The sequence below is a fragment of the Papaver somniferum genome, chromosome 1 (genome assembly GCF_003573695.1).
Source record: "Papaver somniferum cultivar HN1 chromosome 1, ASM357369v1, whole genome shotgun sequence".
Lineage (NCBI taxonomy): Eukaryota > Viridiplantae > Streptophyta > Magnoliopsida > Ranunculales > Papaveraceae > Papaver > Papaver somniferum.
In genome coordinates this window covers 244452621-244524709 of record NC_039358.1, presented here as the reverse complement: position 1 = coordinate 244524709, position 72089 = coordinate 244452621, and the positions used below count along the sequence as shown (strand labels likewise).

At 36.3% G+C, this 72089-nt stretch overlaps 2 protein-coding genes and 1 long non-coding RNA gene across 5 annotated transcripts; 2 read left to right on the top strand and 1 right to left on the bottom strand.

The window, feature by feature from the left end:
* The first annotated feature begins 12221 nt into the window (after positions 1-12221).
* On the top strand, positions 12222-32416 carry LOC113322983 (protein ACCELERATED CELL DEATH 6-like). The gene is made up of 6 exons (XM_026571197.1): positions 12222-12501; positions 23910-24410; positions 30387-30536; positions 30621-30698; positions 30864-31291; positions 31479-32416. The coding sequence occupies exons 1-6, from the start codon at positions 12429-12431 to the stop codon at positions 32172-32174; spliced, it is 1926 nt and encodes a 641-aa protein (XP_026426982.1). The 5' UTR covers positions 12222-12428; the 3' UTR covers positions 32175-32416.
* Positions 32417-61741: 29325 nt separating this feature from the next.
* On the top strand, positions 61742-64477 carry LOC113322967 (F-box/LRR-repeat protein At4g14103-like). The gene is made up of 4 exons (XM_026571178.1): positions 61742-61859; positions 62004-62952; positions 63772-63930; positions 64032-64477. Exons 2-4 carry the CDS (start codon positions 62008-62010, stop codon positions 64263-64265), a joined length of 1338 nt encoding a protein of 445 aa, XP_026426963.1. The 5' UTR covers positions 61742-61859; positions 62004-62007; the 3' UTR covers positions 64266-64477.
* A 135-nt stretch (positions 64478-64612) lies between these two features.
* Positions 64613-70754, bottom strand: LOC113322972. 3 transcript variants are annotated; one of them, XR_003347392.1, is made up of 15 exons: positions 70434-70754; positions 69683-69756; positions 69104-69557; positions 68943-69003; positions 68670-68814; positions 68175-68284; positions 68002-68088; positions 67773-67891; positions 67439-67580; positions 67245-67321; positions 66397-66929; positions 66179-66282; positions 65941-66026; positions 65770-65835; positions 64613-65268 (listed from the first exon to the last, which is right to left on the bottom strand). It is a non-coding gene; the product is annotated as an uncharacterized LOC113322972 (long non-coding RNA). The 3 variants fall into 3 exon arrangements; XR_003347391.1 differs by having other exon boundaries at positions 68943-69028; positions 69143-69557; XR_003347390.1 differs by having other exon boundaries at positions 68943-69557.
* Positions 70755-72089: the final 1335 nt, after the last annotated feature.

The following is a 72089-nucleotide window of genomic DNA, read 5'->3' as shown; positions in this document are numbered from 1 at the left end:
TGTATCCCGAGTATGCTCGATATCTTGTGACAAGGTTCGTCCTGGATAAGTCTTCTCCAAAATTGACACATATACCCACTACTGGTAAACTACATAGAGATGAGAAAGGAGTAAAAGTGGATCAAAAGATGTATCAATATATTATTGGTAGCCTTTTGTATCTTACAACGACTAGACCTGATATTTCTTTCAGTGTTGGTTGTTGTGCCAGGTTTCAGGAAAATCCAAAAGAGTCTCATCCTGCAGCTGCAAAAAGGATCATTCGATATATTAATCACACTGTCGGGTATGGTTTATCTTACACTTTTGATACTAACACTGATGTATCTGCTTATTCAGATGCTGATTGGGAAGGATGTGTAGAAGACACAAAGAGTACATCAGGGGGTTACTACTATGTAAGACTGAATCTTGTAGCTTGGCATAGCATGAAGAAAAATTCTCAATCCCTGTATACATATGTAGCAGAGTATATTGTTGCTGGAACATGCTGTACTCAACTCTTATGGATGAAGCAAATGCTAGCTGACTATGGAGTTGATACTGGAATAATGAAGATCTTTTGTGATAACTAGTGCGATTCGAATCACTGAGAATCCCGTTGAGCACTCAAGAACAAAGCACATTGACATAAGGTACAATTTTATTCGTGATCTCTATGAAAATGGTATCATAAGTATGGAATTTGTTCCTTCCGAACAACAATTGGCCGATATTCTTACCAAACCATTAGACACGGCTACGTTTCATCACTTGCGGCATTCTATTGGTGTTGTTTTGGTTCATTAAAACGTTTCTATAACTCTTGCCCCTATGCTTATCTCTATCTTTTGGGCAATTGAGTTTAAAACTCTAGTAGGTTTCCTCCAGTTCAGTTTCTGTAAAGTTGTTTTTGTCTTGTTAGTGTCATTTTTGTTTCAAAATCCGTATGTTCTTTTGAAATTAAGGTCGCCCTTGTTGTTCTTTCGGGAATGACATCAAATGGGGGAGAGTTCTTTTGAACTTGTGCTTAATGGTCATATCTTGAGGGGTGTGCGGCTGTGGAATATTAGAGGGGTTATCTTGTATCTTTAAACTCCTTGATGAATGCATTTAGCTTCGGCTTTATGATTGCATCTAAATTAGTTGGTATGTATTTTTTTTCCTTTTGTCATGAAATGTCTCTCTCGGAAATTTCATTATGATCCCGTTCTTGTACCTTTGCCAATTTTATTGACAAAAAGGGGGGGAATTAATATGTAGTTCATACTACAAATACATATGGTTTTCGGATCATTATGTAAGGGGGAGTGGTTTCCATGTGAGATGGAGTGTTGCTAAGGGGGAGTGATACATATCACCATAGTATTATTGTTGAAGTTGAGATACAGTTGAACTTTGACGTTGTGTAATAATACTATGACACTGTATAACAATGATCGAGAACTATGTTTTCTCCTTTTTATAGCTACGGATCTTCAACAACGGTGATGCTAAATTTACAACCTTTGGGATCATAGGAGTACTTGTAAGTGACGAAGATTTCGAGGAATGTTGAATATTAGACATGTGGAATAGGAGATACTAAAGTTTCTTTATCTTTTTTGTATTCCATATGTATTGATAGTTTTGTCACTAAAATTGACAAAAGGGGAGATTGTTAGAGCATTTCTCGGTCGAACTCGCATGCGTTGCTATCTCAAGCATGTTTTTCAATGTTAGTGATCAAAACTATAAGTCTTGATTTCCAGTCTATTATAGATAAGTCTCGGACTAGGATAGAAAGTGTAGTTGAGCTCAAGGACTTCATGGCGATTCATCATACAAGCAGAAGAACTACTCAAGGAACCGGTGGAACTTCTCGACAAAAAGGTATGTGAAGACTTGAACTTATCTATCACTCAAAAGTCTATCTACTCTATCTCTTACTCTTTGAGACAAGAAGTCGTATGCTATATATATAGACTTGGATTATACAGATTTGGTATTTCGAGCCGAGTATACCTCGCCTATCTATATCTCGAAATATGTGTTGGTAAGCTTTTCGATTCGAGCAAGTTTATCTTTACCATGTGACGAAAGTCATGCTATGTTTCAATCATCTTGAAAATTGCTTTGACGAGAAATGGTGTAACAACTATATAACGTCCTCTAAGAATGTTTCAATGATTGAAATGAGAGTTTAGATTACATTACCAATGGTGTACATAAGCATTGTTGTGGAAACACATTTATGTATAAGTCCTATTCCTTGAACCAAAGTTTGCGAACTTTGTTGATCAAGATAACCAGAAGAATGGCGTGAGCCAAGTCCGCAAACTGCCGAAGTTCTCAAACCCGAGAATTTCTGCTGGAGTTGACAAACTACTTGCGTGAAGCTAAGTCCGCGAACTCAGTCCGCGAACCGGCGAAGTTCTCATACCCAAGAATTTCTGCTGGAGTTTGTAAACTCTGCCCGGTAACTTAAGTCCGCGAACCTAGTCTGCGACCTTGAGAAGGTTATATATCTGAAGATGATTTCTGAACTTAAATTTAAAAATAGTCAGGAATGCAGTTTTCAAACCGTGGTTATAAAAGTTCATGAATCGATTCAAGTGAATCAAATCATCTTTGCTTCAATTATGTCTTGTGTAGTACATAAGATTTCCTTGCAATTGAACAACTCTCTAACTAGTTCATTTGAAGTCATTTGAACTAGTTATGGTGAAGAAGAACATGGTTGATATGAAATTCTCATATGGCTAACCATTTGGTTAACTATTGTTGAACCAACAAGTGCATACGTTTGGGTACGGTTAACAAACCTAGAAGCGTGCATTGTCAAGTGTGTGTAACAAGCTAAGTTTTCGATCTAACTATTGAGAAATATTATCTTGAATATAAATCAGGTTTTCATATAACGGTGAATATTGAATGCTTTGTTACTAAGCTAACATTGATTGCAAACCCTGATTTGAAAGACTATATAAAGGAGACATCTAGTATTGTGCAAAACTAATCCCCACACCTTACGTGTGATACTAGTTTCCATACTAGAGTCGATTCTCCTTTAACCTTTTGTTTTCTTCTTCCAAAAACAGGTTAACGACTTAAAGACTTCATTGGGATTGTGAAGCTTGACCGATACTACTTTTATCGTAGTTGTGTGATCTGATCTTGCATCTTCTATCGTACGAGTACAATCAGATTGATTGGCTTGAGATTGATATCTCCGATAGGAAAGATATAAAAAGTAATCACAAACATCTTCGTCTCATTGTTTGTGATTCCGCAACATCTTCTTTCGCTACCATACGATTAAGATTGTTGTGATGTGATTGATAAGACTGGATTATCAATTGGTTCCTGTTCACCTTGATTATTATTAAAAGATGGAGCAAAACCTTTAGGGTTTATCTGTGGGAGACAGATTGATCCTTTGATAAACTTGTCTGTGTGAGATAGATTTGTTTATTGTCAAAGCCTGCGATTTTGGATCGTAGCAACTCTTAGTTGTGGGTGAGATCAGCTAAGGGAATCAAGTGCGCAGTATCCTGCTGGGATGAGAGGCGTAGGAGAATAACTGTACCTTGGATCAGTGGGACATTGATTAGGGTTCAACTACAGTCCATGCCGAAGTTATCTTGGATTAGGCTAGTGTCTGTAGCGTCTTAATACAGTGTGTGTTCAATCTGGACTAGGTCTCGAGATTTTTCTGGTGTATGTGTTATTTCATTTTCCGCAGTATATTGTTTATCTTTATAATTGGAATAATACAGTTTATGCGTGAGATCATCAATTAGAGTAATCCAACCTTTGGTTTTTGATTGTCATTGATTGATCCTTGGATATTGGTATTTGGTACCATCCAAGTTATTCCTTGTATTTGATTAGAACTCGCAGTTCTTGCTTGAGTAAATCAAATCAAGAGAGAGGTATAAACTCGTTGATATACTTTTAATTGATTGAGTCTTCTCTTAAAATTATATTCGAGTTTGTCCATACAGATTGCTAAGCGAAATATTGGGCGGTGTTGTTAGACCCCCGCTTTTTAAGTTCATATGGATACAAATTGTTGTATGAGCTGATGTGTTGAGTTGAGTTGTTTTCTGTTAGTTGGGTTTAGATAAGTGGAAGGATTGTTTAGAGTTTGGTTTGGTTTTTATGGACTGGATGATAGTGGTTGGGTGTGCTTCAAAAGATTGAGTTAATATTATAAGTGAAGTGGAATAGTTAGTGTGGATGGCGTTGTAGCTCTTGCAACTAGTGGAGAGGGTTATATGGGTAGAGATATTATGGATGTTGCTTAGAGTTGTAGTTACAAGGGATCATGGTGGTGATGCAGAAAACAAGTGACTGAAGATGTAATCAGATAGTGGTAATATTGTTAAAGTTCATAGAACTGTGATTGCAGATTAGGATTGTGTTGTGAAATTGAGTAAGAGAATGGTGTTGCTGATTTGGAAACTAGTTTTTTTTGTATTAGTTAATGGAGTGAATGGTTTCAGAAGTTTCAGTTCATGAATAATGGTGAATTCAGATTGTAGATTGTATTTGCTATGAAAACTTGCACTGCAATTGCAGGTAAACATAGTCTTTGTTTGTAAATAGAATTTGAAGCTTGTTTACTTTATTTGGATTGATGTTGAAATATAAAATTGGTAGATGAAGGTGTAAGAATTAGATTTGGAGTGACCTGTAGCATGGTGTGTTAGTTAAGCTTGTCTGAATGAATTGATCCAGTCTGACTTAGATTGTGTTTATGTCTGACTCAGTTCGTATGAGTGAGTTAAATCATTAATTAGAATCTGGCCAGTCTTGACTCAGTGGACCTTGGGCCAAATTGACCCTGGACTTGACCTGACTTTGGACGTTGACTGTTAGTTGACCTTTGACCGTCAGTTTGACCGTTAGATGGACTAGACCTTAGTTTAATGGGATTGTTTGGGCTTGAATTTAGGACTAGTTTTCAGAGTTTGATGTTTGGACCCCTTATGGTATGAATTAGCCTTTGGCTTCTTCTACAAAGTTGTAGATATTCACAAGCCTTTGCCACGGTAATGCCTATTTATACAAGTCGAAGTGAAACGTACTGTGGTCTCATTAAGAAATGGAAAACGGGTGAGTAAATGGGAGGAGGTGGTAACCAGTAACGCTTGGAATTGATGTTCCATAAAAGAAAGCGTTTCACCATTACTCCCTGTATTTACTAACCTCCTCATCCTTATGACACTTTCTTATAACGAGCGTAGTGTACGTCGCACGCTGTAAACCGCCAAACCAATACCCAATGAGCATCCCCCAGCTTGTGAAATGTGTTGATGTCTCGAGTGTTTTCGTGGAAACATGTAGCATGTTGTTTTTATCTAGAAAGTTAAGCTTGGGAGACTTGTCGTCTCGGTGGTGACCTTCAACGGTCGAGATTTTGCATCTTAAGAGGAAGGTAGCCGTTGAATATTGCAACCTTTCGTTTGGTAGACAATGGCATGAAAGTATGATCAGTATGGCTTTAATATGGCCCAGTTTAGGTGCAGCCAAAAGTTAGGGTTTTGGCTTTGTTTAGGCGCGACCAAACTAGGGCCAAAGGTTTCCATGTGTTAGCTGGTATCCTTGGACGGCTAAGATCTGCATCTTAGATGAAAAAGTGGTCGTTGATTGTTGCAGGACTTCGTTTTGGTAGCCGCGTAGGGAAGGTCGGCATGGTATGGCGCAGCAAGATGGTTGGCATGCCATTGACACATGTGGCATGGCATGCCTTGGCGCGGTTTGGCGTGGCCAAAACTAGGGTTTTGGGCCAAAGGTTACCATGCGTTGTTTGGCGACCTTGGACGGCTAGGATTTGCATCTAGGATGGAAGGGTGGTCGTTGATCGTCGCACGCCTTCGTTTTGGTAGCCGCATGGGGAAGGCCGGAATGGTATAGCGCGACAAGCTGGTTGGCATGCCATTGGCACATGTGGCATGGCATGCCTTGGCGCGGTTTGGCGTGGCAAAAACTAGGGTTTTGGGCCAAAGGTTACCATGCGTTGTTTGGTGACCTTGGACGGCTAGGATTTTCATCCAGGATGGAAGGGTGGCCGTTGATCATTGCACGCCTTCGTTTTGGTAGCCACATGGGGAAGGCCGGCATGGTATGGCGCGGCAAGGTGGTTGGCATGCCATTGGCACATGTGGCATGGCATGCCTTGGCATGGTTTGGCGTGGCCAAAACTAGGTTTTTGGTCCAAAGGTTAACATGCGTTGTTTGGCGACCTTGGACGGCTAGGATTTGCATCTAGGATGGAAGGGTGGTCGTTGATCATCGCACGCCTTCGTTTTGGTAGCCGCATGGGGAAGGCCGGCATGGTATGGCGCGGCAAGGTGGTTGGCATACCATTGGCACATGTGGCATGGCATGCCTTGGCGCGGTTTGGCGTGGCCAAAACTAGGGTTTTGGGCCAAAGGTTTCCATGCATTTTTTGGCGACCTTGGACGGCTAGGATTTGCATCTAGGATGGAAGGGTGGACGTTGATCGTCGCACGCCTTCGTTTTGGTAGCCGCATGGGGAAGGCCGACATGGTGAGGCTAAGGCCAATGGCGCGAATGGCTTGGAATAGTGGGGCCAAGGGTTTGGTACGGACGGGTTGGCATGGTGGGGCCAAGGCAAGGTGCGGTTGGCTTGGCATGATGGGGCCAAGGGTTTGGCATGCCGTTGGCGTATGATGCGGCTAGCATGGTTGGGGCCAAGGCAAGGTGCGCTTGGCTTGGAATTGTGGGGTCAAGGGTTAGGCATGCCATTGGCGTATGGTGCGGCTAGCATGGTTGGAATGCCTTGGCGCGGAGATGTGGCTGGCATGGTTTGCCATTGGCGCAGTGGTGCGGCTGGCATGGTTGGCATGCCTTGGCGCGGTAGCATGAGAATTAGGGTTTGGCATAGATGATGTCGGTCAATGTTAAGGGTTCTGTCGTGGAACATGACACATAAAAATAAGGTACCCTGGTAATTCTTACGTAGGCATGCTGATCGATTCAATAAATGTGCTAATGGTCATAGTGACGTCATGTCAGTTGTGCGGTTTTACGATTTTAACCCTCAGCTAAAAACCACCATCAACAGGTATATAGGATACTCTCCTTCATATATATATATATATACATGAATTCTGCTTTTATGCTTACTGTTGATCAACAGGGGTGACATCAATAGCTATTAGGTGTGTAAATGGTTGACACCATATTATACATTTTTTGAAGAAGGAGTTTGTCCATATACACGTTTATTTACTTCAATGACTTGGTCACTTTTTAATGTTTGGGAAAACATTATTGTTTTCCAAATCTTGCCATGATTACTTGAAAGTTAAATGCTATTCCTGGTGGGCACCCCTTTTAGGGATGATGTTTCACCCATTCCCACTTTCAGTTTCAGAGACAGATCAGAGTTGCGTAACGAAAGCTTCAAGGAGTTGAGTCTGTTATTAGTTAACTGCTGCTATGTTATTATGTTGTATATTTTATTTGTAAACCAAATGACTATTTTATATATATCATTTGAGATGAGTTCTTGTATATATATATATATATATTTCAGAGCGGGGCTAGTTTTGGGCTAAGTTTTGTAGCAGATTTCTTAATTGAATGTTTGAGTAAATGATTAAAATTGTTAGTGCCTCTTTACTTAGTTAATCTCTTGGTTTAGTCAGCTGCTAGTTTTGGGGGCGCTACATCTTCTATCCAAAAACTTATACTTTACACTCTTGGAGGGCTTATCAATAAAGAAATTCTTATATGTGATATTTGCCATGTCTTAGATCTTTGTTAACTTTCTATTTGGGTGTACCACTGGATTTCCACTAGTTACAAATAAAACAGTGTAACTACATATAGTAGGGGTTAAATCCAAAATACACTGCAAAACAACAACAATAACACAGTGTAACCACATAATATTTTCTGCAAATAAGCGAATGTCAAATCCCATGCACAAGAAAAAGAAGAACGTTACAAACATCCGAATGCAATCCACAAACAAAATGCATCTTGTAATTTAATTGAGGAATCATAAACACGGATAATTTGAGCTTCAGAAGCAACATCAAAACAGCAAGACATTGTCGTCAAATATTCAGTAACTATAGCAAAAAAACTACACAATTCTAAAAGATCGTCCAAGATTATTGCCGCTAAAGCACTTGTACACGACTTAAAGGATAGAAAATTATCCACTGTCACAAACGTTAAATCTGAACAATCAAGATCAAATAATACATAACAGCATTATAACCTTTCATATCAACCTTTCCTGACTCAAGAAATATTAAACATGAAAACAACTGCATACACTTCTGCCAAGGACACCACTTGAAAAGTCGAGATAGTGTAAAAAGTTAAACAATGATCATGATGATGAAAATTAAATAGAGATTTGTGTTATGTCATTGACTACTTGATGAAGAGAGGAAGGAAAAAAAGGCATCCCCTCGGCGGCTTGAGATCCACGAAACTTTTTTTTTTTGATAAGATGAGATCCACGGAACACGTACAAGAGATTTGGCGTACAAAACAGTTGGTCATATATCGGTAATCAATCACTAATTTGATTAGGCTTAGAAACTCAAGAGAAAGAGAAAGAGTACTAATTTTCCATCTGCTACAGCGCTGGAGGATTTGTTCGATATAGAAAATTCATATGCTTGGCTTCTTTTCTATTGGCTTATACTTTGTTGTGGCACAGGTATAAGAATACTTTTATGTAGCCTATGAGCTCGCAACTGCACATAGAATGGCTTCTGGAGCAAAAGTGAAACGCATAGCTTCCTAGCAAGCCTGCTAACATATTTGCTGAAGCATGGTATTTGATGATGAAGATCCATGATTTCGTGTATAGAAGGTTAAGGAAAATCAAACCATTTAGCACGGGATTGAAATATTTCTGTAACGATGATCACTACGTCACCGATTGAAGATTTTATCTGATTTAGGGTTAATGTTAACGGGATATGAAATAGGGTGTTTTCCAAGTTATAACCACTTGACCAATAGAGTATCACCAAGTGTCCTCTCCAGATTTAATGTGAAAACTCTCCTCTAAGTGATTGTGGCCCTTGCGAAATCTCTCCTCTCAGCGATTGTGTCCCTTGCGAAATCTCTCCTCTCAGCGATTGTTGAAACTATTCTCTCGTTGAACGGTGATGCTCACCATTCCAAGTGGGACCTCATATGAGTTAGGATTTTAAAAGAGTTAGATGACAACCAACAATGATAGCCACTGGATCAAACCAATCTAGATTGAACTAGGAGGGGAAAGAAAGATCACAACCATTAGTTGACACCAATGGATGTATCCTAGCCGCTGGGTGACACAACAAACGCTACTGTTGTGTAAGCATTAATATCATTTTAATAAAGATGTCTAATAAAATAATACCTGACATCGATGTACTTATTTCTTGAGTGCTCAACAGGATTCTCACTGATGCAAATCGCACTTGAGTTATCACAAAAGATCTTCGTTATGCCATGTAAATTCCATAATCAACAAGCTTTTGATTTCATCCATATATGTTGCGTACAACACGAACATACATCAATATATCCTGCTTCACACGTTGAAAGGGATTGTGAGTTTTGCTTCTTGCTATTCCATGCCATGCCACGCCACAAGATTTAACCCTACATAGTATAATCCCCCAAATGTACTTTTTCTGTCTTCCACACAGCCTGCCCAATAAACATTTGAATAAGCAGTAAGATTAGTGTTAGTATCAAAAGTATAAGATATAAACCATAACCAATTAATGATATATTGAATATATCACATGATCCTTTTTGCAGCTTCAAGATGACATTCCTTTAGATTAGCCTGAAACCTAGAACAACAACCAACACTAAATGCAATATCAGGTCTCTTAGCTATAAGATATAAAAGACTTCCAATGATAGATCGGTAGAGTTTCCGATCCACACCGACACCTTTCTCATCTCTATGCAGTTTGCCAATAATGGGCATTTGAGTAAGTTTTGGAGTGGACTTCTCAAGACCGAACTTCTTAACAAGATCCATGGCATATTGTTCTTGAGATAAGTAAATTTCATAATGTGTTATTGAATTTTTAATCCTACAAAGAATTTTAACTCACCAACATTTCTCATCTCAAATTCCTTTCTAAGAGATTTTGAAAATATTTTGCGAGTTTCTCAGAGGTTGATCTGTAGATGATATCATCTACATAAACTTGAGCAATAACAACATCCTTTCCGCTCCATTTTGTGAATAATGTTTTATCAGCACCACCTCTTGAAAAACCTTTCCTAAGAAAAAAAGTAGTAAGTTTATCGAACCAGGCACGAGGTGATTGTTTTAATCCATATAATGCTTTTCCGAGCCTAAAGACATGATCTGGAAATGCTGAACTTTCAAATCCCTTAGGTTGAGAAACATCGACTTCTTCCTTTAAGCATCCATTTAAGAATGCGGATTTTACGTCCATTTGAAATACATAGCTTAAATTTGGGAAAACAAACATGAGCTAAAAGTAGTCTAATGGACTCAAGGCGTACTATGGGATCAAATGTGTGACATACCCTGAAAAATTTGCTCCAAATGGGTTGGGTTACTACCCACTTGGCCATCTCTAACTTCCTGATACGCCACTCGAAAAATAGGCTTTCAAAATTTTTGGATTATATGAGCATATGTCCCATAACATAATACTCATAAATCCCAAAAATATTTCACAACTTCATAAGGGTCATCGAATCAGATAATGATTTCTACCTACTACTCTCCCTTGGTCAGTTGCAAAAAATAACATAAATGCCAGGTGCTAAAAATAACATACATACAGTCGCAAACCTAACACTTTATACGACCAGTTGCCGATTCTAACACTTTATACGGCCAATTGTCGATTCTAACACTTTATATGGCCAATTTCCAATTCTAATAATTTAGATGGCCAGTTGCCAATCTAATACTTTATATGGCCAATTACTAATTATGATAATTTAGATGGCCAGTTGCCAATTCTGATAATTTATACAGCCAGTTGCCGATTCTAACACTTTATATGGACAGTTGTCGATTCTAATAATTTAGATGACCAGTTGCCAATTCTAACACTTTATACGACCAGTTTCTGATTCTAACACTTTATATGTCGGTTTTCGATTCTAACACTTTATACGGACAGTTGACGATTCTAATAATTTAGATGGCCAGTTGTCAATTCTATTAATTTAGATGACCAGTTGCCGATTCGAACATTTTATATAGCCAGTTGCTGATTCTAGTAATTTATATGACCAGTTGCCGATTCTGACACTTTATATGACCAATTGCCAATTCCGATATTTTAGATGGCCAACTGCCAATTCTGATATTTTAGATGGCCAGTTGTCGAAAATGAGAGATTGTAATAATCATCTTTCACTAGGTAGCATGAACAGCTAATACTGCAACTACCTTTTACCAACGATATATAAAATGCCGATGTTACAATCATCTCCGAATAGATGGTATGAACTGTCAAACAGTAACCAAAATAATACGAACAACCTTACGGAGTTGTGTGTTGAACCACACAACGGCTTTCTATGTACCCGAAGAAATAAAGCACGATCATAATTCGTTATTTTTATTTAGATAGTATGGACTGCACATGTTTTTTCTCCATAAATAAACTATTCCCGGTAGCACTTAATCGGTTAATAAGATATTTCGTAATTCCCATAATTTAAATTAAATTTCTTAGTAAAAGAAAACAATTTTTGATAAATATAAATGAATTACACTAACAAAACAGAACTTGGCTCCACTAGAAATTATAAAGAAATGACTAGAACTATGTATTTTTCGGTGTACCAAATTGTAAGCTTCTTTACCATGTCGCATAACCTGTGTCCTAGAGTTCTGAAACACCACTTAATCTCAAAATGAAATAAGAATAAACATTTGCAAGGCGAGGAGCACAATTGAAGGAAGAAAAAGGACAAACAAGCATTTACTATGCCGATACCATTCAACCGCGACTACGTTCAAGAGAAATCTCATTCATTCTTCTCGGAAAACTTATGTCGCCGTGTTCTTCAGGTCAATTATATAGTGTGTAGGACAGACAAGAACGAGTCTTTGACCCAAAGAACACGGAAAAGCAAGATGTAAACTTATGGCGCCATATAATTTTGTGCATGGGACCTCCACCTTATCAAGACTCTCAAACCCTATTGAGAATAAGCTCAACCGAGTAATTATCATCTCTTGCGGGAGGTACCAAGTTAAATGGTGTAGCAGCCACACAATTAGAAATTGTCTATATGTGTGACAAACTATTTATCATTCAGCAATTCTTGAAAATGTCACCAAGACTCTCTATACATTAATCTCTCATCTCTAGTTTTCAGATTGCAAAGAATTCTCCCACTCTCTATTTCTTTGTAAGTAGCGGTTAGTGAGCAAAGGTCACAGAAACAGTAGAACCAAAAACTAGACCATGGAAACAAGCACGGAAACCCAGGGAGCGCTTGCGGCCGAAATTTGCATTTCTATTGAGAATCAGAGTGCAGGTAATTTATATGTTAACTCCGATCTCGGTTTCCATTTATTTCTTCATTTTTTGCCAAGTCCACGCTCAGTTTCCATGGCCTTGTGAATATAAATTAAAAGTAGATATGAGGACCATCTAGGATTAGCCAGGTTAGTTAGGAGTCTGATTCTAGTAGGAGGTCAGCAGTTTGAGTATCCGCTCAAATATTAAAAATCTTGTGTAAATACTATTAACTTTATTATGGGAAAGGGGGCGGAGCTTGTTCAGAGGGGAGTAGGCCAGGGGCGGGGGAAGACGGGCATATGCCCAATTTCAGAAAACGCAAAAGAAAAGAAAAAAAAAAGATATCTACACCACCATTTTAATGATGTTACCATCAAAAAAGTGAATTTTACTTTTACCTTGTTCATTTTCATACTTCTCCTCTCGTATAAAAGGTGTGTCTTTTATCATTTGTCCAAAAGAGACTTTAATGCTTTTGTATTTTTCCTAATTTATTCTTATGTATTAAAATTTTAAATTGACGTATCTCAAAAATTAAATGGCGGATATTTCTCCATTGTTATAACAATTACTAGGATGTATTGGATTAGGATTTAAATAGATATTTCACAATCCTAAAAACTCCTAGGTATTCGATTAGGATTTATAATGAATCATTAATATCACTGGTATTCAATTAGGATAGTTTTAGATTCCACAAATATCCTAGATATTCAATTCATTTAAGATTTCTTAGGATAGTTGAGGGCCAAGATACATATGGATTCTTATGGATATTTGTAGGCAAAATATGTATGTTATTATCTTATATCAATCTCAACCCACACCGCAAGAGTTTCATGGATTCTTATGGACAATTTTTTTATTTTTTATCATATCATGTTATGTTTTTACACCGCCCACCACCAACCACCGCATCACCACCAATAACAACCACCGAAGGCCACCACCACCACCAGTAACAACCATCACTAACCACCGCCATCGACCACCAACTATCACCACTGAAAAAAATCACCACAGTCACCACCAACCACCATCACCGCCAACGTCCACACATCCCACCACCTCAACTTATGGATGGTTTTTTTTTTTGAAAGGAATATACGATGCAATTTGTAAATCTGAACTAATCCTAACTTATCTATTATAATCCAAAATTATATATCTATAAGAATCTATAAGATTCATTTAAGAAATATTATAAATCCACTAGATTCAGGCAAACGACTATCTGTTTTTATCCATACAAATCCTGATCCAATACACCCCTGTAAGAATTCCTTTTAAAAGACCTGGATAAAGATAAAAAAAATATGATTAAATTTCTTATACTTTCGAAGAAAATTTTAACATCACTAGGTATTTATTTGGGAAAATAGGTCCAAAAAAAATGAAAGTATCATTATTACATGATAAAGGGATTGTTAAATCTTTAAACCTTCTCTTACTAATGAACGCACAATTGGAAGATACTAAAATTAATTGGGGGATATGAATTATTAACCGCATCCAATAGTGTTGGGGTGTTTTTTGGGAGCGGCAATACTAAAATACCCTTCCATCTAAATTAAAATTTAAAACTAAAAATCAAAATCAAACTCTTACAAGTTCTTAAAGACAGATTAAATTGAATTGTTGTTGAGCAAGAAGAAGAAGAAGAAATGGCTTTATTGAAAAGATACATGATACCCAATCACATTTGAAGTGTTGTAGTTGTTTTAAAAACTTCGTTTGGGATAGAATACCCTACTGTATTTTATCCCACTCCCAACTTGTGTTCATGATGAATACCCTACTGTTTTTTTTGTGCCGGCATAGTTTTTAGGATGAATTCTATGCCGATACTAGTGTCGGCATGGTTTTTGTTTGGATGAATATCATGCCGATACTAGTGCCGGCATGGTTTTTTAGGATGAATACCATGTCGATACTAGTGCCGGCATGGTTTTTTACGATGAATATTATGCCGATACTGGTGCCAGCATGGATTCTTTTGGATGAATGCCATGCCGATACTAGTGCCGGCATGGTTTTTTAGGATGAATACCATGCCGATACTTGATATTTCAGACAAATTCTCTGTATGTTTTTGTCCTCAAACCGGCACGGTAAACTTGAGAATGGACCATGCCGGCACTACTACCGACATGCTCGATAATGAACTTTCTGTGCCGGTAGTGTACTTATAATTTCAAAATTGGGGGATATTGTGTATCGGCATGATGAAAGTATGAATACCATGCCGATTTGGTCACTGCCAGCATGGTGTTCATAATTTTACCATGCCAACACTGAGTTTTTCAGGCGCAACAATGACGAATTCAATGAAAAAGAATCAAATTTCAATACATTAATACATATATATGAGTAATTGGAGCACTTATATGTTTAAGTTTACTTTACTGGGTTGGTTCTTCACCTAAACCTTCATGATCGTAAATATCTTGATTTGAAGTTGTTGCATCAACAAATTCAATGATAATGATTTATTTCAAATGATTATCAAACTAATCTATTAACTTAACTAATTATATTTAACCACTAAATATGATTAGTAAGTGGTATTAGAAATTATATAAATTACCCGGAGAGGGAGTGACCTTGATTTACTATTGAAATCCTGATTTTGTCTTTTTCCTCTATTCCCAATTAGTTTTAGTATCCCCCAATTGTGGGTTATTACTAAATCCTTCTCGACTTTGAAGTCCAAATCCAACCATACAACTTTAGAGTCCAAATCCAAGCCATGCATATGTCTTCAATTTGATTTTTATATGTTTTATTTAAGAAACCTTGAGATATCTAAACTAAATCACAAGAAACCTTGAATTATCTACATAACAAGTAATGTACTAATTTGAATATTTAATTTTAGATTTAAATGATTTTACATATATATATATATATATATAATGTTTGTGTTATTTAAAGAATACAAAATACAAGCATGGGCGTAGAACATGTGGGAATACAAATCAGGGCATCCGACAAAAACTCAGGATGGATTCCAATTTTACATTCCAAACACTGTCGGAACAATTGTTGAAAATATCCTGCAAAACAAGCAAAACAAAACCAAACAATTAAAAATATTATGGCTGAATGACGACCAGGTCGCTCTCATTAAGACGTTTCGCGGCTCTGCCCAAGATTGTGCAATCAGTTCTTCCATGTTGCGTCGTCCCCAGGATAAAACAACTGAGTAAATCCCTTTCACTTTGAGAGTGTGTGATACTTGTACACTTCTATTCTTTCTCATAATCAAATTTCTAAGAAACAAGTGATGATCACACACTAGTTTTCTTTCTCTCAAAAATTCTTATTTTTCTTTTAAAACTCCAAAAAAAACATTAAAGAGCACCCCTATTTTTGTTGTTTTAACCAAAATATGATCTTATAGTCGACACGGGGTCTTAATAAAGTTTTGACAGAAACATTAATATGTTTTAATATAAACCGTTACTCTTGTAAAATGAAACGGTCAAGGAATTTATAACAAAAAGTAAATTTCTTTTTATGAAGATCATTAAGACTATTAAAAATAATCTTAATAAAAACTAATAAATGAAAATACATTTTGTTTTAAACGTATATTTTCAACAATCCCCCACTTATATTTTAAAACATTGAGCAAGTATATATAGAGATGTGCATAAGCGAAGGTATCTTTCGATTTTGAACCTTTACGTAGTGTTAGACTCTCGAAATATCTGACCATAGAGTGAACATAAGTCTTTGAACTCTAGGAGATAAAAATATTGTCTCACACACACACAACTATACTAGTGCAAAGTCTAAAGCCAGCACATTACGGCCATGTGCTTGAATCCCGGTTTAATGAATGATCTAGAGAACTTACCATATTCTCATAGAAAGCGGCCACACTTTCACATCCATATAGGTGATTTTATCAAGAGTACTCATGTATCTAAGTACCCTAATCTAAATAGAGATATAAGAATCATTAAGAGTTTTAGAAATAAAAACTCAACCTTAATTCGCTCTAGGATATCATGTTGTGGGATGAATTCTATAACGCATGATTCTACATATACATATTATCCATAACATAGTCCCATTTGAACCTACAATTTGGTATTTCCATTAATAGATATGGATTACCTTTTGAACCTACTTCTGGAATCTTGGCTTATAGGTTGGGTGTCAATCACGAACAACCATGTCCATATCATTTGTAAATCGTTATTCCGTTTGAACCTATTTCTAGATGGGTATCCATCACAAATGACTCAATTCTCAATGGGCATCAACATCATCCCATAAGATATATTCACACCATATTATTAATCATTTCGTCAAAGGTCCAAGGATAACTCTTTTCAGACCATATGTAATCCATTCCCATAACATAAAAAATTCCTTTCTATCAACATATTTGTCGACTCTACCGTTGTAACTAACGGTTCTCAACTCTTGCGATAGTCGTGGTACTATCGCATTGGATTAATATGTCGGTTCTTCCTCTATCTAGTAGAAGACTGAATCATTCGATCCCTTGGAGGATTCATTTGAGAGGATATCTCAATCAACATCACAATAATATCCTTAAAGGATTGCGTTAAACATTTTTGGATAGTGTATTTCTAGGTTAAGGTTCTTTTCAGGCACCTCATAACCTTCTCAATGTTTTAATAATTATTCATACATGGATTATTAGTAAATCTTCATATATGTAACCCCCACTACAAAAGTAATATACATATAGTTAATCACGTAGAAAAAAGCAATGCCATGTTACCTTACTCATTTTGTTTTCCTAGTTCAATCGCGCACAATCACAAGCACCATAATAGTAAAATTAAATGAGTGAAAACTACTTTATAAAGACTATATTTTTTTTATTTCTTTTCATTTTATAGAATATATTCAAAAGAAGAACAAATATAATTCAGGCATATACACTATATTCACTCAAGTATTTCATGTCAAATAGTAAACTAAACATGCCTTCAGTTTCATGAACACCATATAAGTTATAACACAATCAACGAGTCCCTTTTGCATATATAACGTTCAGTCTTATGCGTTTGTCACCCTAATCAACTTTGAAACTATTTGGGTTAACCAAGTAATCAATTTTATCATTCAATTGTTTAAGAGCTTGTTTCAAAATATATTTTGACTAATCAAATTTATTTACATTACGTTCTTATGGGAACTACAAAGTTTTTCATGCTTGGTTTCCATTGATTCAACATTTAACTCGTTCAATTTATTTTATTTTTCTACATATGATATATACAACAAATCACGCATCGTAGAAACAATATCACCAATCAAAAATGTAAGTCCATCTACATGAAAGCAAGTATCAAAATTAGTTTACCTTTTTTCTATTTGTCAAGCATTTGGTTCCGAAAACCTTTTTCCAAAGAATAAAATCATGAGGATCTAAGCATCTCAATAAAGGTAATTATTATAACTAAAATTATTTTTAGTATTACTACTTACGTAGGTATAAATTCATTCTCAATGATCTTGTGATCTCCATTTCTAGCTAGTTTTTTAATCTAACTTTAGTGTTCAAACATACATAGGGTAAAGAACCCCCACTATTTTCGACTCTAAATGAAATTTCAAATCAAGACCAAAATATCTAAAATTGAGAAGTTACTTATGAAAATTGCATTTCTATTTTTTTAGACTTCGTTAGACGTCGGATTTTAGTGTTTAATACCAATTCAAAAACTAGAAAGTTTCGTCATTCGTACAAATATAAAAAATAATTTTTTTAAGCGCAAATAATTCCTCTAGATTCATATTTGACGCGCTATGTGTTGTTGCTCATTACTAATAAAGTAATTATCCAAATTCAAAATCCTTTTGGCACAATATAAAGGACGACCAAACAAACATTTTTTGTGAAAACATCATTTCATTATTCACTACTGAAAAGATCAATTTTAGTCACCAAGTTAGACTTTGTGAAACACCAAAAATATCTTATAAAATTCTCAAACATCTTATTTCATCGGATGCTTTTGTAAACTAGTAAGATTGAGAGTCTACATGCTTTGATGAGTTAGGTAAAATCTGATACATGTCACTTGAAATCTTTTTAGAAAATTTAGAGAAAAACACAACATGCTCATGCTCATCACTAACTCAAAATTTTTATAGAAGTATGATAAAATCACATATTTCAAGCATTCCAAAGCTTCAATCATATCATATAAATAATACAATATTTGGTTCAAACATTTCATTGATAACATTTTTATTATTGTAGTGCAATGATCAAGTTCAACAAAAAATTTAATCTCAATCTTGTGAAAAACAAGATAGGGGGAAACTAGATTCTTTCTCAGTTTGGTGGTATGAACATCTTTAACATGATAGTTCTACCGGAAGCCAACTTTTGAGACCATACCAATACCAAGAATCTTAGAGATGTGAGTATAATTCAACACAGCTTTCTTTCAAACGATCCAGTTCAACTTTTGAACCATAACCTATCAAAACAAATATGGTGTAAAACACCAGTATGTATCACCTCTCACCGTATCCATGATTCACATTAACTTAGATTTAAAAGCATTGTTAACAATATTTGATATTCTTGCAATGTCGTGTAATGCAAACATAACAAATAATTTCAAAATTATAATTATGTTTATTTCTTGGTGAGAGTTGGTATTCACATTTGTTTTTACTAGGTTTCTTATTCTTTCGGCTTTGGTTTGATGTTAAATTCTATCTCATAAGTTCCAAACTTGTATGAGTCACCCATATATTGCCGTAAACAATAATTCTCAATATTTAGTTTCCATACAACTCATTCTAAGATTGAACAATCAACTTATTTCAATTTAGAATGCAATTATTTGATCACCACATTAACTACAAATAGTTCATCAAACATACCTCATTTGCTTTGAAAGATCAATTGGCCATAAACCATTATCCACTCTTTCCATACTAACAAAGAAATCAGCAAAACCATTGCTCCATACATCTATTATCTCTGGTATTTGCTCGCAATTTTTCTTTCAATAAGAACTTGCTCAAGTAAGTGAATTCTTACCTGTCACAATCATTTACATGTGAGCATTTTGAAACCAAAAATAAGTAAGGTATACACTTTTAATAAAAATCAATTAAAAAAAAATAGTACTCCAAGTTTCTCTTAAGTGTCAAAAAAACGGTCCAAAGTTCTATAGTTGTAACATCACTTTTTTATAACTTTCTATCAAGCATTTTGTCAAACATATGTGGTGCACTAGTTTGGTTTCTAACAAAGATCTTATTTTTTTCATTACTAAAATAATAATATGAACTACTAAAATCAAAACATGATTTTTAATGCAATTTCTTACATCTATGATCTCTAAACTCAAGCATCATATCACATAACGATTTTAAAATCACCACATCTCTCAAACTATAAATCCCACTGGAATATCCAAAATATGTTTTGAAGATAAATTTTTGATCTCCAAGTTTCATATTACACACTAATTCAAAACATCAAATCGAAAATCTAGAAAACACATTTAATCAAGAGTAATTTTATTATTCGTTAGAATTTTTTCAGCAACGCTATGTGGTTTTGTAAAATACCTTAAAAATACTTTTAGGCCTCCAAAAATTCTGAAAGTTTACCTGGATGATCCTTATCATGTCTAATTTATATGCATAAATTTCAATAGCTAATTCATTTTCTTTTAAGAGATCCACAGAAAACTATGTAACATGTTACAACCATTGTCTATTAAGATTACACATCAAAATTCAATTTTAGTCATGGAGAAACCTACAATCCAAGCATCAAGATAAATTTTTAATGAAAAATTATACCGTGATGATTCGATAAAACAAACTGAACAATAATACTTATCGTGTTTCAGCAAAAGTTTCTCGATTGATCTATATGGTAGAAGAAATCGTCTTAAAATTGTAGGAACAATTGCTGAAAATATCTTACAAAACAAGCAAAACCGAACAATTAAAAATATTATGACCGAGTCACGACCAGGTCGCTCTTCTTAAAACGTTTCGCGGCTCTGCCTAAGATTGTGCAATCATTCCTTCCATGTCGCGCCGTCCCCAGGATAAAAAAGACAAGTAAATCTCTTTCACAATCACTCTTGCACTTTCAGAGTATGTGATACCTGTGCACTTCTTTCTATTCTTGCTCAGAATCAAATTTCTAGAAAACAAGTAATTATTACACAATAGTTTTCTGTCTCTCAAAATTCTTATTTTTCTTTTAAAACTCCAAAAAACATTAAAGAATTTTTTGTTCTTTTAACCAAAATATGATCTTATAGTCAAGGGGTCTTTATAAATTTTTAGTGGAAACATTAATATGTTTAATATAAATCATTATTCTTGTAAAATGAATCGGCCAAGGAATTTATAAAAAAAAAAGTAAATTGCGTTTTATGAAGATCATTAAGACTATTAAAAATAAATTTAATAAAAACTAATAAATGGAAATACATTTTTCTTAAAACATATATTTCCATCAAACACATTAAAAATTCCAAATTTCCAATAGACATTAAGAGGCTGAAAGTCCAAATACAAATACTTTAGTTTATTCTTTAACAATTACTAAAACATTTAATCCAGTATATTGAGTAAAGACCGATGTTCATGGTGGCAGGAAACCCGCTCTTTTAGCGGGCATCTCATTAAAAAAACCTAGTTATTAGGTGTCATATGATAGAACATATATGGCTATATAAAAATGAAGCAGACCAGTGAGATGAGTACTCCATCAACCACGTGCAAATCCAAGGATTGAGCCAAAACTTGTATGTTACAGGGTCAAATAAATTTTGTTTCGGTGTACACAAAAAATAAATAAATTGATCACATATATATTTAAGCTATAGAAAATGTATAAGTGAAATGGAAATTATCGCTGGAGAAGTACTGGTGCCGACCAATGAAGAACACTGTGAGCCAATTAAGAGTAAAAGTAGTAAACAAATTAAACTTTAATTATGTGAAGGGGTAGCATGGTAACTTTGAAATGGGTGGTTAAGTTATTTACAAACAAAACCGTTTCCATTTACACGGGTTGTTAAAACAGTGACAAGGTGAAGGGGGGAGAGATAGAGGCCATGTACTTCAAGCATGTGGCCCGACCACATCATAGACAGAGCGCCATAATTCATTAGAAATAATATTTTAAATCTAACACTTATAATTTCATGCATTTCATCCCTAATTTTGGTTTTCTATTCCCAAAAATAATTGACTTCACAAGAATAAATTGATTGTGTTCGATTATCATTTAAATTTTTCCAGTGAGAGAGAACTCTTATTTCTTGCTTTTCCGATTTTGAATATTAGAAACCGGATAGTAGTTAAAGTTTGAGAAGAGGAGGGAAGGCAATATATGGTAATGTTAAACTATCTCTTGGTACTATTATAAAACATAGTGTATTAGTTTGGTCTTGTTGACGTGGTCCAATTGCTATAAAGCCAATTATTTTCAGTTAGGTCCAAAATATTACCGTTTATTTTTAAGACAAATGTTACCTACATGAACGACGTCATCATTTTTTTTAAAAAAAAATACAAAATTAATTCATTATCTCTTTTTTGTCTCTATATATCATAAACATAGATAAAAAAAATTTAAAATCTAAATATCTTTTAATCGATAAGTCAAAAAATAAATAAATTTTATACATTGAAAAAGCCCTGAAGAGATCTTTTTGACGAGTATAATTGTTTCTATATTGTGAAGTTTTTAACTTTCATTCTTTAGATAAATATCATCTATAAGATGAACTACTAAACGACGAACTAGCTACTTGAATGAACTAATATACATTCTATAAAATTTACTGCTTAAATGAACTATTATATAAGTAATGAACTCACAGGATAATCTAACATACGAGTTCATTTTAAAATATGGACTATTGTAATGAAATATTATTAGGAGTTCATTCTACCATATAAAATACCATTGGGTGTTCATTTCTATATGAACGCCTATCACGAGTTTATCTTTAGGAATTTATTTTACAACATGAACTGCCGTAATGGACACTTATTATGAGTTCATTCTATAGTATGAATTTCCATAATTAACTATCACGAGTTCATTTAAATAAATGAATTCCTATTCCTACAAGATGAACCACCATCATGAGATCATTATACAAAATAAACAAGTTCATTCTGCAAAATGAACGGCTAGAACTAAAATGAACTATCATACTCTAAAATAGTGTTTATTCTTGGATACGAAACTATCATTATGCCGTAAAATATTAAAATTTTGAAACATAGTATAATGGGTACTCATTGTGTGAATCTCGTCGAGATCTTTCCGAATATATCAAATTTATTAATTTTCGACTTATATTTTGAGAGATACTTAATTTTTTTTTAAAACTTTTTTTTTTGTTTTGATTAGAAAATACCAGTGAGGTGGGAATCGATCGCGTGACATCAAGCTCATACTCTTCGCGCTTCACCATCTGTGCTCCCTCTCTTATTTTCTTTTTTATTTTTTTAAGTTAAAAAGGGAGATGAATCAGTAGAAAGAAAATAAATAAGAAGGTAATACAACTATATATAAGAGAGGGAAAATGGTATTTCAGATACTCTAATATTTCTGAATAAACAAGGACCAAAGTAAAATTCTTTTTTATTGGTGGACCAAAATGACTCGGGGCTACCTAAACCAGGACCAAACTAATTAAGTAGTGGCAATGTTATAAATATCCTCCATTTTGATTGATCTTGCACAAATACCCTCGACGGTAAACAAAAAAAATTGGAGTCAAGTTAAGAAAATTGCTTCCACTTTTTGGAAGCAACTTGTGTTAGTTGCTTCCACTTTTCAGAAGGTAGGGGTATTTTTAAGAATTGAATAAGGGATGTACTTTAAGGGATGGATTTTGAGGGATATTTAGTTAAGTAAGGGAAGTTTATCCATTGTGAAACTTATACTAATACGGTCTTACTCCCTCCGTCCCACCATTAAGTGATCTATTTGGTTTTTAATTTTGTCCCATCATTAAGTGACCTATATCACTAAATAAGGAGATATTTCTAAAATTACTCTTTTAATTGATTATAAGAAATATAAGAAATATGCATAATTTGATATGCATGTTTATATTCGTTACGTAGGTGTTTTAAAATGTTTTTCAATGGTATAAAGTTTGCGAACATCCGTGGTGTAGTTTGAGAGATAAATTATTTCAAAATTTCATTAATTATTATCCATAAGGATAATAATTGTAAAAAATACTTAAAAATCTCTTTTTCCTTGCTTGCCTTAAAATTTGTGCAAATTTCAACTAGGTCACTTAATAGTGGGACGGAGGGAGTATAAAATTTACTCTCAAATGACCATATTTTTTTCTTATTCACTATCCCTGTTTGGAAACGTGTCCCTCATGGTTAACTCTTGGAAACTTTATGCAGAAAATGACATGAACTTCCATGTATACCGACCTTTATTATTACGCGCTGCGGTGGAAGGTAAGTGGGAATTAATGAGGTATTTCGTAACAAATTTTCACCGCTCAGTGGAAGTTCCAATCACGACATGCGGAAGGACTGCATTGCATGTTGCAACTGGTGCAGGACACTCGGTATTCGCATTAGAACTGCTCAAACATATGTCAGTGGAAGCACTTGAACTGAAAGACAGTTATGACGGTAATACGGCTCTTCATCTTGCTGTTATTGCTGGGCTTGAAGAAGTTGTTAAAGAAATGGTAAAACTACATAGAAACTTAACACGTATAGACAACAAAAAGGGGTTAAATCCACTATTCAATGCTGCTATCCATGTCGGTGTAGGACATACAGAAGTAATAAGATTCCTTTGTGATGTTATAATGGAAGATGGAGAATCAAGTTCTTTTCGAGGTCATTTGGGAGCTCGACTCATATGCAACGTAACTCGTGCTGATTTATACGGTAATTTTAAATCTACTATTTATTTTTTTGACTGGAAAAAAGTATTTTATTAATGCACATAGAAATGTGTACTTGGTAAATAACAAGTACGTATGAAATGAGAAATAGAAAAGTAGGAAAACAAAAGAACCCAAGAAGAAAAGAAGAAGAATAATAAAAAAAGAACTCAAGTCCAAGAGTTGAAAATTCACATAAGTTGATGGTGCCTAAATTTAGCTTCGAACTTCCATTAACCTTACAGGATTGCACTGATGTAGGTTCCCCAATTCAGCTTCAAACTTCCCTTTACGTGCAGGATTGCACTAACCCCACTCCACTAGAAATCCTATCAAAGAGCATCTAAAGTAGACACCTTGAATACCATGAAACCAATATCACCAAATCTACCCGATATCACTTCATTACCTAATAGAGAAAATCCCAAAATGAAAAACATCTGTTATTGTTCAACTACCTTCATATAGTCGGATAAGATTTGACATCTTCAATGCCCAAAAATCAGAACCAATCAAGGAAGACATGACGTATTCAACTTCCCAAAAACCTGAACCAGTCGTAGAAGACGAAAAAGACATGATGTATTCAACTCCTAAAAACCAGAACCAATTGAAGAAAACATGATGTATTCAACGCTCCAAAAACTAAAAGAGCACAAGCTTGCTTCACCAAAATCAAAATCACCAATTGAATAACAAAAAGAACCCTACCTACGTCACAAATGTTGCAGGAACGTCGTCATCGACATAACCAGGTTGTTCAAGAAAAATCCCTTGTTTCTCCAACACCAGCTTTGAATCTAAATCAAGCTCCACCATCAATCATTTTCTGGATGAAACCCTAGATATGGTAATTATGATGAACCGGAAAATATTTACTTCCAAAGGGTCGGGTTACGACCTTTGCGCCGTCACCACTCGAGAAACCAATGTTACCAACTTGAAAAGCTTACTTTTTTTGCCGAGAAACTTCCTTTCACTTTCTCCAATCCTTATACCAAGAGTCATTGAATCCTTCTAAGGTCCATTGTTTACTGTGATGCCCAAACTCTAGGGTAGTAGTAATGGGATGCTTCTAAGGGTCAAACAAACTCACAGTAACTTTGTCATCGATGCCGTCAAATGGTGATATTTCCATACTGAAAGGACGAATCTCTAATGTTTGGGCAGTCAAATGCCAGTCAACGTCTCATAAATTCTTCTACTGATAGCCATAATAATGGCATGCCATTATTTATCAGGAAGATAATATGAATTACCTCGAATAACAACAGTCATCTATATCGCACGTGTTGATCAGGTAGATGATATGAATTACCTAGGATGGTAATAATCATCTCTTGTCTCACTATGTAGTATGACTAACCAATGAATTGGCTGCAACTATCTATTACTTCCAAGGATACAACCATCTTTAAATAGATGGTATGAACCGCAAAACAGAAACCAATCCTTTTTCATACGATATAAATAATCTCGCGCAGTTATGTTGAACCGCATAGCGTCTGCCTACATACACTCTCCGTTGGTCGAAGTGATGAAGCACAACCTTAGCCCGTCATTAGTCTCGTAGATTTCATTGTATATATAAATGTCATGTACATAACTTAAAATACCATTTTTCATGGGAGCAAAATCATTTCAAGAGATATATAATTATATTTACATAATATTGTTGTCAACAATGGGATTGTAAGATAAGAATGAACGAGAACTTCTAATTATCCAAAGCTCTTATTGTGACCAAAAATGGTTTATTCTAGCAACTATACAAACCATATATATATATACCAATGAGAACATAATATGCAATGTAACTGAAATCAAGTCTAAATCAGAATCCACTAGCTAGAGACAAAATTTAACTACACTTCAATAAATATAACTCCAAATTTAGGGAACATATATTCCATATATGAATTTTTATCTAAACTAGGATTGAAGAAATATGACATAGTTCGTTCAACCGTATAACCCATGATTTTTTTATTTATTATTTTACTATGGTTCAATTCTGATAAAAATCAAAACCAATATGTTGTAGCATACACACATCATCTTAAAAATATATTAATCAATTCACTTCCAAACAGTAATTTACTTTACAAGTGAACTAATATAGATTCACCAAAATATAGAATATATCACTAAATTGAAATTTGAAACTTAATACAACACTATTTAAACCATTCAGAAGTTCAGCTTATCCAACACAATCCAAACTCTGAACACATACAACTCAATTCAATAACTGGCCATACAATTGCAAGTACATTTCAACATTATCTACTGTTCTTGTCAAACTCATAATGTATAATGATCGAATCATGATGAAACTTTTATAGTGACCTTATGACCTATAATAACACTACACTAACAATTACAACATTTCAACTGTTCAATAAGAAAATATACACACAAGAACTTGATTACTTGCGTTATTATACTATAGAAATCAGGCACGATGAGTACATAAAGTGATCATAACTTCATGAAATTTTTATAGTAGGTTACCAACATGAATAAACATCATACTATACAGATAATGATAAGGACAGACAAGATCTGAAATCTGCAGAACACAGTCACATATTTTGAAATCTTTGCGGTAGTGAAAGGGTTCTGATCTTTATGAAATTTATATAATATCATATAACTTAACAAATAAAAACATACTAAAATTTCACCAAATGCCAACTGTTGAATCTAAAGATATTTGTAAAACTAAAACATAGATTATTACAAAGTCGAATATATTTTTTAACCATCAATTTCTTACCAAGAACTTGTTAAAAACTAATTAAGTAAGAGAACAAAGTACCTATTTTACATATTGGTAGAAGAACATGATTTTTGTTGACACCTAAAATTACATGAAAACCCTAATTTAAAAATTCTCAAATCAAAGTATTTATGCATGCAATTAATGTCTTTAATTATGAATTACCCAATGTCATTTGCTTGCAAACCAACTCCATACATTGATATAAAGAAGTCCTTTGCTGATTTTGTATCCCTAGCCTCACTAATGTTTCAAGCAATTTATTCCAGTTCTTGTTTTGAGAAAGACGAAACCCAAAAACCATTTAAAAGCATGGGAAAACATGGAAAATAAAATATAATCTTTCCATCAAAATTTTTAAGGTTCTTCTATTACAATTTTTTTTTTGACAGAACAAGGGAAAAATTAGATTAAAATTTTTGAGTCACGAAAATAGTGACATCAAAAACTCAAAAGATTACACGGATGAGTGCACAATTACATCCCAATTACATAGAAAATTGGACAAAGTATAACCGGAAAACATGTTTGAACTTAAACCCTGATTGAACAAACAACATTTAACATCTGTAATCAATTGATTTGAAACCTTAGTTAAATTGTGGTATAACCTAGCATTCCGTTCATTCCAAATACACCACTAGATAGCAAAAGGAAGTAAGCTCCATATATTCCTAATCATGTTTTTGGAATCCTTTGTGTGTTTGTCTCCCCATTCCCATAGATTAGTCTTGACATCAGTAGAGAAAACCAAATTGATACCAAAACTATTTAAAAATTAATTCCACACCTCGGAAGTGTAACTGCAATGCAGGAATAAGTGTTCATTCGACTCCACCATCCGACCACATAGGAGACGATTGGGATCCTGAACCAAACCAGTAGCACACAACTTATCCAGGGTTGGAGCACCATTATAACATAAAGTCCAAAAAAAAGGAGATTTTCAAAGGCACTTTTGAATTCCATAGTTGTTTGTCAGGAAATCTTAATAAGCCCTTTGTTTCAAGCTGCGAGTAAGCACTAGCCACCGAAACTTTATCACCATATCTCCGTCGTGTTGAATCTTCATTCTCTGTAGTTGTAGCCTCACCAATGAGCTGAAGTAAATGAGAAACATCTTGTAACTCACTTTCATTCAAATGCCTCGAGAAATGCAAATTCGAAGTAACCTCCGGCGAAATCATGTCACTGACCATGGAAAATTTTTTCCTTGACAAAAGAAATAAATCAGGAAAAGAAAGTCTCAAAGACTGCTCACTTGCCCACTCGTCATCCCAAAAAGGAATACTCATCCCATTTCCTAGAGATAAAATGGAACCGAATTTTACAAAATCTTTAGATTTTAATATACCTTTCCATAAGTTGCTTCAAATGTAAGTATTAGTCATGTGTGGAAATAAAGCCTCATGCGCCCCACCAAATCTCTCGAATCCATAGCGCCATATCCGTTTAGCATGTAATTCCTTATTCACCAATTTCAGCTTTTTGATGCCTATTCCTCCCCTGCATTTTGGAAGCAAAACTCTAGACCAAGAAATCCAACTTCTTTTCCTAGTAGAATTGCTAGGACCCCACGGAAAATATCGAATAGTTCTTTCAATCTCCTAAGCCACACTAGTTGGCATCTGAAACATAGCTAGATAATAGACCGTAGGCTAGAAAAAACACTTTGAATCAATAACAATATTTTACTCTCGGATAAGTAAATCCTCTTCCAACCAGCCAACTTTTGATGAAAATGTTAAATAATCTCTATTCAAATTGTCTTGCACTTTGATTTGCTTCCAAGAGAAATTCCAAGATAGTCCATTGGCAATTGTGTCAAAGAACGTCCAAACAACTCAGCAAACAACTCCCCATTATGCATTTGACCTAAGTAAAATCATTACAAAATATTAGTTAACAAGCGAAAAAAGAAGAAGAATATGTCTTCTCCAAAGTAATCATCTTCTACTCCCTCCGTATAAAAATAATAGGCTGGTGCCTATTATTTTTGAATGGGGAGAGAAGTTTTTATCATTAGTAAATGGAAAGTCCCAAAGTTTTCTTAAAATATCCAACTAATGACACATGTAAAAAAATGTGTTGTTCTTGTTGTATGACTTGCGTTTTTAGCACCTAAAATGTAGATTGATGATACCTATAACTACTAAAGTGAAATACATTAAGGGTAACGGTTAAAGGCATCCAGGTTTTAGATACAATCATCAATTGATATATACAATGCAACTTGAAATTCGATTTTACAAAGTTTCTAAATGAAACAAAAATTTGTTTTCCTTGTTAATTAAGCTGGACCCGGAAAAGTTTAGAATATCACACCATTAACTACTAAAAAGAACTGTCCCCAAAGTTTAAAATAAAACCTAAAGGGAAGAAGAATTACCTGTAGACGTATTACATTAAAAATCTGACGAGTTCTATACGTAGTCTCGAATGAACCAGAATTATTCTGGTACCACCGACTATGACGGACCAGAAAATCTTTGTTTCCACTAGTTGGACCAGAAAATCTTTGTTTCCACTAGTTCGGGTCACGACCTGTAGTAAGATCCTCTTTCCCCTTTCCTGATATGAAACTCGAGAAACCAACATTACCAATTTGAGAAGCTTACTTTTCTTCCAGAGGAACTTCCTTTCAGTTACTCCCATCCTTACACCTAAAGTCATCGAATTTGTCGAAGTTTTATTATTTTATTATGAGGACCAAACTCTAATGTCAGGATATATAGTCGGATACCAACCATCATCCCGAACGATCTTTTGCAGGTTTCCATACTAATGAGATGTCCCTAAGGGCTAAACAAACTCACAGTAGCGCTCATGATTTCCTGATCATAGATGTAAACAAACCATGTTGATTCGAAGAAAATTATTTTATTCTTATGATCAAGTTATGGCTTTTCGATGCCAGTAATATAGATGTAAACAAACCATGTTGGTTTTAGTTCTTACCTCATAAGAAAATTAAACTGATCAGAAAATTATTAGATACAATGTAGAATAAAGGTAAATAATTGATTAGAGATGAATCTAATATTAAATAGATTCAGAAGTTTATATATTGCATAGATAATATATGAGAAAATTGTGTGAGTAAGTCGTTTAAGGTTAGAATACTGTTATTTTATTCGTTTTGTATTGCCAGATCACGCAAGTGATAAGATAATTGACCTCGAAGCTTAATATTTACAGAACTGGCATACAATCTAATCGGTAAACACCAAAGTTTAGCAACTGCGCGAGATGACGATGGCAACACTATGCTAGATGAGCTAGCAGAAAAGGGTTATACGATTCCATGGCCCTCTGATCCACCGCACTCGGCACTGTCTTTCCCATCAAGTAGATATTTCTGAAATCACGCCTTACTAATTTTAAATACCTAATTAAATTATTTATGCCTATATACTCTCCATTCTTTTGTAGATATTCAGGAGTACGAAAATACGGATAAGCCATCTACATGTCTCAAAGTGCAGTACCTTCTCAACCCCGAATTTCAGGGTATGCCTCTAATCATCTTCACAGAGAACATACTTGATTAGTCTTTAGTTATTGTTGCTGTCGATTTGTTTTCTAAATATTAGAAACGACTAATAAGCACCGTCACCCAACTCACCCCCCTCTAAATGGGGTTACCACGTTTTTAATGATTGATTTCGTCTGCAGATTTTAGCCGTGAACAATATAGATCTTCTATTATCTTGGAATTGGTAAATAAAATTTTTGAGAAAATTTCCTGCATGAACGAGGAAGACAAGCGTCGTTTTTTCTACGATTCGAAATTCCTTAAAACTGCGGCAAAAACAGGTTCCATTGAAATTGTAAAAAAGTGCTTTTCAACTTATCCGGATCAGTTTTGGATTCCTCACGAGGGGAGAAACATACTTCAAATAGCCGTCGAAAACAGACAAGATAATACCTTTGATTACTTGTGCGGTCACATGAAAGCAGATGAGAAGATTTTAACTACTTGGATAGTAGAATCAAACGGCGGTAATATATTACATGTTGCTGCGAAAATTGCGCCTCCTGCTCGACTAAATATTTTTAAAAGTCCTGTCATTCAAATGCATAGTGAGATAAAATGGTTTAAGGTGCGTCTTCTATACTACTGTTTTTACTCCTCAAATGCATCTATATTTAGAGCATGTTAAAAACTCAGAATTCTACTCTACACAAGTTTATCCAATATTGAAAATTGTATGAACTTAATCGTAAACTACTGAACTAAGACATGAAACGTTTATTAATGTTCTCTGGGTTTTCTTTGTTCTTGTAAAGAAAGTGGAGAAGAGGGTATCACGTGCTTTACGAAAAATGAGAAATGATCAAGGAGAAACTCCTGAAGAGGTTTTCACTCGGGAGCACAGAGACTTGGTGAAAAAAGCCGAGACATACATGCTACGGATAGCCGAATCATGTCTAGTAGTGGCCGCTCTGGTAGCTACAGTTGCTTTTGCAGCACCATTCACATTGCCCGGTGGAAATTACAGTGATGATGCAGCTAACAAAGGAAAGCCAATATTTTTGGAGAAAAACTCATTCGTCGCATTCATGGTGGTAGATGCTCTGGCTCTGTTTTCTTCAACTACGTCGATTCTTGTGTTCTTATCTGTCTTTACTGGGAGTTGTGCAAAAAAAAGTTTTGAGATAGTATTGCCGAGAAAGCTGGCCAAGGGTCTTCGATTTCTCGTCGTGTCAGTAGTGAGTGTGATACTTGCATTTACCATAGCTATTTCCATCATACTTGGGAATAGATATGTATGGGCTCCATATGTGATAGGGGTGGTTGCCTTTTACAGTACTTTCTATTTATCTTCGTACCCTCTATGGTACTTGTTTAAGGAATTGAACCACGTCTACGATGAAGGCCCTAAATATGGAAGTTTAGGCGGACGTGCATCTCAATGGTTTCATGTTCTTCAAGGTCGCATGCAGTCGCTAGTGGGCTCACTAGCTGCCTATTGTCCGAAGTAAAACTGGGAATCGTAGAAAATGTTATTTCCATTTGTTGATTTTCTTTACTTACCGACCAAAAAGAAAATGTGTATTGATATAAGGTTTTTCATATTCTTAGTCTACGACTATGCTTTTTTCCGATTTATCGGGTAAAATATGATTCCTATACTACTTGGTTAATAGGTATATTTATAGATTAGATAGTACACGGAGTGTGACTACAGAAAAAGAGAAGAAATACACTACACTTTATTCTTATATATACACGTATTGATCACTGTATACAATCACCCCAACTCTCCTGCTCATCCTAACTCCTCTCTTGGCAAACATATCACTAGTAATGTGTAAACTACTATTTACTTGCAAAGATTGTTGGATATAATTATCCCCTTGACAGTTTGATTAAACACACACGAGCAACAATGAAGAGCACAGCTGCAATTCTCAACGGAGTGATTAACCAAATATTAATTACAATTTTAGATACCCAAAAAACTATGAACTGATGAATGATTATATATACCTTATCACAGACTGAAAGTTTCCCCAAAATCCATCACCTCTATCAGTAGTTGCTCCGGGAGCTTGAGATTGTTGCTGGCCGGCATACTCAGCACCTGGATATCCGGCAGGAGGTGGTGCGGCATAGGCACCGGGTGGTGGGTATCCTTCTACAGCTGGTGCTGATGGGTACGATTGAGGAGGGTATGCACCTGTATATTACCATCAAGAGAAAACGAAAAACAGTATTAGCAAGGGACATGTTTCACTCGGTACCAACCTCGCTGCCTTTTCACGGGAGTGTAGACCCTAGTTACCGATTCTCGAATAATACGCGAATTCTTGCGAACTGGGACTTCCGGTTTATACACGTAATATTCGGAATCGCGAATAATCCGTTCACCAAATACGGATCGGGTTTGTCTGGACTTGGGCCTGGTTGCGTCCATGACTCAGGGTTTTGTCCCGTTGCTTAATTAGAAAGGGTCGAACGAAAACATAATTAATTAGAAGAACTATAATTTTGGGCATACCAAAATCTTCCAAGGCATACTGAATGAAGACAAAAAAGATTGTGAAATAGCAAAATCAGATAATCCCTTAACCCAAAAAAATTTTAATGGCAAATCTGCCCTTTACGTATTAGTGTTAATAATCTTGATTAGTGATTAAATATTTTGTTTAGTGATTAAAATAATTTTCAGAATTATAAGAGTTTTTTAGATGAAAAATTTGAGGAAAAAAAAATCAAAGTTTTGGTTTGGTTAAGAAGGAGAGAAAGAGAAGGAGAAAGTGAGAAAATTTTAATTCTTGATTCAATGGAGGATGAGGAGGGTCATCATTCATCTAAAAAACCTAGGAAAATACATATCAACTACAACAATGATCCAGAAATGGCTGATTTCTTAGATTATGAGAATGATTTTACACTCACTCAAACTCAAACACAAACTCAAGATGATGATTTTTATGAGCCAAATCCTGATGATGAAGACATTGATGAGGAACCCAATGCTTCTAATACACAGGTACACTTATATCCTATACTTAATCTCACTTCTATAGCTCTCAATTATCAAAAGTTAGGTTTTTTGAATCATGGTTCGGCGAAACAGGTTGAGGTTCGGCTCACATCTATGAGCCGAATCTACCAATTGATGAACGGTTCGGCTTACTGAATCTGTTTACTGCATGCGCCGAACCTATAATTTCCAATTCCAACCGTTTTGCTAAACACTAGTTCGGCTTATATGAAAGTTTCATAGTAAGCCGAACAACATCCTGAATAGCCCGGAATAGAATCATTACTAATTCGGCTTATATATCCAAAATCGTATGTGCCGAACATAATTTTTTAATTTCTGGGTTGAAATATTGTTACTGGTTCGGCACATATGGAGAATATCGTATCAGCCGAAACCTCTTATGTTCAAGGTTCGGCACATAATATGATTAACGTCTGAGCCGAACATGAATTTGTTAATTTTTGGGTTAAAATATTGTTCGTGGTTCGGCACATATTGAGGATATCGTATAAGCCGAAACCTGTAAATGTTTATAGTTCGGCACATAATGTGATTATCGAATGCGCCGAACCTTGTTATTATATTCCCTTTCTAGTGTTTAACCTTGTGATATTCTTTGTAGATCGTGCTTGGACCCATGGAAAATCAACCTGATCCAGTAGACATAATTCACGAGGATACCAAGGATCACTTCCAAAATGATTTGGTATGTAAGAACCTTTTGTTTACCTTAATGTTGTCGGAATATTCCAAAGTTTTTCTTACAAATTACTTATTTTGGAATGAACGTAGATATGGAAAACTAAACCAGAAGTTCGACAACCAAGCCACAAGTATGGTAGAGTCGGCTCATTATCGGTTGAAGAAGAACCTTTTTGGTTATGTTGACACTTTTGTCACGGTTTTTGATGCAATTGATGAATATTTCAAAAATGATGTTGTGAGAATTAAAATCGCGTTCGAGCATGACCTTATGTTTAGACACAAGAATTATGGTACTAATTGGCTACGGGAATTAACTTATAGAGTCTCTCATCTATGCATCGACTTGTTGATGAAAGAAGTGGATTTGATTAAGACATTAGGCGCCACCTTGGAGGAAGAGTGTGTTTGTACAACGAATAAATCTATGAGACTTCCATGACTCCATGACCTACTTCGATACAAGGATGGTATCATACCATTTGAGGATATTGATCATTTTGGAAACAATTAAGCTTCCATCCTCTCCCAACCGAAGACGATGAGGATGATCTAGAGATATGGGACACGACAAATGGGAAAAAATTGGCGGAGATGTATAGGAATATGTCCCGACCTCAAAAGAAATTCCTATGGGACAACATGATGCCGGTCATGTATCCTTTCGCCCAAGAAAATATTTTGGAACCGGAGAAGAGTGACCCGAAAGGTAGGAAGAGTAAGAAAATGAATAATTTTCAAACTAGACAAGCCAACAAGGAACTATTGGCTAATAAAATGAATCCATCCGGCGTTGAGTACCATGATGCAAGGTTTGAAAAGGCAAAGAAAGAAATTGAGAAGTTGATGAAGGAGGAAGAAGTCAAAGTTCCAAAAAAACGAGGTCGCCCGAGTATTCAAAAATCGGAAACAAGTAACAAAGAGGTGAATGATAATGATTGTCCGTCACAAGCTAAGGATAGTAAAGAGGATGTCAAGGGGAAGGCTAAGATGTATCCTTCACAAACTAAGATAAAGGAGAAAAGGACCGTACATGAAATTGGTAGGATGAGAGGACCCAAAAGAGATAAGTCCGGTAGGTATATGAGGCCTATCAATTTTATATACGATAACTACTTGGAAGATCTATCGCCAATAATTCATGAGCATATTATAGCAATGGACGACGTGCAAGGCGATGGAAATTGTGGTTATTACGTCACGGCGGAACAACTTGGTCCTTTTATGGAAGGGAATAATTCGGTGCCCCCTGAAAATGAAGTGAACTATATTCGGAAACGATTGTTACAAACCCTACGTAAAAACAAAGAATTCTATAAGACAATGATGAGAACAGGTCCAAGAAAAGATGCAGGGGTGGCAGCGGAGTACGTTGCATTCGAACGTCGTTTGCATGGGGATTTTATCATTACCGAAGAACATTGGATGGCAATGCCCATTTGTGGGTTTTTAATAGCGGAGACATTCAATTGCGTCGTACATTGTTTCGCATGGACGGGTAGTAGCTTTACTTACGCGCCTCCAACAAAACCTTGCAATGATGGTGTAAAGGATAGAAGACTTGTTCTTGGATTTGTTCAAAATTGTCATTTTATCGGCCTCAAACTTAGACCCGGTTGCCCATTACCACCCTTGATGAGTGCAACCTTTTGGCCTAGATTTGAAAATAATTTTGCGATGGATTGGTGTGCAAATTATGCGACAAAAATGGATCTTTGGAAATCTTTGCATGTGCAGCCTTCAAGTGGACAAGTAATTACGTTTTCAAGTGATGAGGATGAAGATGTTAAGCAAGAGGTCAGTGAAGATGATGAGAATGAGGTCAGTGAAGATGATGAGAAAGAGGTCAGTGAAGAGGATGAGATTCGTTTAGGAACTCCATAAAAAATGTTTCATGGATTTATCCGTTTATTTTGTGTCAGGTTCGGCTTATAAGAACAATTCACTGAAACCCGAACCTGACAACAAAAAATACCAGAGTTTTTTTGTCAGGTTCGGCTTATAATATTATTTCACTGCAAGCCGAACCTTGAAACTTTAAAAAACCAGAATTACTTTTCTAGGTTCGGCTTGTAGTATATTTCTGAAGAAAGGCGAACCTTTCATGATTCATGAACACAAGAATTATTATATCATTCCAAATAGACTTTTCAAATTCATAGAAATTGTGGATTACATCTCTGCTACATAGTAGGCTTGCAACTAATTTCTAATATCCTAAACGGGTAATGAGAAACCTTCTAAGAATGTGGTAGTGATCTTTGTATTTGAAATTCTTTCCCTTCCATCGTCGCCATTCCTCTAGAGCTCGAACTTCAATCTCAGAGTTTGTTTCACCTTTGAGTCGATATCGACTCACAATCCGAACTAAAGCTATGAAGTCTGTGACTTTTTTCTTAATACTTATAATTCGGTAAAACAAGGACGCACTATCCCGGTTGTGAGGATTACCTGTTTCCGTGCTGAAGGCTTCATGAATTCTATCCAAGTAGTACATACTCATCAGACCATTTACTCGTCGTTCTTCACCCTTCTTTGGATAGTATGCTACATAATTAGTGCAAAGAGATAAATCTTCTTCTAGAGTAAACTTAGGAGTTGGGGGTGCCATTTTTTGAGCATATGTGGTTAAGAATATGAAAAAACATGTAGGTATATATAGAATATAGTTTTACAACGGCTATATCTTTCAAAAAAAGAGTCATTCCTAGATTTTCGTGAAAAAAAGTACAGGTTCGGCTTATAGAAATTTTAGAACATAAGTCGAACCTATATAAGTAACGGCTATTTTTTAAAAAATTTTGAAAATTTTTACAGATTCGGCTCACCATATTGGTGAGATTTAAGCCGAACTATATACTGGATTACACCAATAATGATTTTTAAGGCTCGGCTTATAACTTAAATTATAGAAAAAGCCGAACCTGAAGGACAAATGATTCGGCGCGTAAATAACATTAGAGGATAAGCCGAACTCTATACATTCGGCGCATAACTGTTAAGCTATTCATTAAAACATGAAATTGAAGGTGTCCATAACCCAATCCCAGCAACATTAAAAACAAAGTTGAGCACCTAAAAGCAAAGGTGTTTGCAACACCATAAAAGTGTACTTAAAACTTGAGAAAAATATTAAAAGGAAGTTGGAAACATAAAAGGGCATTTAACCACGACCCCTCTTCTTAGTGGTAGGCCTTTGTTCGGGTTCCTCGGGTCCTTTTCCTTTGTTGATGATTGCATCCCACTTGTTGATGAGGTATTTTTGTTCTTCCACGGTCATTGGTGTTTTGCAACCAAGTTTGACCTTCATTTTTTTCAACATCTCCCTACCCGCGGCATTGGTCCTGACACAAGAATGAAAGTTATAAGACTAATTCGGCGCAAGTATGAATCATGTCTTGAAATTTTTATTAGCTTACACAGAGAGTGGATCGGCTCATACCACAAAACAATTATAAGCCGATCCTATATATTCGGCTCACAACCGATACCGTCGAATAAGCCGAATCTATGATTATGAACAGCGCAACATGATATCATATAAATAAGCCGATCCTATACACTTGTAAAATTTATGAAATTTTAACAATGATATTCGGCGCAACCCTAATATTATCGAATAAGGAGAATCTAGACTTATGAATTGAAACATTTATTCGGCTCAAAACTAATACAACCATATAAGCCGATCCTAAGCACATGCAAAAATTCTGAAATTCAAACAACATTTATTCGGCAAAAAACTAATACAACCATACAAGCCGATCCTAAGCACATGCAAAAATTCTGAAATTCAAACAACATTTATTCGGCACAAAACTAATACTACCATACAAGCCGATCCTACGCACATGCAAAATTTCTGAAATTCACAAAACATATTCGGCACAAAACTAACACCATCGAATAAGCTGATTCTAAATATAAGTCTCTGTGTCACTAAGTTCGGCTCAAAACGGATTTCAGATCTACGCCGAGCCGTTCATATGCACTTTCAGGGTTCAGTTCCAAGAACAGCTCGGCGCACATCTAACATTTGTTTTACGCCGAACCATACACTGTAACCGCCGCAGAACACATGATTTTGACGAAGTAAATCGACCAAAACAATCAAAAACATCAAATATGAGATGGGTTTGTAGAACTAACCTTCTTATTCTCATTTCCGGAGTTGGTTCTTCTTCAATCTCTTCTTCCGGTTGATTTTGTGGTTGATTTTGAGTTTGTTCTTCACTCTGTAAATCTTCTTCTTCATCAATAGGTTGTTTAATCGATCGATTTGAACGAGATACTGCCTTAAGACGACCCATTATCTAGATGAGTTTAATCGTCGATTAAAGTTTCACGAATCGACAATTAAATTTCCGCGATGAAAAAAAAAGAAAGGGAAGGGTGAATGAGTTCGGCTGTGGAGAGGAAGAAGAAGAAGGTGAATGAAACTGATTTTAGGTGTAGTTGATTATAGGTTTTGTATTAGGATTAGGGATAGATTAGTAATAATTTAAAGGATTTAAGGGCATATAGGTAATTGAACCACCTCATAGGGTACCCTTATAAGGTCACCCAAGTTAGGACTAGTATTTTGTATGTCTAAGAAGATTTTGGTATGCCCAAAATCAGGGTTCAATTAGAAAGGCTCGAACACGGGGCCTTCGACTCCCTGGCAAACTGCCAAACCACTATACCAAGGCCCAAACTATCTTTGTTGTCTGGTGTTGTGGAAATATTATATACATAAGTTTATCTATAAGAATTAGAAATATATGTAATACAAAGGCGCCTATGCCGTCCCAAACTGTCGTTGAATCACGAACCTTTGACCCAACTTAAAATCCGAATAATACTTATGCGTACGTCGTTCCGTACGTTTATTGATACGGAATTGCTAGCTAGGGTGTAAGATCCTAGTTAGCAATTCGGGGTTCGGCAAACGTACGGAACGGCAAATGTACGAGTATTACACGGTTTTGTAAAACCCAAATTCGGTCTAAAATTCGGTCAACGGAACGTGATTCGTCAGTAATTCGGAACGGCATACGTACGTGTATAATTCGATTTATAAATGTGAGTTCGGATTTGAAAATTCGGTATCTATATATAATAAATAATTAATATTTATAAGGTCATAGACTAATTTTTATGCATACATGTGAGTTATTTAAAAAAAAAATAAACTTAATATGATGATATTAATAATATATACAACATTAGTCATCAAAGAGGACGTGGTATAGTGGTTTAGATCTCTCTCACCTTCATCTTCAAATCTCTTCTGTCATTTTTGTTTCATAAAAATTACAACAACGTCTAATATTGGGCCGTGTATGCTTGGGAGGCAGTAAAGCCCAAAAAAATAGGGCATTTGAAAACATAAAAGCTAAAGAATTTTTGGCGAATTAAGCGGACGTATCATTCGGGATACGTAAAATTTGTGAACGATTCGCGAATAATCCGGAAATGCCACATAATACGCGTCTTGGATTCGGAGTTGCAAACGTACGCGAATAAAACGTTAAAATTCGCGATACGAAAAAATTCGAGAATCATTCGCAAACTCAGTAACTAGGTGTAAGACTGCTCTTTTATAAGTCTTGAGCAGTACACATGGGTCCACCGGGACTTCTTTGTGTAATTTTGGATTCTTCTCTAATACCGTTGAAAGAATCCAAATCCCTTCTGGTTCTTCAATTTATTTCTATCTTTTGGTCAAACTTTTGATGAGTAGAGATAAAAAATTTCTTAATCCCGAACTTAGAATTGACAACAATCAACACTCTAATATTACAAACTAATCAATTCTACTAAAAAGTCAACACTCAAAACTCCGGTATACCCAAATTATTACCGACATAAAAAAACTAAACAAAATCAATACCAAATTACCAGAAAGTTAGATTTTTCAGTTTGTTAATGTAGGTAGTAAAATCCACCTAAGTAATGGGGCCAAACAAGAAATTACTTTAAAAAAAATGCTATACTTAATTTCTAGACCCCAGATCTATCGGTAACTAACGTGCTTAACGAACTGTTTATCTTCTGTTCTACAGCAGGTGTTGGTGGTATGATTAAGGAGACAGAAAAGAAATCATGACCTTCCTTGAGCTTGAGCCATCTTATTATGTTGAATAGCTAGGTGATGAGGCAGAAGATGAGAAGCTCAAATCTATGATCAAAACTTCTTGTTGTTCTCAAGGATAAGAAGAAGAAGAGCGGTGTATGTATGTATTGACTGTTAAGTAAACGGGTTGATGGTATCGGAGTGGTTGTACTTTGTTTACAGCCTAGCCAGCGATACTTCCAAGGCAAGGGAGGAAATTCGAAAATGCTTGGGAGCCCTCGGTTCCTTACACCAAGTTTTGACACCGCTTACGTGTCAAAACTGGATCAGCTCATTTTTTATAACAGGGCCCCGTTTCTCATGGTGGGTGATAGACGCATTTATGTGTCTAATATAGCTCATTTGTATATATTATTAGTGCTCAATTTTGTACTTATTTGGTTATTTTATTTATTTGTAGGTGTTTTTAGAAGAATAAGGATTTGCGGCGAAATTGGCTGAAAATGCGGCGTTTGGACCTCCGTTGATAGAGTACCGGAAGCGCCCCAGAAGTGTACCGGAAGTACCCCAGAAATACCCCGGAGGAACCCCGGAAAAAGTGCGGAAAATGCCCCAGAGGACACTTGCTATACGGATCCTTGATTTTGGATAAGGGGTAACCTAATTACTAAGGGGTGACCCATTTCCAGGCAGCTGCTAAAGGGAGACCAGCCACAGATAAGGGGAGGTCAACTTCTCAAATTTAAAAGCAAATTTTGGCGGGAAAATGCATGCATCGTCTGGCAGATTTTGGTTCGATTATTGGAGGAGTTTTAATGCGATTAAACACCGGAAATCAGTTGGGATAATCCTGTTAGACCTAAACAGACCCTATGCAAGTGATTGGGCTGATCGAATTGGGCTGGAATGGCCGTGAGAAGCGATCAAAGTCCAAACAGAATATGTGTTCTCTGTGAAGTTTTCAAATATATTTAGAGATTCTGGGAGAGTTTTACGTTGAAGTAAAGTGTATCTAGTCTTGTTTAAGGATTAGGAGAATTTTGGAGCGTAAGAAATTGCCAGAAGACGCGTACAAAGCAACAGAAAAGAGATTTCTCTCTCAACTGCACGTGAAGAAAAAAAGGAGATAAACTCGGATTTAATCGAGTTATTTGGACCCTATTGGTATATAAAGGCTGGTGGGAAGTGAGAGAAAGTTTTATCAAGAGTTAGGGGTCGATTGGGAGGTCAGCAGAGAGGCGCAGGAGGAGTTGCAGGAATTGTACCTGCTGCTGCTGCTGCCATTAACAAAGCTCGAAGAACACGAAGAACACACCAGCATAGACAGTCGTTTATCAACAGTGTCAACGACTAGCGTGCGAGGGTCTTAAAACAGCAGCATCAACAGCAGCCGTGAGGTATCGTTTTTACAGCAGTGGTATTCTATCGTTCTTCTCTGGACGCTTAAAGAGGGTCGTAGTTTCACTGTATTATATTTTTCACTCTTTTAATCATATTTTGAGCATCAAGTATGTATTTTAAGAACATGATTATTATGAGTAGCTAAACCCCAATACTGGGATGATGGAGGAAGCTGTTTTTCAGCCATGTGGTTATTTAAATAATTCTTAATTCACTTTTTGCACCGATTTTAATTGATTTATGATTTCAATTAATTACTTGTGATTTTGTTTGATGGAACATGCTTAGTCCTAGGGATTCTTGATGTTCCATGCTTATCATATACAAGTAATATTTTATGGAATCTAATTTGGCAAAGATAGAGTTAATACTTGTTTTATTTTGAGCTATAATCGCCTAGAATTATTTTCTGAGCCACTTGAATATGAAACACATTGGAATCCTGAGTCCTGGTTCCTCTTGATCTTGTGACATATTGTGTATATATTTTTGTTTTAAAAATCTTTTCAAGTCCGAGCATCGAATCCGTATTTACCGCAATCGAATTACTACAACAAAATGGCGCCGCCGACGCGGACTTGTATATAGATTTGTTTTTAGGTTTAATTTTTTTTTATTTATTTATTATTATTTGTTCCTTTTTACGTTTCTTTTTGTGTCTTTGATTTACAGGTTCGAAGTGGAATACTAAGGACTTGGGAACAAAAAGCTTAAAGTTAAAAGCTAAAAGCTAAAAGAGAAGAAAAAAAAAAAGACATAATTTTTTTTTAGGATTTAATTTTATTTAATTTTTATTTATTATTATTTTTTTTTTGTATATAGCTTTTATATATATTTTTTTAGAATTTGTAAATAGGCTTTATTTTTCATAATTTTTGTAATTTTTGGACTTTTTATTTGGACTTTATTCTGGACTTTGGACATTATTTTTAAAAACCCTACGGAAGGGTTATAAATTAAAAAAAAATTAAATACAAACTGTTTGCAGGGAAGGACGACGATTACTATATCGTCTCGGCCCCTCGGGTTCGCACACGGCATAGGAGTCGTGGCCCGAGTCGACAACAACGGTTCATCGCCCGTCTGGTACGGGAGGTAAGTCCAACCGAAACACCCGCGAATCTCCTGCAAGCGGGTTACTGTCTGCCTTAAGGTGATAATTGTTTGAGGACGAACCGGACTGTCTTTATTTTCCTAGTAAAGGGCAAGGCCTGGCCAAATCAAGATAAGGACTCGGATTTCATCACCGTTTCCTTCTTGCCCGCCTTAGGAAAACGAAACCAAACGCGAACCTAAGCCTAAAATTTTGAATAGAACGAGACCAATAGGGTAACGAGCTTAATAGGAAACTCGTTCGAAAAATATTGGTTGCTCTTTAAGCACATTTCAAAGTTCATGATGGTTTCTGTGAGTTGAATGCGTGACTGCGCCGCCTTGTGATAGCGGTGAGGCCTTGGGTATCAAAGCTCCACTGAGCTTCCCTCGCCTCGATTCAACTTACATTAGCTCGGATTGATTCCAGAGGGGTGTGCTCAAATTGTAACGAATTCCTTTTCGAAGGAATAGAAGCTGGTCTAGAAAACAATCTAAGTGGAGCCATCATGCTTTTTGTTTGCTAGAAATATTTAGGTTTGTTTTGGTGGAGTCGAGTGGGCCTTGTTTGTGATTGTGTAGATTTTCCCTGCAATTAAGAATGTCGAACTGGTATGATAGAAGCCAATACAATGAATATCGACCTGAATTTGAATATGGACATCATCAGTATTATGACCATAGTGAGAATAGTGGTTGGGGACGCCAACCTTTTCAAGGTTATGGTTCATACCATGGTGATCCCAATTACTATCCGCACGCGCATCAGTCATACGAGCAAGAAGATTATAGTACTAGTTCTTCGTCTCTAGAGGATACAATCAAACTATTGAAAAGTAGTCCTTATTATGATCCTTCAGTTCCTATTCCTTCTCTAGAAGAGACTCTTAGGAATTTAGCTGAGTCATCACGTCAGTTAGCTGAATCGACGTATAAATTAGATGAGGTGAATAACGTAGATATGGACGAAAGAACTGCAACAACAACTGAATCTGTAGAAGATATCCTCAATAGATTAACTCAAAACTTAGATCCTACACTAAGGGAGCTTTCTTTGGAAGAGACCCTTGAGAGGATAGCTGAGTCGACACGTAGACTTGAGTTAGAGACGAACGAAAGTATTGCTCGAAATAACTTGAATTGCCAATATAGTGTATCCAATAATACCCTTGAGAATGAAGAATTTTTCACATAATCAAGATAACGAGGTTATAATTGGTAACACTACTTATTTAGATAAGGTTCAATCATCTTCGTACTATTATGATGATGAGGATAGTAGTGAGAATCTGAAATATGTAGGCATAGTAATCAGGAATCTAGTAATCCAATTGAGCTTTATATGATTATTATTTCTAGTTCAAATCCAAATAATTATTATGATTATTCACCTATTCAAAAGGACGAGGATTTGATTAGGGATTCCACCGTTTTAGACGATGTAGTATGTCCTGTTTACGAATCCGATAAAGGTTTAGAGGAACCGGTTTATCTTGAGACTACTGTTTTCGAGTCGAACGATTTAGAAACTGTAATCGATGATGGTTTCGAGGAACGGTTTTACCCTGAGAATACTGTTTCAGAGTCGTACGATTTAGAAACAATAGTCTTAGATGAACTCGTAGAGATTAATGAGGATACACTGCAATATTACAACTTAGAAGAATCAATTGCCCATTTTCAGGAATCTGATGACCTAGAAATTAGGGAGATTGTGGCTAGTCTAACTAGAAACACTGAAAACTCTAAGTTTGGGGGTGATTATCACTTTCCTAGTGCTTTACCTTTAACTCTCAGAAAGTCGCCTCACATAGGACTTGATATCCATGCCTCAACCATCTTACAAGATTATCTTCATACTAGGTTTCCCGAACCTAATGATGTCATGAAAAAAGTTCAGTCGTTAGAAACCCATCCTCTGGTTGATGTGGTTTGCCCAGGCTATGATCCCCAGATTGACTTTGTTTTCCCACCAAATAGTTTTCTTCCAACTGTGGGAACGTTTAGATTTCAAATGTGTCACTTATTAAGTTCTAAGACTAAGCCTAAGTACTTTAGGAAATTAGAATCGACACATTTGCTTCAGAATGACCACTACTCTGACTGTGGTCAACTATGTAAGTCATACCTAATTGACTTAGAGGATCCTAAATTATTTAGGTTATTTTGTGATTCCAGATTCTTATCTGAGTTTTTCCAGACTCTAGGACCTAATAATTTGAATCCTACCTATGAGGAAATGCATCCGAGGAAAATAGTCTATTTAGACCCCTTCATAGAACCTGAACCTGAACCGCAATTAGCGATAGTTATCCAGAAACTAGGTAAGGGCATGCTAGTCTTGTACATTTTCTTGGTTCACTGCAGTTTCCTTTTGTCAGCTCTTTTTGGTTTTAAAGACCCACAGTTATTCCGGCTATTGTTATACGGTCGAGTTGACTAAACCTTTTCTATGTCTGGCTGAAGACTTTAAACTTAGCACTTCTTGGGAGGTAACCCAAACTCATGCAACCAGGTAATATCTTTCCTTAACTCTTTCTTCGAATGGTAATAGTTTCTCCTTGTTCATGTTTTTAATTTATCTTTAGAACATTGAGGACAATGTTAGGTTTAAGTTTGGGGGTATGGGAGAAACTTTTTAGTTGCAATAAATAAACTCCAGAGCCTAGAAATTTATGCCTATTGAGGATTGCACTAACTAATCTAAGTGGATGGAAGCATTTTGATTGTAGGAGTTTGAGGAACCAATCTGATTAGATGGAAACATCTAAAGAGTCTATTCATAAAAGCACAGAGCTCAGGTGTTAGAAATAACATGATAGTTTCACCATATCTCGTTGAGTCCTTTTCACTTCTATTTTTATTTTATTTTGTTTTTAAACTATGTTTCTCTAAGTAATAGGTGGGGCCCACGATTCAAGTTGTTACCAATGCTAGGGTGAATTAGAGTGATTGAGATACCTTCAGCCAAAAAAAAAAAAAAAAAAAAAAAAAAAAAAAAAAAAAAAAAAAGTGAAAAAAAAGAAAGTTGAAAAAGAAAAAGCAAGATGAAAAAAAAAATGGTAGTTACCAAAAAAAAAAAAAAAAAAAAAAAAAAAAAAAAAAAAAAAAAAAAAAAAAAATTGAGACCAGACCATTGACCAAAAGGAATAAATTCAATAAAGTCGACCACTGGTACCCTTGTATATGCCAGTTGTGTTGACCTAGAGTTAGGTTATCGACCACTGGTACCCTTGTATATGCCAGTGTGTTGATATTAGTCAGACTAGTATCTCAATCCATTAGGATAGGTTCATTTTGGCGGAGGCCTTCAGACAGATATGGGAAACGTCGTTCACTTAGTAAACATCAAAACCATCTATGTTTTCTATATCCATCTTCTTGATCTATCCATGTGATTAGTTTTGACTCCGAATATGATGTCCATAGTGCAACTATCTGAGTAGAGCTCTGTCACTTTATATGAATTTTAGTATGCTTGAGTGCAAACTCGTGTACAGCAATTGGAATTTCGCATCAGGGTACTTCTTCCTGTAGTCAATAAGTATGCCAACCAAGGAGATTCTTTAGTGCCTTCCAAGGTTCTGCGTAGATAGCTAAGGTCTGGAGTACAGGTTTTGTGGGTATATCTCTGGTAAGCCCTCCCGAGACTATAACTCGGCCACTAGGGCCACCTAGGGGTTTAAAGGCTTATTGCATACGCTAAATGCAATCGACGATGCCTGCGACAGTGAGTTAGGATTTTATTTTGTAGTTTTGATTTGCTCGGGACTAGCAAATAATAAGTTTGGGGGTATTTGATAGACGCATTTATGTGTCTAATATAGCTCATTTGTATATATTATTAGTGCTCAATTTTGTACTTATTTGGTTATTTTATTTATTTGTAGGTGTTTTTAGAAGAATAAGGATTTGCGGCGAAATTGGCTGAAAATGCGGCGTTTGGACCTCCGTTGATAGAGTACCGGAAGCGCCCCAGAAGTGTACCGGAAGTACCCCAGAAATACCCCGGAGGAACCCCGGAAAAAGTGCGGAAAATGCCCCAGAGGACACTTGCTATACGGATCCTTGATTTTGGATAAGGGGTAACCTAATTACTAAGGGGTGACCCATTTCCAGGCAGCTGCTAAAGGGAGACCAGCCACAGATAAGGGGAGGTCAACTTCTCAAATTTAAAAGCAAATTTTGGCGGGAAAATGCATGCATCGTCTGGCAGATTTTGGTTCGATTATTGGAGGAGTTTTAATGCGATTAAACACCGGAAATCAGTTGGGATAATCCTGTTAGACCTAAACAGACCCTATGCAAGTGATTGGGCTGATCGAATTGGGCTGGAATGGCCGTGAGAAGCGATCAAAGTCCAAACAGAATATGTGTTCTCTGTGAAGTTTTCAAATATATTTAGAGATTCTGGGAGAGTTTTACGTTGAAGTAAAGTGTATCTAGTCTTGTTTAAGGATTAGGAGAATTTTGGAGCGTAAGAAATTTCCAGAAGACGCGTACAAAGCAACAGAAAAGAGATTTCTCTCTCAACTGCACGTGAAGAAAAAAAGGAGATAAACTCGGATTTAATCGAGTTATTTGGACCCTATTGGTATATAAAGGCTGGTGGGAAGTGAGAGAAAGTTTTATCAAGAGTTAGGGGTCGATTGGGAGGCCAGCAGAGAGGCGCAGGAGGAGTTGCAGGAATTGTACCTGCTGCTGCTGCTGCCATTAACAAAGCTCGAAGAACACGAAGAACACACCAGCATAGACAGTCGTTTATCAACAGTGTCAACGACTAGCGTGCGAGGGTCTTAAAACAGCAGCATCAACAGCAGCCGTGAGGTATCGTTTTTACAGCAGTGGTATTCTATCGTTCTTCTCTGGACGCTTAAAGAGGGTCGTAGTTTCACTGTATTATATTTTTCACTCTTTTAATCATATTTTGAGCATCAAGTATGTATTTTAAGAACATGATTATTATGAGTAGCTAAACCCCAATACTGGGATGATGGAGGAAGCTGTTTTTCAGCCATGTGGTTATTTAAATAATTCTTAATTCACTTTTTGCACCGATTTTAATTGATTTATGATTTCAATTAATTACTTGTGATTTTGTTTGATGGAACATGCTTAGTCCTAGGGATTCTTGATGTTCCATGCTTATCATATACAAGTAATATTTTATGGAATCTAATTTGGCAAAGATAGAGTTAATACTTGTTTTATTTTGAGCTATAATCGCCTAGAATTATTTTCTGAGCCACTTGAATATGAAACACATTGGAATCCTGAGTCCTGGTTCCTCTTGATCTTGTGACATATTGTGTATATATTTTTGTTTTAAAAATCTTTTCAAGTCCGAGCATCGAATCCGTATTTACCGCAATCGAATTACTACAACAGTGGGGTTGGGTGGGGAAGGATCAACGGTAGATCCAATTGCCACATAGGATGTAAGAAAGTGGGGGCAAAATCCGGGGTCCTCGTAGGACTTTCTAAAAAAAATTATTGCGGAACACGTTAAAAGCGCGTAGAAAGAAGACCAGACGAATATCCCCAATCCGTGTTCCATTAAAGGTAGGGGAGACAGCAAACCCTTCTTTCTTTAATTCCTTTTCGTGTAATGTTTTGTTTTGGATTGTTGACATAGTGTATACATTGCCGGTTTGCGTCTGGCTACACTGCAGTGCAAACTTGTGCACATTCGAGAACGAAGTAAGGGATCCGAAAATAGGGGAATATTAGTTGTATCCCATTACATTTTAGTTTTCATTCACTATGTAAACACCTATATAAAGAGAAAGGCATGAGAGAGAAAGGGAGACACACTTTAGAGGAGGACATATTCGTAAAGAGAAAACATAATTTTGTATTATTATTATCTCCTTCTTATTCCTTCACCAACTTAGAGCTTCAAATACTCATTAATGGAGTCTCAATGTAATTTCAACAATCATAGTGAACCCTAACCCCGTGGATGTAGATCACATTGATCGAACCACGTAAATCTTGTGTCTTATTTTACATTTCCATCATTTTTATCTTCATTTTCATATTAAATAAGTTTAGATCTAGAAAATATCATAAGGGATGTGTTGTAGGATTTCCTACAACTACGTTTTAGCGCTAGAAGGAGGGGACTACTGCTTATTAGATTTAAAGAAGTTAGCTATTGTTAGAGTTGGATTCACTGAATTTATGAGCTACAAGGGCGATTATGGAAGATTAGGCGAAAGTAATCAACAAATGTCATCTGCCATACAGGGAAATCAAGAAAAACATAAAGAAGTGTTAGATCCGCATCAACAATAAAGAGCAACACGATGAAATTAAACGAAGCTACATTACCGATCATTCTTAAGAGGACAAAATCTCTTTTCCTTTCTCTAATTTTATGTTCAGAAATCCAGATCTGGGAGTTTTATAACAAATTTTTTAAGAAAATTTTCAAAAATCCATAACCTGTTTTCGTCAAAACATTGATTATCTCCCAAATATACAACCTAAAACAAGTTTTCTTTGGAGATTTAAAACTAAGGAAACCTGCTCTACAAACCCATATGATTACTTTCAAAATCATTGAGTATCAAAAATTTCAGTTGATTTAGGGGATTCACCACTATGCGAAACCCATCGCCCTCTGATTTAGAAAAGTTAGTTTGAACTTGTGTATGTTTCACCCGTTTGATTTGTTAGATTGCAGTGAACGAAAGCAAAGAAGAACCTGGTTAATCTGCGAGAAGAAAAATGCGAAGAAATAAGGGAATAAGATGCAGTCACATCATGCGAAGAAGAAAAGAGATATTACAAATTTATGGACGTCAACAACTTAGGAAAAGACGATACAGCCGTGTGATAGAGTCAATGATCCTATAAGAATAAAAGAGGCCAACACAGCCATGCGAAGAAATCCACAATAAGCCGAGATAGAAGAACACAACACAACCCGATAAGGTGCGATGACTTTTTTAAAGGACGGAAAGCATGAGGTACCTGCGAAGCTAATAGTTCATGCGAAGTTAATAGTTCTTGCTGCGAAGCTAACAACAGCAACAACACATGATGCGTATTCCGGGATAAAGATGAAGGAAGGGTGACATATTCTCAATAATTCAGTGAAAGGCGATGAAATAAAGATCAACCGATAGGGCAAAGATGTAGAAGTTGAAGGTAAGCAAATTAACATGAGAAGAGATTTTGCAGGTAGAGAAATAGATGGTGTGGAATTGAAAAGCGACGCAATAATCTTCAAAGACGCAGTAGTAAACTTCAAAGACGAAGCAGATAAAGGGTGATATTATAGACCAGATGAATACTAATTTAAAAGAATAAGACTTCACTATGCAAGCTGCAGCACTGGTGAAAGAAAGGAACAAAGCCGCACAGGTGAAATTACAGTGTGCAAAGAAAGACTTCATAAGAATATATTATAGACAAGATACAGGCATACAAATTCTCTCGAGAATCGTGACTCATGGGCGAAGATACAACTAGCTACACCAGATTTGGCCGGCAGTGAACATGAGGGGAACTGGTAACTTAACTAACGAGTTGCAGGTACAAAAAAGGGCAATGGAATCAAGAAACCCGGTGAAAAAAGGTAATCCCCTAGATGAAGGAAGAAACAATCATGATAATGAAGAAAGAGTCCACACAGCTGTGCGAAATTATCACGTTATTAAGAAGGAAGAAAAGACGAAAAGCAAAATTATGTAAAGAACGACAAAAACAAGTATAATTTATGCGAATATTACCGCACCAACACAAACGGGAAATCGGACAGTTGGTCACGAGCGAAGATAACGAGTTCTGTATCCCTCATCAAGCATATTTTTTTGCATATTTTTGAAGTTGCAAAGATAACAAGAAAGTGATTCAGTAATGGTTAATTGCGAGGATGAATCTTTCAAACGACTACCATAGATTAGTTTCGCATTCAATTATGAACATATATATTTAAAGATTGTAGAATGATAAAGTGAGACTCAATCTATAGCTGTAAGAACTGTTTCAACCTTAAAAGGTTTAGTGTGTCATCCTAAATAGCTCAAAATTAACTCCAAAAGATGAAGTCTCAAGAATGCAAGAAATCAAAGAATATTATTTTTTTTATGTGTATATGTAAGCCAAACATGCTTAACTGCTCCTCCACACTTAAACTCAACATTGTCCTCAATGTTCAAAACCGAAAATTCTGATTTCTGACATAACAGTAAACTCAAAACCTGTACAAATGGGTAGGGAAATAGGAAAAACTTCCTAAACAAAAGTTGTTCGTATACGTCTTTTCTATAAGGTGTCAAAATTTCACACTGTTTCGATAAACGGTATGACATTTATGGCCTCCGGACTGACAGACATGCAATTTGAAAAAGTTCTGGAAAAAGTTACGAAACTCAAATGTCCAGGCCTATCGCTCCAACTTAACAAACTCCAAATTCATATTTTCTTTTTGTAAAAGAATGGTATGTCTGTCCTATTTAAAATTTGGGGTCAAGCACTCAAGTCGGACTCCGTATGAAGTCTCTAGAGCTATTTTAGTGACAAATGCGCAGTCAGAATTTTCTGACGAGAATTCGTCAAAACTTTCACTATGGATATAGGACTTTGTAAAATTTAAGATGGGAATGCAAGATATGATATGAAAACTAATAAAATTAGAAACAAAAGGTATAGAGATACAAAACCGATGGGTTGCCTCCCACGCAGCGCTTGGTTTAACGTCGTCAGCCCGACGTTATTGTTATCGTCTGTACACCAACAATCTGAAAATTTGGTAATCCTTCCAAATAACAATCTGCAATTCAAATAACAGCTTCACAAAAATATTAGCACAATATATAAATATCGAAGCTATCACTTTATTGAAGTTTCCGTCACACTTAGTCCTTCTACACTTGGAAGTGGATAAAGAACATAGAATTTGGGAATTTCAAAAGGTTCCTCAGCTCGGTGAACCTGCACAATATTCGAATCAAACACATCAAGGTGGATACTTAGAAGAAAAATAATTCGTTAAAACTTTGGAAGCACACAACTCCATTTCTAAGTGAGGTATTTTCTTAGTTGGGTAAACAACTCTTTGAGAAGCTAATTCGATTAGAGGAAAATGATCAATAGATATATAATTATGCAAAGGATTAGACAAACCTTTTTTCGGATCCTCATTCGTAATTAACAACGAATTAGTTACCTCAAGTATATCGTGGTCCTCTATCGAACTATTAATATCTAGCTCAATTGGGTCTTCCACGACTTCAATCAATTTGGTTTCATTTTCAATTTTCATCTCTTCAACAACCTCGTCATGGGAATCGGAATCCTCTTCTAAAACGTCTAGTTCATTGATGCAACTCCTAATTTTTCGTTTGAGTACGTTACACCATTTATAACAATAGATATGTCATACCCAATCTCCTCCTTTTGAATAAGCGAAGGATCTTTATTATGATCCGGAGTTGGAATAGTCGTATCATTGTTGCAAGGATTTTTCAAAGGTTGCTCATCTTCATCAGAGTCTTCATCAACATCCCAACGACGTTCGAATTCCATGTCTATGGCCTTCTTAATTTCGTTAAGAGTCTCTTGTGATGCACCGGCTTCTTCTAATTGGTTGTATCGTGCATATAGTTTTCTGATGTTAACACGCTTTCCATCGTTATGCACAATCTCGTCTTTTGGAAAGAGTGAAGGAAACACATGATAAAGAGGAATAGGTTTTGATTCAGTATCATAACTTTTCATCTGCACATTACTAGAAAACAATTGATCAGAAGCATAACTATCCTTCCATCCTTGTGATTGTTCACTGACATGCCCGTCATAAGATTGTTGACATGTATGAGAATATCCATAAGGTTCCGTTGGATATTGATCATAGACAAAAGATAGGTTTTGATCATACCCATAGGATGCTTGGTAGTTGTCATATGAAAAATATTGAAAACCATATTGATTACCACTATAATCTGATGATTGGTCTTGTGCTCCGTACATGTTATTTCCGTAAGGAAACATGACCACTCACAAGAGTAAAAGAGAAAACAAAACGAAAATCTAAAAATGAAATAAAAACAAGCTAAACAAATAACAAATCAATTAGCGACTGCTCCCCGGCAGAGGCACCAAAATTTGTATGGGATGTCGTAGGCACAACAAATTAATAAAGATATTTCCCACTAATTAACTAGTAATATAGCGGTAGTAAGAGATTGTTCCCATAGAGAGATGTGTAATTGATATGTTATTTGAATCAGAAAAATAAAGTAAATAACAAAGGGGGTTTTGGTTGTAAGATAAATACGTATAAAGACAATAAGAAGAAAGGGATGATCAAGAAATCCTTCGCCGTTACCAAGCGTTAACAGGATTAGAATACTTATCTATCGCTCGTAAGAACCATTCATAACCAACCGTAGAATAACATCTAGGGCAGTGTTATCCCCAAAGCTCCTTGTGTAACTTGATATCGAAGCGCTCGCATATCAAGTTCTATCCAACTGAATCACCAAGTAGTAGTGCACTCAAAGTGTAACCCAATCGGAAGCCTTAAGTTATGTGAACTAGGTTAATCCTAGCAGTTAGACTCCTAGCGCAAGGTCCACTTACTAGTGTTATCTTCACACATGATTGCTCCACAGAATCCCTCTGCGAGGTCTCACATTCTCTACTTATGTAAGGATTATTCAACAATTACATGGATATCCTAACCATTTACTAGCAATAGAATGATCAATAGATTAATACAATTGTACACTTGAACAATCTAGAAATCAATCATAAACCCTAGATATAGTGAAAACAAACGATGATGATTAAAACTCTCAATAGATTTGTATTATTAGTAAAGCTTCACGCTTAGAACATTGAATTCATCCTTAATCAACAAAGGTTTAGTTTCTCATGAGTACACAATTACCCGATTTCCCCCTAAAGGGGTAAACCCTAAAATATTATTGAAGAACAAAAGTATAATATGATATGATTGATTCTATGACCTAATACCTTTTTATAGGTTTACATTGCTTGGCCATCAAGTATTTAGTTCGGTTCAAGAACCCGACCCGAAAATACGAAATAACGACCCCAAACGTGACCTTAGGCCTTCCAATTTATTAATACACGTTTTCCTACTTGCTAAGTACGCGTACCAGTCCGCGAACTTCAAATTCCAGCGAAATTTTTCGGAATTAAAGTATGCGTACCCGTCCGCGTACTTTATTGTATTCGGTAATCAATAAAAGCTTGTTTTGGCCAGAACTTCTTCATCCGAACTCGGAATGACCTCATTCTTTTTGAATTATTTTTATCTTTCAATTCTATTCAAGATGGTGATGAGAAATCCTTAATTTGAATAAGTTAAGATCGGTCTTTGGCTCTTCCCTTGATTTTGAGCGTTTTGCTCATTTTCATCGCACTTCTTCCACTTCTCTGGACTTGGGCACTTGGATACTTGGAATACTTCTCTTCCTAGCTCTATTAAATACTTTGTAGCTCCTTTTTATATGATTCACCTAATTGAGGCAAATAAGAGAAAACAAGAGTAATAATACGAAAATATGCAAGAATAATAGCTGAAGCAAGTATGGAATGGATACTAAAATCATACGAATTATGCACTTATCACGCCAATGGCGTAATTTTCCGGTCCATCACAGTTGGTACCATAGCAAGTTCCGAGAAAACTCTAGGGACTGTGTAGAGTGGACTTGTCCACGAGTATTTTCCTTAATGGAAACTTAAAGTTGGAGAGTAGGCCAACTTTTGCGCGGAAAGGAGTTTGTAACTGCTATGCCAGTTACTTTGCGAATCGAGTTGAGATTGTTTAAGTACTGTGAGTTTGCCTGGCCTAAGTGGCACCCCACTTACGAGTGGATATCCGGAAGACCGTCTGGGACGGTGGATAGACAATGGGACTGATCATCCCCACACGTTGGCACTGGCCAAGGGTGTACGTTTTCAGGACCGGCTAGCATCCCACTTACGAGTGGAAACCTAGATGACTGTCTAGACGGTGGGAAACTGGAAACTGTTCCACACGGTAGTGTGCTAAAATCTTGTCATTTCGATGACACCTTTCAACTTGTGAACCTTAGGGATTCCTGGGTGGTAGTATGGGATGCCATCTAGGATACCTGGTCGAGATATCCTCTTGGCACTGGTCAATTGCGATTCTTGGTATTGTTATGGGCACTTTTGAATTCCTGGGCAGGCGGTATGGGATGGTTTCTCAAAAGGTCTAAATTGTTGTTCACGATAAATTGAAGAAACCCGTGATTTCTGAGCATCTGGTATGGGACTTTTTCTCACGAAATCCAAACCGAAGAGACCACAGTAGCTTTGATTTTGAATTTCAAGGACGAAATTCTTTGAAGGGTGTGATAATGTAACACCCCGTGTTTTTAGCATGGCGCATGCTAAAAGACGCGCCATTTTCTTGTGATGAAGCTTCATCCAAAGCTTCCTTTGCATAGTGAGATGCATTTGGCCCGGGGCCATATTTGGTGCCAAGGAAGGCACATTGCTTAGGCATATTGGAAAAAGTCCAATATTGCATCATCATGATGCATTAGGCCAGTTGGGTAGGTGGCCTCGAGATCGCAGCGTAATCATTGCGTATTATGGAGGGTATTGGCCTAGAGCCAATGTCGCACAATCATTGTGCATCAGGCCAAAGAGGGCTGGCCGAACGAGTGTTACGCAATCATCACACGCAATCATCGCGAATAAACACAATCATTACGAAGTAACGCAATCATTACGAACTAACACAATCATTACGAAGGAAAGCAATCATTGTGAATGAACAGTGAAGCAGACATGTCAATTTGGTCCCCTTTCCATACTTGTAGAAATTGCAAGTTAACATATATAGGGAGGGGTAGTTGGTTGAAGGGGCTTATGCGGACTATGTACTAAGTAGGCTTCATAGCTTAACCGGAAGAGTATAAATGATGCCTAAGGCTCATTTATAGTTGCGCAGCCTTACCAAGAGGGCATTTGATGCTTAGGCATCACTATGCCACGTCGCAGACCTGATGAAGCATAATCATTGCGCATCTTGACGGAACGGCCTATACGGACGAGGCCATTGCCATTATTGCTAGATCACGGCCTTGCAAACGAGTTTGGCTTAAGTTGTCGGTCCCTTCGAGGATGAACTACGGTCTGTGCTTGATCCCTTTAGAGTAGGGAAGAGTACGTAGGAAGCCACAATGAGTTGCAGCATTGCCGGTCCAGCACTTTGTCGCGCATATCATCTAATTGTGAGATGATTGCGACATTCTGGCCACTCATATCATCTGGCTCGGTAGATCGACGCAAGAGATTATTGTGGCAAAACTTGATGAGTCGAGTTGCATTATATTCACTGGATGCTCATACTTCCTATCAAAGCGTTCGACATAGGCTAAAAACCCGAGTGTTGTAATTTAGCTCAAGAGGAGTCCATTTTGATGGAATACGACCCAAATATCAAGACATTTTGATCTAAAGATCCACATGGTCACCAGAATTTAGCCAAATTCCATCGTTTAGGTCCTCAAAAGGCCGTTTTAGGAAAGCTTTTGTTTTCTTAATAGACCCTTCGCGGAATAAGGAAACGGTGTGGAAGGTAAGTTATCTGCATCATGCTCCACGAGCATGCTTGCAAGGGAAAATGGACATGCATTTTCCTAGCTTTAAGGCCCGGATCGTAGCTTCATCATGGCTCATCGGGGAAGTTACGGCCTGCGGGGCAACGCGCCAAAGGCGTAATTTTCCGGTCTGTCACATAGGTCTTCCAGATACATAAGTTGCTTGATATGGTGAAACAATTCTGTCCATTAATGGATTCATTCTAGAAACTAGTATTTTAGAAAGAATCTTGTAAGAAGTATTACACAAGCTTATTGGTATGAATTCAGAGGTGAAGAAGGTTTTTTTGTTTTAGGAATTAAGGAGATATAAGTATTTTTGGGTGCAAGACACGTGTGCTTTGAGGTGAAAAAGCTTTTAACCATATCACAAACATACTCTCCAACTATACTCCATTGATATTTATAGAGACCTGCTTGAAAACCCTCGGGACCAAGTGCTGACCAGTTTTCCATACTCTTAAGAACTGAGAAAATCTCTTCATTAGTTGGGACAGCTACAAGAAGTCTGTTTCTTCTTCAGAGATCAAGGGAGCTATATGAATGTAAAACTTGTCTTCCAGATGAGGGATTGTGGTAATTATGATTTCTTGAAAATTATCTGTAAGAAGTTTGGCCAACTGATCTCTAGTATGCAACCAATTACCATTGTTGTCCTTGAGAGAATCAATATTGTTTCTATCTCTTTTCCTTTTGGTTAAAGTATGAAAATACTTTATGTTGTTGTCCATGTGTTTAAGAAAGTTATCCCTGGATTTCTGCTTATTAAACTCATTCTGAATGAGATGCCATCTTTCAAGCTCTTCATTTACCTGAAAAGCCTTGGAAGTATTGTCTTGAGAATGAGGGAGAGCTTGAATGGTTGTTAACTGCTTTTGAAGAGTATCAATTTTGAGATTAATATCACCAAAATGCTTTTTATTCCACTTAGAAAGTGCTATTCCTATGAATTGCATCCTTTTAATGAGTTTGAAAGCAGCTGAGCCTTGAACTTGTTTGCTCCATGCCTTAGCAATCTCAACTGCACATTTTTTGGCATTCAGCCATGTTTGAAAGAACTTCAAAGGCTTCCTCAGTTTAGGCTGATTGTAATCTGTAATAAGCATAATATGGCAGTGATCACTACCCATTTGACTGAGATTTAGGACCTTAGAAGAAGGAGAGGTGGAATTCCAGGCAGCATTACCAAGAGCCAGATCAATTCTGGATCTTCTTTTACCAGTACCCAAATTATTGCTTGTCCATGTGTGTTCATGACCAATGAAACCCAAATCTTCCAGACCAATATCATGTAGTATTGAAGTAATTTTCCCATCATTAGAAGAAGAAGAAGAAGCACCAGAATTTGACAAGTGAATATTCAATTCTCCTAATAAACACCATGGACTGTTTACACATCCATGTTTCTTCAATGAATTCCCATTGTACTTTTTTCTTTTCACCATTTCCATACCCATACATGCAAGAAAGTAACCATTCTGGTTGACTTGGGCTATCTTGAATAACTAGATGGAACATGTTGTTTTCACTGCAGAGAAGTTCACAAGAGAAGCCGTTTTTCCAAAAAATAGTAAGACCTCCAGATAACCCTACTGATGATATATATCTCACATTTAGGAAATGAAAAGGGGAAACAAGAGGTTTCATCTTAAATTCATCTAATTTAGTTTCACATAAGAATATTATATCCGGATTTTGAGTCCTAATGAGGTCTCTAATATGATCCCTGGTACTGGATCCCTTAAGACCTTGAACATTCCAAGAGATGATTTTCATATTTTCTAGGATAACTATGACTATGAGATACAGAACTAGCTTGCTAGAGATTACGTGAAAACTGAAATCAAATATGCATGGGAAATTAAATGCTAGTGTAAATAATGCATTAGGGTTTCTAATAATGCTATCTAACATCAAAAGAGATTTCCTAATATTAATTCATGTATATGATAAGAGAAGACTAACACATCCATATCTGAGAAAAAAATTTAACCTGCAATTATGATACTTGAAAACAATGCTCAGAAAAGAGAAAGAAAAAATGATAGTAGCAAAAATTAGGTTTTTAAAGAAATTGTTTACCTGATTCCCCTTAGGTGCCTGCACTGTTGAATTATCTCCGGTTGGGATCAATTGAGTATTCATAGAGGTTTGAACTGAATTCAGCATAGTGCTTCGGGAAGATGTCTCAGTTATTGGAGGACTAGTAACAGCTGCTTCACCGACCTTATGCCTCTTGCCTAATCTGCTTTCCTCTTCTGTTGTAATTCCTTCTGCTTTTAGTAAAGAGTGTAAATTGATAACTTCACCATCCTTTGGGGGAAAAAAACTAATTGATTTAACAAACTTTTTCTGAATTTTCTTGACTGCTGGAGCCTTTGTTGAAGATATTTCAGAGTTCGATGCCACAACATTAATGGTTTTGCGAATATTATTAATCTTACCCACAATATAGGGTTTTTAATGAGCCTTCTTCAAGAAGATAACAACATCCTTACAAGAATTTTTTGAGTGATTAACAATGCTTTCTGAATGTAACACTCTGTGCAAATTCTTTTTGGTTGTCGCTCAAAGAAAAATTGCTGCCACTTTGTTACTCCAGCATTTGTAGAACATTTCACACCTCTTCTCATAGGCATAGAGAGATCCACATTGACACAGACTTTGACAGGATCACTACCAATGGGGATTGCATCTTTAGGATCAATAGCAATGACTTCTCCGATAACCTGGCCTATTTTTTTCACAGAAGAGACATTCATATGCTCTGGCAATAAATATTTGAGTTGAATCCAAAATAATTGGAAACCCCAATGCTTTTCAGTATAGATCATTTCCGGAATGTAGTCATGAACAACTAGGAGATGTTTGTTGATACCTCGTGGCCTTTCTTCAATTACCTTGTTGAGAAGCTCCCATTGATTGAATTTGAAGATAAAAACATTTGGCTCAACTTCAATAATCTTTAAGTTTTCCAATGTTAAGAATAGCCAAGTGAAAGTAATCCCCTTTTCCAATGAATCGTAACGCATTCTTCCTTCTATGATAACTTTACTAATAGCACTAGCTTCCCAGTTTTCTTCTGCTTCATCTTCCTTGTTATTGTTCTTGATAACTTCGATTTCATTGACATCTCCTAGATCCAGAGTAGCCTTCTTTAACTTGCTGACTATATTTATAACTTGACTAGAGTTACTTTCCTCCATCCAAGTATTGAACTGATTGTAAAATCCTAAATCAGAGAAAGAGGGTGGTGTTCTAGGATGCCAATTTTGACAGGTGAGATAAAGAAAGTTTGAAGAATTGATATGAATACTAGAAGGGTTTTGGGGTAGATAATGAACAAAACTCAAGCTAAGGTATAATTGCATATAATCTTTATGCCAAGCAAAAAGGAAACAGAATTGTTTGGTATTTTCCTTATTTTGAGAAAGTGTGTAGCTGACAAAAATGAAAGAACGGAGCAAAATTAGGAAACCAAATAACTGCAATCCATTGACTACATTAGTTTTGAAATTTTTTTGAATTCCTTGAATGGCGGGATGACATTCTTCTGAGTTTAACTGAGCTGGAACCGATCTGAGACATCTTCCACAAAGTACTATGAGCAAAAGCTTTGAATCCAATCCTTTCTGAACCTTTAAGAAAAGGCTTGTAGATATACTCAACAAAAGCTATGATCACAACAACAAAAGAGGCAAAAGCCATTAGAGAAAAATCAATTAGCAGACACAAAAAGAGGAACCATAAAGTAAATTATGTATCCATCAAAAGAAAGAAATGACAAGATTGCTAAAAAAGAATAAGAAAACTTAGAAAACAAAACAGTAAGGGATGAATCTATAAGCAAATCATCTAGGAATGAAAAACGTAAAGAAACTTAAAGATTAGAGGTGGAACATTCAAATAAAAATTAACTGAGTTGAAGAAATGGGTTGAATCGGATAATCCCCCGATCCTCATAGCACAATAAATCAACTTCAAATAGAAAAATCCCGGCGGAGAGACCAATTCTCTAGATTAAGAAAAAAATTGATTTCATAATTTTTTATGTTTTTTCCTGTTTTACCCTTAATTATATTCCCAATGTTAGACACATATACTCAATTGTGATGATTTCTAAGAAAATAAATAGGGGTGATATAAGTAAAAAAGCGTTTTGAAATTTAGACTCCGCCTATATACTGATATAAGAAAAAATGAAAATTCTGTCTATATAATATAAATACTGAGGGAGTATAATTTATTAACCAATTTAAGTCCAGCGGTAGGGATGGCCATTTGCCCCACCCAAACCCATCCCCGTGGGTTCCCGCCCCGTTCGGGTAGGGTTTTACCCGCACAAATAGAGATGGGATCGGGTATGGGTAATATCCGAAAACTAAGCTACGGGGATGGGGTGGGGATGGGATTCAAGGTCCCTGCCCCATACCCGCCCCGTATCTTTCACAAGTTAGGGGTTTAGACTTTTATGCAACAATGTGTATAATTTTTATACTTCCACCACTTAGTCGATCTTTCTTTCATTTATCATATTCTCGATCGTTCTTGTACATTCATCACTTTCGTTTTTTTTTTTTTGTGATCAAACACATTCTCTAAAAGTTAAAATAGAAAAAATGAAGCAGATAATGAAATGGTTAACGTGGACGAAGATAGAACGGGACAGGAAAAAACAGAAAAACTAATAAGTCATTAACAGATTTTTTTGTTCACTTTAAGATAAATTACTGAATTTAAGATTCCAAAATGCGTCGTTCTTACGTTATTATTTTTGTTTGAATCATATTTAAGTTTTGATTATAATCAAATTTATGTATTAACTCAGTGTTACGGGTAACCCATGGGAAACCCGCCCCATATGGATATTCCCCATACCTGCCCTGCCCCAATTCATATGGGTAACGGGGCGGGGGTGGGTATTTTTTTTACGAACGGGGCAGTGATTGGGATTGACACTACCCGCCCCATACCCGCCCCAGCGGTTTAAAAAGTTCCCCACAAAGGTAAATATGATCATCGTTGGAGATGTTTTTTATTCGATTACCGTTGGAGATGTTTTTTATTCGATTACCGTTGAAGATGCTCCAAGGAAACAGGGGCACGGCATCAAATGATCGACAAGCACGAGGTGCGCATTGGTCACGTGTCACATCCGATAAAAAAATAGAATACGTTTTTTCCGTCTTTTACAAGTCGAATGAATTAAACCCTAATAAGAAATCTCAGATGTGAAATAATCACTCTGGAGGAGGAGGAGAGTAAATCAATCCTGGCTGTCAATTGCAGGAATAATAATAAGGTAATAAAATCCTTTTAAGAATTTTTATATATATGCTAAAGATTTTGATTAATTGGATTTTATATGGCTTCATAATAATTCTGTAAAGATAGATACAAATTCTCTGGTTCTTTCTGATTTTTGTGTATTCAATTTTTGAATCAGAAAAATGAAGGAATCAAGTATGAAAAGAACGGATCCGACGGATCGAATCAGTGAGTTGCCTGATACTGTTCTTTCTCACATCTTATCATCCATTCCTACGAAATCTGTTGTAAGAACCAGCATATTAGCTAAAAGATGGAGATATGTTTGGAAATCAGTACCTGTTATGGATTTTGATGAAAACCTCTTTCCACGCCAAACTGGTAATGCTGAACATGAGAACACCAGCTTTCTCAGTTTCGTTGATCGGGTCATGGAATCACAGGATGATACCGATATAAGGAAGCTTCGTCTTGCGTTTTTCGATGCTGATATTGTTCGAGTTAATAAGTGGATTCAGATTGCCATAGATCGTAATGTGCGTGAACTACTCATAGAAACACCTAAAAATTATGTGGAGTTCACGGAATCTCTTTTCTCTTGTAATTCACTAGTTTACTTGAAGTTTGATAGGTCCTATGCTAACCTCAAACTTCCTGAATCCTTTTGTTTTGGTAGCCTGAGAACCCTATGTCTTAGTGCTGTTTATTTCCCAGAGAATGCTTTGCTTGTACAATTTCTTTCTGGTTGTCCTGTCCTTGAAGATTTGGATATGAATGGATGTCGATGGAGTATGTTAGAATGTGAAGTTGAAATTTCTTCTCCAACCGTTACAAGATTCTCTTTAGATGGTTCTTGCCCTGTGGTACGTAGCGATGGTGATTGCAAAATGAAGGACCGGACCATCAAGATATGCATCCCAAATGTCAAATCTTTCAAATACATAGATCACGTTGCGAAAGACTACAACATGGAGAGTCACTTGTCTTTGGTTGACGCATTTATTGATGTCAGAATCGGAGAACCATATTGGAATGAGGCATATGAGAATTGTGGTTACTCTGTTGTCAATCTTCTGAAAGGGGTTTCAAATGCTAAATATCTATCGTTGTCTGACTCGACTCTTGAGGTATGTGCTTCGTTCATTCACTTTTTTGCTTTTAAATATACACCTGCTTTTGTTTCAAAATCTCCTATACCTGGTTAGGTTAAAATCCTAGAAACACAAAGAGCTCACGACATTGTATTAATTATACTATAATTGTTTGATAAAGCTTGGTTTTTGACTGTTGGTGATAGAATGATATCGCAGTAGCATATTGGTACTCTGGGTGATGTTTGTATCCTCTATATATTGAATGTTGTCGCGAATAAAAGTTCTAGCCTAACTGTTGGATGACCAATACGCCTTTCGTTAAGAATAAATGAACTTTGGAGGAAAAGGAGTAGCTGAAATTGATTGACTGTTCATTTCATGATTTAACTTTATGACTGAAATTCTATTTGTTCAATTACTGAAAAGAATTTAGTTATGATGCTCGTGCAAACTGCAGTCCAGAATATGTGTATAAGTGGATATGACGTTTAGTAATATACGGTCTGTTAGAGGTTTTAGGTTAACTCGCATGCTGCTTATGTTTATTTTAAGTTCTCGCACTTGTTAAGTTGGCATAGAAGGGCAGAGGTAAAACTAAAACTGATCTTCCAACTCCAACCAGACCTAGCAACATTGCCATAAACCCAATTCATTTTTCAGGACTGTAGAAACATGAAGTGATAATTTCTGTTATAGATGATTTAGGAGCAATTAATGGGCCAATGTTCCACATTGCCACTTTGCCGGTGTCAAACAAACTTATCATGTTCCCTTTTGTAGTAGTAGTTGCTCACTTCTTCTTTTCTCATCGTTTTGATTGATTTTTTTATCTTTTTTTAATGTTTTATCAAGCTTTTGTGCGAGGCATCTGATTTGGTGGAGGTGCTTCCAAAGTTTCCTAATCTCAAGAAATTGGTAGTCGTCTCGGGCAGACACGAACTGCATTTCATAGCGATAGCCTTCTTTCTACAGAGTTCTCCAGTTTTAAAGTCTCTTGAGATACAAATTGAGGTAATATTACTGATTCAGATATGATCTTACTATTTGCTGCATTCTTTTGTTTCCACAGTAAAGATAGACCTTAAATTACTGTTCTTAAATGCTTTTTGTAGTCATCTCCCAAATACAAACACATTTATGACCAAGAAGAAGAGAGCTACGGATTAGCAGAAGGTGAAGGTTTCGAGAATCTATATCTACATTGCCTCAAGGAAGTAAAGATCAGTTGTTTTGGTGATTCTGAACATGAGCTTAATTTTGTCAAACTGCTATTGAGAGTTGCTAACAAAACAAAGATAAACATAATCAAAGACAGGGGAGATGATATAGAGATCGTCTGCACATAAACACTACGAAGTTTCTTTCTGAAGCAGTTTGATGTTCCACTGTCATGGTCTTGAGTCTCTTATTGCCTCGTTAGAACTTAACACTGGGGTAAAACTTTCAGAAGGTCAAGATTTTGCTTTTGTTCTTAGTTCTTTAGTTGGTGAATAAGTGGAACCAAAAAGTTTTAGGGATTCTGTTGCTATTTTTCTCATTACAATGATCCTCCAAATCCCACCTGCCTCCCTGCCGTGCCAATTCAGTTTTGCCTGCCTCCATGAATTGGCTAGTGGATCTCTTCTCTGGAACACTGCACTTGGTTTTAAATTTTTCTAATGACATTGCTAACGATCATATGGAATCATGGATAATTGGAAAAGAAGAGAAGACTTATGTTGATGATCAGAAATGTAATACGAGATCATATAGATAGTTGGAAAAGAAGAGAAGAGTCTGTGACCCTATCAAAACCTGCCAGATATTTTTCGGCCAGTCTTTTGATTATTTATTTAGGGACGAAATTGACTAAATCTAATCCAGCAGAAATTGGGCAAACAGTGCCATTAGATGCCCCAACAGCAGCCTTGCAGAAATTGGGCAAACAATGCCATTAGATGTCCCAACAGCTGAGACCCTGGATTCTCACCTAGCAGCAGATACGCCAACCATCCAGCTGGGATGAAGAAAATTTAAAATAAGAGATGGAGATCAAGAGAGTAATGGAGAGTTGGAGACATATTTTACGTGGTTCGGCACAAGGCTTACATCCACGGTTGGTGTTTCACTAGCATTATTCAGTCCGTTACAATTACATTGATGTTGGACCTCCATTAAAGGCTTATGGAGCTCAGTAAGTAGTGAAGAAGAAGTCGATGTATACCAAAAAAGTAACCTTTGCTTCTTTGTGGATGTATGGTCTTCATAATAACCAGGTCATTGCTACCATTCGAGATGCAGTGATACTTCCAAATGGAAGCTTGAGGACCTTCATGGCAGTCACTGCAGCTCATACACCATGGCAAATTCCTACAAGTAACAACCAGAAATTTAACATCAGTGAGAGAGATCTTTCACGAATATGATGATACAAGATGTATCTAACTAAACACGTCCAGCTTTTCAGTTTGAAAAAATCAGTAATCAAGTCCAGCAATGATAGAGATGCGAAGGAAAGAAATGTGGAATTGATGCAGGGGAAAAGGACCTTACATAGTAAAACACAAACCATAAGGTTACAGGGGAAATTTCAGTATCACAGAACGAGGTAATGCTTATGATGTTGAATCTTGATGCAGTTGCTCAGTTTTAATTTGATTAAAAAAAAATATGAGAAAACAGAAATGAGAAAACAGAAACTACTTCCCACCCTAGTAGACTGCAATTAGTACAGCAAACCCGATATTTGCAAATTGAAAAGACAGCAGCTAACCCACTTGTGAAATAAAGGTCCTATTTTAAAATTTTGCCATGATCTATTCAAGAAGACAATAAACACCATAAAGTATTTGCAATCTAAAGCATACAGACCTTCTGGAATTGTGAGTGGTAATAATTGAGCCAATTAACCTCAGCAGCAGACATCAAAGGTTTAGCCTGCAATGGTTAAGCCAAATCAGGCAAAAAACCATGTGAGTCGAGCCATATGACTATTATCAGTCCACAGGAGATCTTGTACTGCTAAGAAAATTAACTACATACTTGAATGGGGACCAAAGTGATGTATTCAAATCCCAAATATCCAATTCCTTCTAGATGGTTATGTGTGTTCCTTCAGAATTAGGAGACTGCGTGAAGAGGCACACAATGTACAAACAATAAAAAGAATGGACAATGGAAACAGTAACAGCTATCCGAAGAATGCCTACCCCAAGGATATGATATTACAAGTACAGTTCAAAAGCCAAAATAATGGATATCAAGTGGCCAAATTCCATACCCTTCTGCAACGAAGACACATTTCCAAATCGGAAACTTATGGTTTGAGCCTTTGAGGACCATCATACACATAAGAGCAGCTCCTATACAAGTAAGAACCAGAAACTGTAATATGTAGATCAGTAACCTGTTCTAGTAAATAACCAAAACAACATTAGAATAATATCAAGAACCCAATATTAAAGTGCTACAATTGAGAAATCACATAACTGGCCTTACATTTCAGAGATCCATGCGCCAGAGGGCGTGCAGCAGTGTATGGCCATGGGTGTATGGCAAATTGGCAATATCTGTTAGGTAAGGATGGATGGCAACGGATACATGCTAATGGCTGTGAGGCAATGGATGGCTTGCAGTGGATGAGAGAAAATGACTGTAAAAGGCAACATGACCCAATGGCCCTACAATCCAATGGCGACACACCGTCCCACCACACACCGTCCCATCACACGCCATCCCATCACACGCCGTCCCATCACACGCTATCCCATCACACGCCGCCCCATCACACGCCGCCCCATCACACACCATCCCATCACACGCCGTCCCACCACACACCGGGTTATGGGTATGCGGCAGTGGGCGTACGGCAGTGGGCATGTGGCAGTGGGTGTGAGAAGCAATGGGTGTATGGTAATGACTGTTAAGCAAGGATGGGTGGCAATGGATGTATGCTAGTGGCTTTGAGGCAATGAATGGGTTGTAGTGGATGTGAGGAAATGGTTGTGTAAAGGCAACATGATCCAATGGCCCTACAATTAAAGCAAAAATAACATAATCAGTATACATTTGTAAGATGAAAAAGTTCCAGTATGAAATATAATAGAGTAAACATACAAGTACCAGAGAAATAAATCTTTTCATTCCCCTGTGGTTTTTAAAAAGAGTACCAAAGAAATAAAGCGAATAAATTAAAGTTGTTTTACTTGACACATACCCTAAAGAAGAGCTGATTAAAATGTGAAGTTAAAAAAAATAGTTCTCAGAAGATGAACTTTGGGATATTAAGGTCAAATCTATATTCTGGTAAGGCGGAAAATTCTACTGTAAAAGAAAAATGAAGCCACCTGAGTGTAGATGGATGATATCATCCGAGAGCCTTCTTGAAGGCATTGGCCCATTAAGCAGGTTTGAGCTGAGATTTCTGAATTGTGAAACATGTTATCAGCAAAATGCACCGCAAGTGAGCAAACAATTTCGAGACAGGTTGGCTGCTTTAAACATATACTATCATAAAATAGGAAAACTGTCACAAACTTACAAATATACCAGGTTTGGTATACTGATTGTGTCAGGAACCAGTCCTGTCAAGCTGCAGTATTGATCTCTGTACAATTCTTGATGTTATTCTTTAAAGTCAATCTAAACATTCCAAGAATGCACTCCGTAAACGATTTGCAGTCCTACAAGATAAACAATTATGTGCAAGTAAGTCGATACATCTCACAAGGCATCAGGTACTCAATTCTTAACCTGGCAAGCGGAGATTGCTCTCATATGTTACACACAAGAACATACGAGACTCTTTATGGACACCGAAAGCAGTAACAATTATCCAAAGAAAGAATTCCTCAATCATATGAAGTTACAAGTACCTCAATTCGAGCGCCGAAAGAATATTCCTCATAGTAGCCAGATTCCTTGCCCTTTTGCGATAAAGACAATACAAGAAAACTTATGGTTTGATGACATTCCTAGACATTTAGTGCAGCTCCTACAAGTAACAACCAGAAACTTGACATTAATTAATGAGAGAGATCTTTTCCCTATTGTGATGATACAAGAAGTAGAAAACTAAAGGTTAGAAATAATTAGTGAGAGTACCATGTCTGTAAGCAAATGCATCAAGTTCAAAACGGAAAGTGTCTTCAGCAGTCTCTTCAACCATTTCTTCTTTAATTTATTTCTTTTCTGCAAAGATCAAATTTGGTATTTCAAATAAATAAAAATTCTGAAATAGCAACGAAAATCAAAAGTTTAAGAAGCAAACTGGAAACCTATTGAACAAAATCTTTCTCCATCTGGGGTTCAGAACAAACAGCCTTCTTTTGTGTTTAACTTGTAAACCATTCTTTTGCAGATGACCTTCTTATCGTTCTCAATGTACCTGTACCAGATCCAATGAAGTTTCAAACTCCAATTAAATGAAATTACACAACAAGTCACAACTAATAAGTACCTGAAATAAATTTCACCAAGAACCATATAGTTTTATAAACTCAGTCTATATATAGCACTTTACTGCAATTAACTAGAAAGTCCATTTCTAAACCAAAATCCTATAAAAACTGGAAATGAATATTACTAGAGATCCATTACTCAAGTGCTTACCAAGCAACAATATTCCCGGCAACCAATCACTTAGTTCTATTACCAGTGATACAAACAGGCAAACATCATCACTTTCAAGGCAGATAACGCTCAGCATCCAAATTAAATCCTATAAAAACTGGAAATGAATATTACTAGAGATCCATTACTCAAGTGCTTACCAAGCAACAATATTCCCGGCAACCAATCATTTAGTTCTATTCCCGGTGATATAAACAGGCAAACAGCATCACTTTCAACGCAGATAACCGCTCAGCATCCAAATTAAATCTTGATACTTAGAGCCCAATCCCTGTAAGTACGATTCTGCAGTTCACATGTTGGTTTGTAGTCAGTGTTTACATGCACAACAGGAAACTCCTAATAATCTAAAAAAGTTAAAACATAAAGAGAGAAGAGAATTTTGTGTTATAGTTAGAAGAAGTGGTACTCACCTGGTGATGGTAAAGATAACAACCCACTCTTTTATATGCTCTAGAGATACCTCCTTCAGCGCTATCATAATATATGGATCACTAAGCTGTTCCAGTAAATCACCAGAATGCGAAGAACCCAATATTAGAGTATAATCGAAAAATCACGTAACTGGTCCTACCTTTCAGAGATTCCATTGAGAAAATCCTCAATAGATTACCATTGCACAAAAGAGAAAGCAACTCTTTCAGCACCGTCCAGCCACATACCGTCCCATCGCACACCGTCTCATCACACGTCGTCCCATCACACACCGTCCCATCACACACCATCCCATCACACGCCATCCCACCACACACCTGTTTATGTGTATGCGGCAGTGGGCGTGCGGCAGTGGGCATGTGGCAGTGGGCGTACGGCAGTGGGCATGTGGCAGTGGGCGTACAACAGTGGTCATGTGGCAGTGGGCGTACGGCTGTGGGTGTGTGGCCATGGGTGTGAACGAATGGGTGTATGGTAATGACTGTTAAGAAATGATGGGTGGCAATGGATGTATGCTAGTGGCTGTGAGGCAATGAAAGGGTTGCAGTGGATGTGAGGAAATGGTTGTGTAAAGGCAACATGATCCAATGTCCCTACGATTAAAGCAATAATAACATAATCAGTATACATTTGTTAGATGAAAAGGTTCCAGTATGAAATATAATAAAGTAAACATACCAGTACCAAAGAAATAAACATTATTTTACTTGACACATACCCTAAAGAAGAGCTGATTAAAATGTGAAACACTCCAACAACAGCTTTCTCAAATCCAAATATTGCTGTTTTTACCTACAGCAAAGAAAAATCAAAATGGAACAAAAGTTCCTAAGGATCCAAAATAAAACTAGCTAAATAAAGTAATTGAAATGTTCATTTGAAGGTAAGATAAAGGCTTTCCACTCAAAATTGGAATCCCCAGAACCACAAACTAATTATATGACCAATTTACAAGGATTAAAAAAAACTAAACCTTTAACACCTTGTTTATTCTAATTCATCCATCACAGCAATGGTTGTCATATGATTCCACCAACTCATAACCTTATATCCTTACAATGGGTGCAATAACATCAAAACAGTAAAAATTAATATATGGCAACTGTTACAGAAACAGTGTGGTTTTCTGCAAACATCATATGATGTATGTACTAGGAAATAAGAGTAAGAAAAGAGAACCGGCAAGCTTTGGCTATAATAGAAATTGATGGTTTGACACTAACCCACTAAACTAGAGGTACGATGGAAGCATGCTAGACGTATAGACAGTAAAGCAGGGATGATACACCCGACCAAATCCCTAAATTGAAAAGGAATAACAAATCTAATAGAACCCTAAATCAAACATACTCATGATTATTTTCACATCCAAGAAAATTCCTAACCAATTAAAACGAAATCAACATCACCAGAACATCTAAGAATCATTATTAGTCACAGAAAATGAAAACGAAAGAACAACTACTTACAGATCTGGTAGCGAGAGAGACTTTAGAGCAGAAGGAGATGATGATCTAAGAAGAATCGAAGTCGCCGTGACCAAAAAAAAAATCATAGAGAATGTCTTCTTGGGTTCTGGTTTGGATCCTTACTGTGAAATTTAAGGTAGATGTTGTCTGATTCTTTTGAGGGAGGGTTTTAACGATGAGGAAAAGAGATTTATTAAGAGCAGATGGAAATCCCAGGTTGTAATTTACACTTGGTATGATGAAGAAGAAATAAGATCTAGTTTCTGTTTGAGATCTAGAATTGAGATTCTCTTTCTAATAACAGAGAGAGATAAAAGTGATGCACACGGTCTCCAAGATATCTGTGTCCCGCCATTCTTCAAATTTCAAGTTTCAAAATTTTACTTTGGAATGCGTACCAAATAGTCGAACGCTAATTTCAATATGTGGATGCCTATCTTTAGATTCTTTAACTAGTATCCACCCAAAGAATTTTTATGGGCATACACATATGAGATGCTAATTCCCATAGCTATGAGCCTATGATTCATTTTCATTTTCTTAGGCCCGTTCTTATGGGGGTGGCTAACCCACCCATTTGTGCAAGCTGACCGGGCCAATTGGTCGCACCATTATGGGAAAAAAGACAAAGGAAAGGAAACAGGAAAGAAAAATGAAAATTTGTTGCAGATAGTGATGTTGTATGGGTTCAGGATAAACAGCAAGAGTTCGCTGATGTTAGACAACAAGTTGGACTGGTGTAATATCTACGCATTTATGTAACCATCCCGAACGAGTTCTGTTACCTAAATTAAGAGGTGGGTGGTCTAAGCTAACCGGAGTGTTTGGGTTACTCCCCGAAGTTGTTCAAGAATCTTTGAGAAGATATTCTTGACAGCGTTTATATTTCATGAAAGGCAAAAACCACAAGACCCAAGTTGTACGAGTTATTTGTGAACGTTGGTGGAACACTGCAAATATGTTCTTTTTCAAGGATTTCGAGTGTGGTAAGTTCTATTTTTCCATTCAATAGTTTAATTTTTAGAGATTCAATTTTTTAGTTTGATACAAATTTTAGTTCCACATACAAACTTTAATTTTATGACCATGTTGTTTTTAGGGTTCACACCGTCAGATTTGTATATGTTGACTGGAAATAAAAAGTGAAGGTGAAATAGTACAATTTAACCAATTAAAGTTCAGAAGAAAGATGGAAACAATTACTTCCCTTGTACTCAAATGATACTGAAGGAAAGTCAAATTCTAGACAGTTACACTCATTTGGATTAAGAGAATCCGGGTCGAAGGCTTTTTTGAGCCGTTACCATGCCAAGGGGATACACAAAGCTGAAGATAATCCCGAGCTTGAACGCATTTTTGTATCATGGATGTTAGGTCAAGTTTTTCCCCTCAATGGTAGCTCAGTGTCATTAATTGGTTTTCTGGACTCTGTAGAAGATTTAACTAAAGCGCCAAATTATGATTGGGGTTCTGCAATTTTAGTTGAGCTATACATAAGTCTCAGTGAGTGATCATGTAAGAAGACAGATAACTTTAATGGATTTTGGGTCGTATTGGAGGTAAGAACCACAATCCCTTTCTATTTATTAGATTTACTATCGAGTTGTCAAACTAGTGGTGAATGTACGAACACATCAATTTTTGTCAATGTTATTT

Excerpts from the sequence above, each read along its gene's own strand:
- LOC113322983 (XM_026571197.1), top strand. The coding sequence starts at position 12,429 with ATGGAAACAAGCACGGAAACCCAGGGAGCGCTTGCGGCCGAAATTTGC. Across the intron at positions 12,502-23,909 it reads TATTGAGAATCAGAGTGCAG|AAAATGACATGAACTTCCAT; the intron begins GTAATTTATATG and ends AACTTTATGCAG. Across the intron at positions 24,411-30,386 it reads AACTCGTGCTGATTTATACG|AACTGGCATACAATCTAATC; the intron begins GTAATTTTAAAT and ends TAATATTTACAG.
- LOC113322967 (XM_026571178.1), top strand. The coding sequence starts at position 62,008 with ATGAAGGAATCAAGTATGAAAAGAACGGATCCGACGGATCGAATCAGT. Across the intron at positions 62,953-63,771 it reads TGTCTGACTCGACTCTTGAG|CTTTTGTGCGAGGCATCTGA; the intron begins GTATGTGCTTCG and ends TGTTTTATCAAG. Across the intron at positions 63,931-64,031 it reads CTCTTGAGATACAAATTGAG|TCATCTCCCAAATACAAACA; the intron begins GTAATATTACTG and ends TGCTTTTTGTAG.